Source organism: Hakea prostrata, chromosome 8 (assembly GCF_041222555.1).
Source record: "Hakea prostrata isolate BN-2017 chromosome 8, UWA_Hpros_2, whole genome shotgun sequence".
In the NCBI taxonomy this organism is placed as follows: domain Eukaryota; kingdom Viridiplantae; phylum Streptophyta; class Magnoliopsida; order Proteales; family Proteaceae; genus Hakea; species Hakea prostrata.
The window spans coordinates 47,984,414-48,056,502 of NC_142607.1; the positions used below are offsets into that span (position 1 = coordinate 47,984,414).

General features: G+C 37.9%; 2 protein-coding genes across 5 annotated transcripts; one reads left to right on the forward strand and one right to left on the reverse strand.

Moving 5' to 3' along the window:
* The first annotated feature begins 3,033 nt into the window (after positions 1-3,033).
* On the forward strand, positions 3,034-20,471 carry LOC149008300 (cytochrome c oxidase assembly factor HCC1-like). Its single transcript, XM_089165122.1, has 7 exons — positions 3,034-3,236; positions 3,339-3,521; positions 4,846-4,936; positions 6,128-6,340; positions 12,779-12,868; positions 12,995-13,127; positions 20,105-20,471. Exons 1-7 carry the CDS (start codon positions 3,075-3,077, stop codon positions 20,211-20,213), a joined length of 981 nt encoding a protein of 326 aa, XP_089021248.1. The 5' UTR covers positions 3,034-3,074; the 3' UTR covers positions 20,214-20,471.
* Positions 20,472-20,644: 173 nt separating this feature from the next.
* LOC149008301 (AMP deaminase-like) lies at positions 20,645-53,922 on the reverse strand. Of its 4 annotated transcripts, none has more exons than XM_089165118.1 (20): positions 53,360-53,922; positions 42,306-42,487; positions 39,571-39,775; positions 38,247-38,425; positions 38,050-38,101; positions 37,815-37,942; positions 37,532-37,711; positions 36,776-36,843; positions 36,535-36,677; positions 31,074-31,135; positions 30,674-30,787; positions 29,064-29,204; positions 25,356-25,508; positions 24,652-24,705; positions 24,463-24,573; positions 24,178-24,351; positions 23,243-23,323; positions 21,691-21,789; positions 21,461-21,581; positions 20,645-21,113 (listed from the first exon to the last, which is right to left on the reverse strand). In XM_089165118.1, the coding sequence occupies exons 1-19, from the start codon at positions 53,736-53,738 to the stop codon at positions 21,513-21,515; spliced, it is 2,574 nt and encodes an 857-aa protein (XP_089021244.1). In that variant the 5' UTR covers positions 53,739-53,922; the 3' UTR covers positions 20,645-21,113; positions 21,461-21,512. The 4 variants fall into 4 exon arrangements, with proteins under 4 accessions (XP_089021244.1, XP_089021247.1, XP_089021246.1 ...); XM_089165121.1 differs by lacking the exon at positions 53,360-53,922 and adding an exon at positions 51,578-51,660; XM_089165120.1 differs by lacking the exon at positions 53,360-53,922 and adding an exon at positions 48,041-48,808.
* Between the last annotated feature and the right edge of the window lie 18,167 nt (positions 53,923-72,089).

Consider the following 72,089-nt stretch of genomic DNA (forward strand, 5'->3'; position numbering starts at 1 on the left):
CTTCTTCCTTCTCCTTGATAGAAATCACCCACCGCCAACTCCCTATCAGAGACCACACACTACCGCAAAAAAAGATAACAAAAAGATAACAACAATGCCGATTCAACCCTAAACCGCCTTCATCTACTGCATGATGATCTAATCAAGAACATAAGATTTTGACCGAAAATTCCAACATAACAAACCCTAAAAACATCTTGGTAAAAATCTTTCCGCTCCTTCCCTCTATTTTCTAAATAATGCTTCCATTTCTACCTATTTCTTCATCTTCTCGAGGCAAGATTTACGATCTCGACCGTTGAAAAACAAATGGTCTAGATCGAAATCTTGACCGGAATCTCGATTCGATGACTACAATTTTGCTAGGTTCCAAAAATTCAAATCCTCCATTTCGCTCCCTCGTTCAGCGGGGAATCGGGAGGGTTTTTGTTGGATTTCCATCGAATCTTATGTTCTTGATTAGATCATAATGTAGCACTGAGGGGTTTAGGGTTGATTGGGGGGCCTTACTCTTCTTCTTCTCCTTTTTTATCTCAGTGGTTGGTGATTTTTGGCATGTGATGGAAGAATATGGGTGGAGGGATCCCTTCCCTTTTGTTTTTAATGAGTTTCGGGTGTTTGTAACATTACTTTATTAGGTTAAGGAGCATTTTGGTCCTTTGTTTTAATTTTGATTCACCTGTTATTCACTGTATAGATGTAGTTTTCACTACAAGGATCTAACGATTTTGGCTTGACTGACTCTGTATTTCTCTCTCTCTTCTTCTTCTTTACTCTTTTTTTTTTTTTGCTATAAAAAAATTAAATAAATAGATAAATAAAGTTACAGAACCACGATAAACATCTATTTTCTATTGCCATCTCCAATTCCACTAAGAGTGATATTTGTTCCTTACATCATGATCGAATTGGATCAATAACCATACCGGTTCCAAACCTAGACCAGATAACCATTAACTACTACTTCAAGGTCCTTAGTTGTTCCAAATTTTTTGAGAATATACACTTACAAAGTTTTTGAGATAACTTTTTTAGGGCCTGTTTGGTTACATGAATCCAATCTCTGGATTCATGAATCTGAGAATTCTACCCGTTTGGTTGTAAAAATCTCTAGATTCATGAAATCTAGAGATTCACCTTTTTACACTAAAAACGTGAATCTGTAGATTTATGGGTAATGGGTAAAATCCAGAGATTTCAAAAAAGCTATACATTTGCACATTCACAAAAATCACGTCAATCAAATAGTTTTTTAGGATGAATCCACAAATTTCATTTCACAACCAAACATTTAATTTTATAAATTATGACTCCATATATTTGAAATTTCCAAATTCATGTAATCAACCAGGCCCTTAAGCATTCTATTATTGAAAATTGTTATAAAACTCAATAGGGCCTTAGTTCTCCCCCAAGTGAAACCACAATGTTTTCTTTTCTAGCATTCTATCTCTTGTTTCTTGTTAGTAAGAACAATCACTTTTGGCTAATCTCAGACCTTAGGCTGATGTGTGCTAGTATTGGAGTCCATCCTAGGATTTATGCATTTGTCGCCATTCACAAATTCCACTAGGGTCATTTGACCCAAAAAAAAATCACTAGGGTCATACAATTATCCAATAAGCTATTGAGAACTGAAATTGAAACTCCTAACCCTCACGAATCTCCCAAGGAATGAAGGAAATAGAGGTGGAACTTGTTGGTTTTGGATTTCCCTCCATATTCGAAAATGAAATCTATAAGGATTGAAGCCTCCATAGGGGGGATTTTGTCCTTTCAATGACTTCAAATGAAGGTTTCTACGCTTCATGTTGTCGAGAAAAGAAAATTTGTAACAAAACAGGGTAGGAAATAGAAGTGGATCAGATTCGGCTTGCATACACCAGTATCCAAATCCAAATCCGATTAGCAAAACCGTTGTTTGAATCCGGTAGAAATTTAGATAATGCATATGAATTTGAAACTTTATCGGATATCTAATAAAGTATCCGATTTTGAGTTGATGATTGTCATTTTTTTTTCCCGATTACTGATTACCGATTACTAGTTACCGGTTTCCGAATCCGATTATTAGCCCCTTTTTAGAGAAAAATGTTTAATATTTTACTTTAACCGGATAGTTTCCGATTTTCCAGTTATTGATTACCGGTATCCGAATACGATTTTCATCCATTTTTAAAGAAAAAAATGTTGAATACTTTACTCTATCCGAATAAATTTTTATCCAAATATTATCCAATCCAATAAGCAATTATCCGAATCTGAATCTGGTTGCTTAACGGAATGATACAGATATTTTCCGGTAAGAAAATTCCGAATACGGATACTCTTAAACGAATACGAATGTGAATTCGAAGGCGGATTTCAGCTATCCATTTATAGATCTAGTGGGAAGAGGAACATAAATCAATTAAATTGGTATCAACAAGAACCGATTAAGCCATTCAAAACCGCAATGTCAAGTCATTCGTCGGGCAACAGGTTGGGAGTCTTGGGACTTAGGATCTCGAATAGGGAAGGGTCTAGATCTTCTCCACCCAACCTCTCACTCTATCCATACTCCCATGATTGTGGGACATTGTATCCTCACCTAAGAGGGTCTGCCCCCATCTTAGGAAAAGCAATGTGGATCCTATAATCATGTGAGTGTAGGTGAATTAATGCGTGGAGGGCTGGTTAAGTGGAGAGGATCTCCATTATACATGGACTGCTGTGACTTTGCGTGTTGGCCATTCCTTAGTCTCCTTAGCGGTTTTTTGTGAGATATTATTTCTCAGCCAATTGTTGGGACGGATTTAGAATGTTGCACATTAAATGGGCAGCAACTATACCAACTCTAATAACGAAATATTGTTGTCAATGGTGGGTTAGTAGAGCAGTTAAACTCCTGGATTCCCATAGCTGTTTTTGGGTTCGCTACCTATTCTCAGCCAATTGTGATTTCGGTATTAAAAAAGCATCAGTCCCAAAAAAAAATAATAATAATAATAATATTGTCAATGCTGTTGAATTTTGTAAGTTGAACCCCTAAACGCTCAAATCGCTATTGCACAGTACTTTTTCTGATAATCAGCATGGCGTCCGCAAGAAGCACATACTTTCGATGTCTCCACCGCAACCTCTTGTACTGTGCTGAGCATCATTGGAAGCGAACGACATTATCGTCCTCTTCTGCTCAGCTCTATCATGGAGGTCCTGATATTCCCAAATTCGATTCCATTCCCGCACTTCAATCGGTACGTGATTCCAAGCCTCATGTCTAGGATTTCTGGTGATCAATACGAATTTGAACCTGATAAATAAATGATTTTTTTCGCGTTTTAAACATTATTTTGCAGCTTAATGGTTTAGTTCATGGATCCCGGTTATCCACGGTGTTCCACAGACAACTTTGTGTTGGCAGTAATGTTGTTTCTGGAAACCAAGCCACGAAGAAGCCTGAAGAGAATACTTCTGGGCAAGGGGAGAAGTCGGAGGAATCGCAACAGTCTGGTGAAGCTGGGAAACCTGTTCGAGGCGGGGTAAGATTCGTTACTATCAATGTCTCTGTTATATTAGCAAAGACGTTATTAATATTATTATAAATTGTTATCTTTTGGTAAATAAAGATATTAGCTTGACTGGGTGAAGATTAGTCTGCTTGAGTTGAAGCATTAGATTATCCCTTGTTCCTACTTCTTTCCCCCCCCCCCCCCCCATTAAGTCTTTGTATCCACATCGAATTGTTTTACATTTCATTTCATTTCAATGTATTCCTTGTGTCATTCTTGTAATTAATGAGAACCAATGGAGATTTTACTGAATCCATAAATGGTGAACACTGCCATAACAAACATCACATAATAGTGATAACCACAACATGTAAAATAAAACAGTACTGACAGCCACGCTACTCTTTTTAAGGCAATGGAATCGCCTTATAGCTACCCTAGTCCTCCACCATCTTGCTTAGTGAACTGAATTAGCAGTGCACCTGTGAAACCAGAGTAAATTTCCTTGGGCACTCTGTGCTGGATCCTACTGATGCTGTCTTAATTGCCAAATGCCCTCTACCATTATTTACTGAAATCCTTAATTTTAACCTTTTATTTTCATTATAAGGTCTGCATCTCATCTACCCTTGTTGTATGCTGTTGCTATTTACTTGACTGCTATTATGCCTCATAACAAATGTCTGGTCATGCAGTTGTCTTATTTATATGTCAGTTGTTATGGTATTTATTGATCTCACTGCAATCTGGAACTGCCTTTTCTGTTTCATTCTCCTTCTTTAAGTCTATAGGCAGCAAGCCTCTTTCTGCTCTCCTCTTTTGGATGATTGAACTAAGAAGATTAACAATTATCATCTAAGGCATCTTGGTCATTAATGTTAATGAAGTTTTTCTAAAGTGGCATCCATATGTTTTCTCCAATATCAAGGATGTGATTATTGTATCTATCAGGTCTGAACTCAATATGGGTAGGTTTCATTATCTGTAGAGACTATTTGGCTAGCAATTAAAGTGGCTATTGCTCATCTGGTTTCTATCAGGGACAAGAATGCTTTTTCCCATCTAAAAGAGTCAATCTTTTTCTTACCACCCCCCCCCCAACCCCACCAAAAAAAAAAAGAATCCATCTTTAGAGCTGTTGACATGATGCAGGGAGGTTATGTTGATATAGCTTTATCATTACATCAATATCTTAATATGGTTTCCTTGTTTATACAGAAAAATATCATTTTAATTTTAAGGATGCATCCCTTTAAGTGAGTTTCATTTTACTAGTGGTGAAAGTTGCTGTCCTTTTCAAATTGGTCCTTGTTAGATTCGTTCTCATTTGTTTCAGTTATCATTCCCCTTTCAGCCTATTTCTTGGTTGAGCTTTCTTTTGCTGGTGACGACTGGAGCTGGAGTGATCTTTTATTACGACAAAGAGAAAAAACAACATATTGAAGGTAGATTACTATGGTGAGTTGTAGTATTTGAGTATTCAAGTCTTTGACTGTGTAGAAACATCAACTAATTGCATATTAGAATTTTATTGTTTTTAAACAAGTACTTTATTTTGTAGGACTGCCTCTTTTTGTTAATCCTGAAATATGTGAGTTGGAAGCTTATTCTTTAATAACAAATGTACTTCTTTTGGAAACTGTGTTGTTCTTTCATCGCTCTTAATGCTTCTTCTAAGATATCATGATAAATCGACATGAACAATTAAATTAAACATTGATGCAGCCTTTGAGGGAGGTGAGCTACAATGATCTTACGCTTAGAATAATGTGTTGATGCAGTTCCCCTAACCAGTGGGTGGGCCTCGGTGCAACGTCAGCATCAGTAAGGTTGCTAAAACAGTCATGGGTTTGAGTCTGGAAACAACCCTTCCACAAAAGCAAGGGTAAGGCTTTGTACATTATGACCCTCCTCATATCCCATGTGGCAGGAGCCTCATGTGTCTTGTGTTCCCATCTTACACCCTTTTTTAATCTCCACTAACCATCTCCTAAGAAATAATGCTGTACAAAGAAGATGGGCAATTTGGCTATGTTGATGTAATCTCTTCCCACCACCCACGCAATAACCAGTCTCCTCCACAAACACCTCACAAAATGTATATGCATACTAAAACCATATGCTTTCAAACTCTTCAATCTCACTTGACTGCTGATTTTGTTGATTTGATCTTGTGCAAATTGTTGGCTGATCTCATGTTTCCCTCAGTTGTGGTCTTTGTTTGAAATATGTTTAGGCATAAGAGGCCTTAAGTCCTTATCACTGTGTTGTGAGTTCTACTCTGTCAATACTGTCAATAATAAGGTTCCCACACCTTAGCTGCATTTTGTATGAATGTCAAGAAGAGTTTTGAATAGCTCTCCTACATAATTAACTTAGTGTGTCTTTGACTTGGCCTCCAAGAGTCCAAGGTTGAAATGTTCCTACGTCTGTATCCTCTTAGTTTGTGTCTTTCTTATTATGCATGATAAATTTAATAAATATAAAATAGAAGATGCTGTAGAGGAAAATCCTGAATGGTTTTCCTTGTGAATTTAAATGTCCATTTGTGATGCACAATATCTGTGATACCTAGGGACTGTTTTTTATTTTATCCTGATTTGTTCATTCTTTTAACCTATTCTCTTGTCTTGCAGAAATAAATAATGCTTCAACTGCAGTGAAACAAGGACCATCTGTTGGAAAAGCAGCCATTGGTGGACCTTTCAATCTCATTAATCAAGATGGAAAATTTGTGACTGATAAAGATTTTCTGGGGAAATGGTCACTGATATATTTTGGTTTCACACACTGCCCTGATATTTGTCCAGATGAGCTACAAAAGTTGGCTGCTGCAATTGACAAGATAAGTAAGTTGCTTACACTCTTTCTTGCTCAATAAAAGAGAATGCCATTGACTACTTTTTTTAAATGTATCGGGATTCATTGGGTGGTAGGGAAATTCTTTTTCTATGGGCAGTCTCGGGTGGACCATTGATTTAAACCATTTCGAGGGGCAGCACAGGGCATAGGGTTACTCCCCCAAACCCTGCAGCCCCTAATTCCACAAGGGGTATTCTAGTCCATTTTGCAATTTTCCGTGGAGTCCAAGTTAGGGCATACTTGGGTCCTCCATGTTAGTGGGACCCTGGATCTACTTTTATTTTTGAAATTGAGTCCTCAGTTTGCAAGTTATTAAAATTAGAGTGGGATTCCTAGTTTGTGAAGGGGTCCATTAGGGTTGTCCTATTCCTTGCAAGGAATCTACATTTACTCTTAGAATTCAAATTGGAACTCTCTAGAGTAAGTTAGGAAGGTTCCTTTTGTGAGTTAAAGTATTAGGAATTTTAGTTAGAATTGGATTGTAAGTTAGAGTCCAAGTTTGATTTCTTTCTTAAGTTGAGTTCTAGTCTAATTTTTTTTCAGTAGGCTATAAATAAGCCTTCAAACCTTGTAAACATCAGCTTGATTTGATGAATAGAATTATGAATGAGTTTTGGAGGTGACCAGGGAGATCATGGGTTCCTTGAGGAGCCTGCGGCTACTTTAAATAGTGATTTTTATGCAGCTTTTCTGAAATTACAGCATTCTACTTGGAAATCCCAAGTACATTAAACTCCCTCCCCCAACCCCAGCCCTATTCCTTGCTCTCTTCTTTCTCCCGCAGCCTTCCCTCCCCCTTAATCCCTAGTTTTCTTCAGCTGCAGCCCCTCCCTTCCATTGTGGGTTAGTCCTAGTCCCTCCCCAACCCTTGTGGCAGCCTTAGGAAGGCTCCCTCTTCACTATTTCTGATGTAACTAAGGTCAGCTGGCCAAAGACAGCCCCATGGCATGCAGAAGCCAGGGCTGGCCGGATGCCCTGAGGGGTGTTTTGGTCATTAACTCACCCCTCCATGGGATCCCCTGGGCCCAGTTAGTTTTCTTGTGGTGTTAGGAGTTAGAATCTATTTTTGATTGTTGAGTTGATAAGCCATGGTCAAATTTATTTTTGATTGTTGAGTTGATTATTCCATGGTCAAATTATTAATGAGTCTTTGTCTATGTGAGAGTCCTAGTTGGAATCAATTTTAAGACAAGGTTCCTTCTGGATAATTGTTATTTTATTTGGTCCTTGGAAGACACCTTTTCCAAGTCGTTAGTTAGTTGTTGACTTAGTCACAAAAGGATTCCCAATCTAAATTGGATTCCCTAATTAGAGTCCAAGTGTCTTCCTTCTTTGTAAGAGGCTATACAACAGGCCTCCACACCTTGTATGAAAAATCAGACTGGATTAATAAAGTTTGAGCATTGAAAGAAAAGAAAAGAAAATAAAAGAAAGAAAAACAAGAAAGCGAAGAAAGGAGTCAAGATCCATCCAGATTGATCCAAGAAAGCCTCCAAACCGCAAGCTTCCCTATCCCTTTACCCCTAACCGCAAGCCTCCCAACCTCTTCCCATTTCGGTTTTGTTAAAACCGTAACTTTTCCCCACCCCTGCTCTGAATTGTTGAAACCCTAATCTATCGAAAAATCCACCCCATCTATCTGATTGAAACCTTAGTTTCCCCAATTCCTTCACCACCTTTTGGTATCTTTGGATAGTTAAGGCTATAGTTTTCCCCAAGCCTATCCCATTTTTTAAGACCCTGAACTTCTCAATTCTACCCATTTTCTATTCTACTCAATTTCCTTCCCTTGAGGGTTCCCAACTTCCCATAACCAAGAAAACTTCCCAAAAATTATTTGTTTGTTAGCTAAGTTCATGAGAAGAGGATCCTTTGAGAACCCAAATTTTAGGGTTTAATATTCACTTCTCCAAAAGCTAGAGCATGGGGTTAGTTAACCCCCATCCCTCCCCCAACTCTAAACTATCATTTCAACCCTTTCCCATTAGGGTTTTTCTTCTTCTTTTCCTTTCTATAAAACCTGCAGCAGCTTCTGGAAATTCCAGAATTTGAAATAACCTAAGTGCAACAGCTTTTTGTTACAATTAGAACACTATACCCTATACCCTATACCTAAACCTTCCTTGTAGAATTAAACCCTAAAACCAACTCCCTACCTACGATCTCAAATTCCAGTTCCTTCCTACACCTAAAACCCTTAAAATTTTGCAACTTGTTATATTACTCTAACCCTAGAATTCTCAAAATCTTGTATTCCCTCATTCTTCATTGAAACTAGAATCCTTTTAGCATTAGCTCCCTTAACACCCGATTGACACTCGACCTTAACTCTAGCTTGATCCAAACCTTAGAAATCCTAATTCCTATCAAACCCTGAATCATAAAATTCAATTCTGAAATTACAATTGCAGCAAAGTTTCTAGCCCTTATCCATAAAACCCAAGACCCCTAAGCCTGGCCAAACCTTCCCTAACCAGCCTAACCCTTACATACTAGAATCTACCCATAATCCATCCACCAAAGGTTTTTACAGCCCGAAACTGCTGATTCGCAGGAAGAGGGTCCTAGAGTGAACCTAGATCTAGGGCATTATTCCAAGTAAGCAAACCGTAGATCCTGGTTAACATCAACCACAGCAAGGTCCAAAATTTTGCTGTCAACCCAATAACAGGCTCTTCTTCACCTCTTCAGCTTGGAACTGCATCGGCTTCCTTCCCACCCTTGTCCCCCCGGCCAACTTAGTTGGGGCAAGCCTTCACCACTTGCAGAGTCTTCTCCAATTCTCCCTACCCAATCCTTCATACGCCATCCTATCCCAGTCTCCTCTCAATGCCTCTCCACTCCTCGCCAATTGAAGATCCTCCCCCCACTCCCAATCTCTTCTTTGCCCACCCATCCATTGTACCCATTGGAGCTTTGCTTTGACTTTTATTTGGCACCGATGCAAAGTAGACAACCTTGCCCATTGGACCTCGAATCTTGTTGGGTTTTGTCTACATTCAAGGTTACCTCCACTATAGACATGGTTGGGAAGCTCGTCTTCAGCTCTTGCATCCCCCGCATGTGGCTTATAAGGAATCTTTGTAGATGGACTTCCAAATCTAGATTCCTTGATCAAATTTAGAAAGCCATCCATAAAGACGTTTGCTCAAAGATTTTGACCCCCCCCCCCGGGGGTAAGCCTGTTGTAGACAACCCCCAAGGAATAGGCATATTATTGTTACCTGGGGTTTGGATGTGTCCCTACTCATTTCGAGCTGATCTAGTCCCCTCTCTTCTTTCTCAACTTTGGGTAATTATTCATTCGCCCCCCCCCCCCCCTCAAAAAAAAAAAAAGCCAATCCATTTCACAAAATTTCGGAATTTTGCTCATTTTCTTTTGGCTGAAATACACACTCGCTCTACAGGACTATTTTAAAGATGGTTGTGTATATTCAAACCATTAGATGAAAACACACACTAAACATGAAAATTCATCGTTTGCCTTTGGTCCTTAGGTTTTAAACCCCCCCCCCCCTGCCAACCCAAAAAAAAAAATATTGGTCCATAGGTTGCTATAGTACACTTAAGCATATTATATCCTTTTTTTTTTTATATAAGCTTTTCTACACAGTTTATTATGTTGAACTGGGGTTCAAAAACCAGGTTCAAATCACTTATGGGCCCACCTAAATAAACCACAGTTCCACATTTTAACGGAAATACCGTGTATGTGCTTAGTTGCAAGAGGAAAAGAGGGGGGGGGGGGAGGGGGGTTGCAATACTAAATAATTAGAATCTTCAAAGGCACTTGGGTAGATAAAAGAAAGGGACATAGAAGTATTTAACATGGGTAAACAAGGTAATGGTACGGGACATAGTACTGATGGTTTTCGGCTATTCCATAAATATCAAGTTGATATCTCTCGTGTATCCAGTGTTAATACTCTGTACTAGTTGGAGAAGGTGGGGAAGAGGATCAAATAATCCAGTTAGGTTTTGGCATCGGTATACACTTTGAAAGCTGTTGCCCAAAGTAGATAAATTGAGATACAATGCAATTTGATAGAGGTGATTTGAGCATCGACCAAGTCCACAAAAGGTTTTAACTTTTAAGTCACTGGTTACAACTGAATGCACACAGAAGAAACAAAATCATTGCAATCTTAGACAACCAAAGGATCCCAGATAGGATATAATTTCAGGATCTTGATATGACCAGGCTAGAAGACAATAAATTACTGTAAATCTGGCACTCACATCTTCTTCAGAAATTGTTCTAGAGTTCCTCCATAATGGAAGGAAAGTTCCACATAGTATATGCAAATTCCAGTGGCTGGATTAGCGGCAATAGTGATATCTTGGAAATAGTTAACTGAAAATTTCTCAATATGGTAACCGTACCAACCCAAGGTAGATGACTTCTAGTCAAAGGATAAACTGCAAAATTTCTCAAGCAAGCTTGGCTGGATAGATGAAAGGTGAGGGACAGGCTTCTTGAAAGGGTCCAACAATGGGGCAACGATGGATTTGGGACTAATCATGATGACCAATTTACGATGTCTCCATCACTGACGTTCGTCAAGCAGGCCACATGGATAGGTGAGGGTCTTCTTCGGCTAATGATACCTCCAACCGATGCTACAACAAAAGAAAATGGACAATATTCAGGGGCTGAAAAATACCACCCCCAAAACAGGGATGCTGTAATAAGTTAGGAAAAAAGACCCCAAAATATGGTTTCAGCCAGGGGTCAATCCCCAGCAGTGAAATGCATCAAAGAGGATCAAACCCACATAAAAAGGGGGTGCCACAAACCACAAGGTTCAGTCTTCAACATATTGCCAGAAAGGAAATCAAACAAGACCATATTAAGAGCAGCAACCTGAAAACTTCATTCACTGTGAAATCTAGAAAATTTCTTTTGGAGAGAGAGGGCATAGCGTATCCAGCAAGAAAACTTCATGTACAGCTATACAATCAGCAGAGTAGCAGCAAATACCAGCTAAGAGTCATGCCTTAAGCAGTTCCATTCATTAATGAAGACCCTATTTTTCATGTTCGTTCAACTGAGTTAATAGCAATAATGCAGCAATTGTTGCTGGTAATCAAAAGGAATAAAAAGAATCTGGAAGCACACTAAAGTTATATTGACCACCATGGTACTTCTTAGTATGTAGCTTCATCATTACAATAAATAATAAATGGCACCACGACTAGAATCTCAGCTGTGATCGCATTATGTTCTTCAAGCTCTCTTCACAAGCCATCATTATCCACTAAAGAGAAATGAATAAAGCCAATTCGGGTTGTGATAGAATCTACTTTATTAGTTTTTGTTAATGATTCATCAGTACCATTAAAAATAAACATCAAACAAGGAACCAATGAATTACAAGTTTTATTTTAGCCATTTTGGTCATGGCAGGAAGCTAATTATTTTGGTTAGTTTGATTGAAATCAATTGACCACTCTCAATTGAAAAACATCAGTGATTTGAATTGAAATGTAATACAACTGATAAAAGGAGCCTTTGAATGCTATAAAGCCTCACCGCAAACTGCAAAAAGTGCAACAGTTCTAACTATGTGACTGAGATTAATCCACCATTTCAGTAGTCAACATAGCTGTTCTATCACAATGTGGAGTTCAACAATCAGTGCTTAATGGTTGAATGATTTTCTATATGACCGTTCCTGTTCAAGTACGATGATGGTTTTTGTTTTCTTAGGGATTTGCTTATACCTCCCCCCCCCCCCTACAGTAGTGTCTATGCCGTTGGTGGCTTAATAAAATTTATCATGGCTAGTATGAGACAAATGTGTCAAACAGATGTATGAATACTTGGAAGTGTTGACCACTATTGCAGCAATAAGTTACTAAAAAGTGGTGTGTCTTTTTATGTTGTGACCCAAATTCTTGTACCTGACTTTGAAGATAGACTTGCATCGACATATTTTGGTGGGCGACTAGAACGACCTATTTTTTAAATTTTGTGATGGAAGTGGAGGGCTTGGGCAGATTGGATATATATGTACCTTATGTTCCGCCAATGTGATTATTTTGAGAGATTTGGGGATTTTTAATTTAGGGTTTTCGGTGAGAGTTCTTGTAACGCCATTCTTGGGAATTGGTTGTGAGATCTCCGTCCTCTTCTTCTTTTACATAGTGAAAGTCTCTTCCTCTTCGTCCATGGACGTAGCATACCGCATTGGTGTGTGAACCGGGTTGAATCTCTTCGTTTCATTTTTTTTCTATTTCAAATCATGAATTTGTGGTGTTTGTTTTAACACATCTTATTCAAATGGTGTCTCATTGGTAATTACTTAAAATAATTGCATATTAATAATTTAAAGCCCCAAACTCCCAATTAATGGTTTTGTTAATCCCTATTAAATGTCTTAGTAATTCTCTTGTTGAAAGCCTGAGTTTTTTCTTTCTTGCAGAGGGAAAAGCAGGAATAGAAGTTGTTCCTATCTTTATCTCAGTTGATCCTGAGAGGGACACAGTTGAGCAAGTACATGAATATGTCAAAGGTACTTCCTAAGCCTAATGTTCAGGGTAGATCTATTTAAATGAAGTTCCAACTTGTGGGTTATGTAGGTATTGGGATGAGGTTACACCATTCAATCAGGTTTCTTATATTTTCTTGTCTATTACAGAGTTTCACCCAAATTTGATTGGGTTAACTGGTAATGCTGATGAGATAAGAAAAGTTGCTCGTGCTTATAGAGTTTATTATATGAAGACTGAAGAGGAAGGTTCAGATTACCTAGTTGATCATTCTATAGTTATGTACGTATTGTTGCAGTATCTTTCTTGACTAAGATGTCTATTAATTTACCGTGCTGGTTTCATATATCTTTTTCTGCTTTTTGAATCTTCCTGTTTCCTATGGAAAATCCCATATTTATTGTCATGTGAATTTTATATAATCATGCCATATTAAGTGAATATGTTTTGCCTGGACTGCTTTGATCATTAGTGTGGGTGCTGAGTTGGACAATTTTGCACTTTCTAAGTGTCAGCATAGTTTTCAAGGTGTTGCATAGGCAATGTGGTGGAGTTTTTCTAGTTTCTTTTACTGAAGATAATATACATAGCCCCCCCCCCCCCCAAAAAAAAAAAAAAAAAAAAAAAAAAGAAGTAATAATAATAATTATAATAATTCAAAACAATAAGTGAAAAACTTGCAAAAGAATAATAAGTCAAACCCCAGTTCAGTGACAAAAACTTCATTTTTTGCAATAGGTGATATTTTCAACTTTTTAATGCCCCAGTATGAAAGAATAGAAACAGACTTGAATACTTGGAAATTGTGCTGATTTCATGAGCTTTCTGCTGCTGCATTTGTCTTCTCCATCTGTGAGCCTTGGCTGGTGGTTTTATCACGTGTCTTGGAGTGTAATATCCAAGAGGGCTTCTAGCTTTTGTCATATCTTAGTTGCAAAAGCCTGATTTGGTGAGTCATAGGCAGATCTCCTTTCCATCATCTTCATCTTCTCTCTTCTATCCTTCAGTTCCAGTTGTGCATTCCATATCTGAATGCTTTTACCCCCAGAATAGCCTCTACACTTCCAAGTTACAGCCTATTGATGTAACCCCAGCTTCTAGGATTAACTTCCAGGATCTTCTAATAAGGTTTCAGCAGTAGTTTAGGACCTCTAAGGGGGTTTGTCTAGAGTTCTAGGGGTCAATAAGTCTGTTGGAATATTGAAACAGGTCTGAAATTTAAAGAAATTCAAAATCAAGCACTGTTTCCTATCCTATTCCCTCAAATAGATTCTAGATGTGAGAACTCAATAGAATTTAATGTTCTGCGAATCTGGAATTTTCTGCAACTTCAATGAATAAGATGAAGTGCAGGAATTTTAGATCATAGGTTCAAGGGACTGTTTAGAGGAGACTAATGGTAGGAATGGGTTCCTAAGCCCTGGGCAATTCCAAAGAGGGTAGGAGGATGAGTTTTAGGGCAGGGATTGAGGGATTCCTAGAGGGGCTAGGAACAGGTCACACTGGAAAGAAGAAGGGGGAAGAGGCTACAGTGGGTTGGGGTGGGGAAGGTAATCGCTGAAGAAGTGGGGGAAGGGTTGGGGAATGTTTAAGCTTTACTTGTGAGCGGTTGTTCTTGGTGGAGCTGAAAGATGAAGCTTGAAAAAGATGCTGAAATCTCAGAACTGAAGAAAGAACACTCTCACTACCCAGCCGCAGGGTTCTTAGGGGAATCCCATGACTTTTCAAGCCAAGTTTTCAACTGAATCACTTCATTAATCATCAATTCTGAAAAATAAATGTTTTGTTTTTTTTTTATTATTAAAAAAAAAAAAAAAAAAAAAAAAAAAAAAAAGCTTACTTTTTTTTAAAAATAAAAAAAAAAAAAAAACATCTTAATTTTTTTTTTTTTTTAATATTTTTTTTTTTTTTTTTTTAAAAACACACTCAAAAAAAAACAAACAAAAAAAAAAAATATAACGCGCGCCCCCCCCACAAATAAAAAAAAGATATTTTTTTCCCAAATTAAATTTGGGCTTTTTTGAAATACAATGTTTGGCAGAATGGCTTATTGATCCATGATCTCAAGCCCTTTATTTATAATAAAGTGGAAAGTAGACTATTACAAGGAATAGAAGTTTACATGAATGCAAACTCTAATTTAATTCCTATACAAACTCTTATTAGACTCCTAATAGAATCCAACACTCCCCCTCAACTTGAGGCATGGATATCACGCATGTCCAACTTGACCAAAAAAGTATAAAACATCTCGTCTGTGCAAACATCAGCAATTTGATCTTCAAACTTATAGATTATGTCTCCTTACAGACTTCCATTTGATTTGTCCTCATCTTTACCGCAACTTTATGTCTCCAAGGAAGAACGCCCAAGTAAAGAAGTAGAATCTTCAAATGTTGAGAAGACTAAATTTTTGCACAAATTTGAGGGAAAATATATTTTTGGGGTAACAATAGCTAGGGTAAAACAGCCAAAGTGAAAGTTTTGATTTGTAGCAATGTTAGATCTTTAAAGGGAAAGTTTGCCAAGGGGCAATCTCCAAAGGTAGGGGAAAATTTGTCAAGATAAGTGACAATCTCCAAAGGTAATAGAGATCAAGTTCTCGCAAAGGTCAAACGACAAGTCTTTTGCAAGGTTAGATCTCTGAAGGGAAGATGTCAAGTTAAGGGGCAAATCTCCAGGGTTAACAGAGATCAAGTTCTGCACAGTCAAAAAGATAGATCTATAGCAATGTTAGATCTCCAAAGTGGAAGATTGCGAAGGTAAGGGACAAACTTTCAAAGGAGTAGAAGATTGCGAAGGTAAGGGACAAACTTTCAAAGGTAACAAAGATCAAATTCTACATAAGGAAGTCTACATGAAAGGCTTTGAATTGTAGACATCTTCAATCTCCCCCTCACGTGTAGCGTTACACGTGGGAAGATAATAACAAAGGAAATTCCAATGGGGAAGGAAAGGAAGAAATTGTAATGGTAAGATAAAAGTATCAGGAAAACAAATCTAGAGAAAATGACAAAATTTGAAAGGGGGTTGACCGAGCCTACGGTGCCACTAATGAAGGTCTGATATTACCGAATGGACCGGATTAGAAGATGTAGTCAAAGTAGAAGTAGATCCTCCAATTGGCTCGAGCAAATAAAGTCCATTTACCACGACCAATCTCCTTCCCCAGATCCTGAAGTAGCTAGGTAGGAGTTGGTAGGGTTAGTAGAGGAAGCAGCGGTCGAGGCTGACCGGCGAGAAGAGCGGATAATACGTCGCAGGTAGCGAACTCCTCCTGCGAAAAACGAACGTCTGCAGAGGGTGTGGTGGAAGCTGTCTCGGAAAGATTAGCCTTTTGTTTTCCCTGTCTTTGTGCTCGTTGGCTAAAATCAGCAAAGCTTCCCATGCGCTTTCCAACAATTTTCCTTGGTATGATATGGTTTGTGACAGTGCTCACACTTGACAATCTCCTTAGCCGGATCAGATTTAGTGCGAACAGACTGTAAAGCTGATTTCTCCATAATAGGAGTATGAAGCATGACTAATCGACGACTTTCCTCACACTGAACAAGAGCATAAGACTGTTCTAGTGTAGGAAAGGGAGAACGACTTAAGACTTGCACTCGATCCGATCGTACTCTACGTTCAAACTTGCCAAGAAGTCATATACTCGAATCTTATCAATGTACTTCTTATATGTCGCCACATCATCTCGGATTAGTGGGGTGATAATCCCCATAATGATCCAACTCTTGTCAAAGAGATCGCAACTCAAGATAATAGTGGGCCACGGTTAGTTCCTTTTGGGTAGTCTCATGAAGCTTCTTTCGTAGCTCATAAACATGTGCATCATTCCCCAACTGTCCATATGTTTCGGAGTAGCCTTCCGTTTGGGCTGCAGATCAAGTAATAGGTAACCCCGGCAATATTTGGATGCATGGAATTCAAAAGGAATGACATAATAAGATAGTCGTTTGATATCCATTTATCCTCAGAAACACTCGGTGTAGTGGGTTTGATAGTAGTGCCCGTAATGTATCCAACTAGTCCTCTTCCAAAGAATAGTCGGGTAAGCGGATCGAGACCAGATCAAGTAATTTGTGCCGTCAAATCTTACCGAAAGAGAATGAAAAGTGGAAAAATATTCGGATCCGGGGAGCAGAGTATCATCAATAGTTGTCATGTTGACAAAATTATCTCAGCTTCTTCGATCTTCACCCTTTCAAGTAACGAAATGTCGCAGAATGCAATAGCCAAACAACCCAAACAGATCTACCTTTTTTTTTTTTTTTAATAACAAATATGTCCTTGAAAAAGCGGAATTTGCAAATAAATCTCGAACTTATACAAATTTACATATAAGTCCCTCGTAAAGCAAATTTACCAAAATAACTCAAAACTTGAATTCAAAACTTAAATTCAAAAATTGAATTCAAAAACTTGAATTCCCCAAAAGCAAATTTACCAAAATAACCCTCAAAACTTGAATTCAAAACTTAAATTCAAAAATTGAATTCAAAAATCAAATTCAAACCATAACAAATCCGTTATGGTCTTTCACAGGCTTAAGGAGAACAGCCCCGGCTCGAAGAACCTTAATAGCGAACCCCAATCGAAGGTTTCGGATGACTAACCAAGCTTCGTGCACGCTCGATGAAGAATCGGCGGAAAATTGCGGAGCTGGCCGAGTTGTTGCGAGCAGCGGAGTTGCTGATTTCTTCTTCTCTTCTTCTCTTCTTCTTTCCTCTGTTTTCTGTTCTTATTCATTGAATCGAGACGGACGGAATCGTCTTCTTCTTTCTTTTTTTCTTTTTTTTTCTATTTCAGTTGGCGACCAAGATGGTACTGAAAAACTGCCTAGAACTGAAGATTGGCGATGGGTTTGAAAAAAAATCAGAAGAAGAAGAAGGTAGGTCGCTTCCCAAATCGAATTTAGGCTCTGATGCCATGTTGAAATACAATGTTTGGCAGAATGGCTTATTGATCCATGATCTCAAGCCCTTTATTTATAATAAAGTGGAAAGTAGACTATTACAAGGAATAGAAGTTTACATGAATGCAAACTCTAATTTAATTCCTATACAAACTCTTATTAGACTCCTAAAAAACAACCCACCCGCTTCCCCCCCCCGGTGTTGTTTCGTTTTGTGGGGGGGGGGGGGGCGGGTTTCCCCCCCTGTCCCCCCCCCCCCCCCCCCCTTTTTTTTGCCTCCTCTTTTGGGGGGGGCCCCCCCTTCTTCCCTTTTTTTTCCCCTCCCCTTTTCCCCCGGTTTTTGGGTACCCCCTTTCCTCCTTTTTCCTAAAACCTGCAACTCCTTATTCCGTTCATTTCCACCGCAATCCCCCCAAACTGTACACACACAAAGATCTGCTTGCAGTCCCAAAACCCTGACCAATCCATGGATTTAACCCCATAATTACTAGAAAACCCTACTCTGGAAGATCATACTTCCCTGTAGTTTTCCTCTTATATGGACTGAAGCCTTCCCCCTGCACCACCTCATATTCAGACCAGGTTTTAGGCCTAACACAATCCACTAAACCCTAATTCCCCTATTCCCCCAAATCTGAAAACCTAACCCTAAAACAATGCTATTGAATTGGTTTGATTTCAGATCTTAGTTATTGGCCCTCAATCCAATTGAGCCATGTCAATCATGTCAAGAGGCGGAGATGAGGATGTTATGATGGATATGTGGAAAACCTAGAGCTGACTTGGTAGCTCCCCAACTAATAATAAGAACCAAGTGAGTTGTTTAGGGTGGCATGGTCATGTTTAAAGGAATCCTGGGGGTGCTCCTATAAGGATTAGTTTGGAAAACTAGAGCAGACTTGGGAGTTGCCCTGATCAGTGATAAGATCTGAGTGAGTTTGCTTGGGTGGCTTGGTCATGTTTCAAGCAATCCTAGGGATGCCCCAATGATGATGAGTGATATGATCCTGATTGAAGGAGCTAAAAGAGCTATGGGCAGGCCTGAAATGACCATAGGAGAAGTTGTGAGGTAGTACATGCATAGTCTAGGACTCATACCTAGTATTACCTAGGAGAAGTTTTGAGGTAGGACATCCATAGGTCTAGGACTCATACCTAGTTTTACCTAGGATAGAGGCTATTAGTGTGTAATGATCCATGTATCAGACTGAATCTAGCTTACATTCTCCTGACTTGATATGCTCGGCCTATTTCTACTTATTCTCATTTCAGTCTTTGATTTTCTTTCCTTCTTTTTCCTTTTTATTTCCCATATTTCGTTTGTCTTTGCCATTTTGTTGTTTTCCCTACTCCTTTTTGTTTGTATCCATGTAGCTGAGCTCATTAAGTTGGGATAAGTTTGAGTTTGTTGTTGTATTCAGTGGGCATACAAAATTAAACTAAGATAACTGGGGGTTTTCGTTCACTGATCATCTGTTTTGATCAAATAAGTTGAAGTCTCAAGACTCTCAACTGATGAACCTCCATATGATTCAGCTTTTAGTCTTGATTATTGGTGTGAGTTATCTCAATACGTCAGCACATACAATAGCGTTGTTCTTTTTTTCTTATTATTATTATTTTTTTTATTAAATAAACCAAACATGTTAGACCCATATGCTGATATAAAAACTTTAAATGTTTGTCTTTGGACTTTACAAAACTTAGGATTGATGCTGACCAATTGCTGTTTTATGTTTCATAGTTCTTGTTACGTGCTCTTTATGTTTTCAAATTTTTAGGATATAAGGTGTCGTTTGTTGGACTTAGAAACATTTAGGTATGGGATAAATTAGTGGTTTTTTTTTTGGGGGGTCGAAAAATTAGTGGTTTTTATTATTTTTAAAAAGTGATGAGGGTTTATGATGAAGTATAGAAGGCTGAAACAAGTCGACACTAACACAGCAATAGAATCTGAATCAATGGTAATCTAAAATACAGCAGAAACATTGAATGAATGGAACTCTCAAATAAAGGACTTGATAAAGGTGAACTTAGTTTATCCTAGCAAAGATACGGAGGTATAAAGTTGTAAAAATTTCAAAAGAAGTTGCTGGACATTTTGTTATTGGGTGTGGCTTGTACAGAACGAGTTCAAAAATTATGAGCTGATGTCTTCTACTGGTATCACTTTTGAAGGATATGTTCACATTTTGAAGATTAAAAAGATTCTCTTTCTGCTTCTGTAATGCATTTAATATGTTTTTAACTGCTACGAGTTGTTTGGCACTTTTTTGAAAGATGAGGAGTCATAGCATGTCATATTCTTGAAGCCGTGTCAAATTGAAGTGCCTTTCTTTTTCAGGTACCTCATGAGCCCTGATATGGAGTTTGTAAAATTTTTCGGGAAGAACTATGATGTGGATCAACTGACTGAAGGTGTGATAAAGGAAGTAAAGGAACATAAGAAATAGGAAGATCAATGCATCATCTTTTTGTAATTTTCCTTTTTTGAGTTTTGCTCCACAGCGATGTGCCTACAATAATGGTTTCAGTTTACTGGGCTTCAGGTTATAACCCTCTGATGACAGAGACGCCATTACCTTTCATTTACTTTTTGTGCCATAAATTTCATTTCGGAAATTGTCTGTCGAAGTGATTTTACATCATTATTTTCTATAAACTGTAAATTGATTCCAGAACCTATTCTCAGTTGTTCTTCCAAAATATGTGCTTCTAAATGTGCCAACTACTCTTACTTTTCCTATTAAGTGGGGACTGTTGTACTGAGAAATCGGTTTCATCCATGGTTAGTCAAGAAATAGAAGTGCAGATTAGACAGTCTCACATATCCACTCTTTGGCTAGAAAAAGTTTTTCATGTATGTGTGGAACAGAGGAAAAATATTTGCAATCTGTTAATGGTATTATTATTAAGAACTTGATTACATAATTCACCATTGCATGATCCATGCTGACTGACTCACTGTAAAAAAGTATATCGGAAGCTTAAAATATGCAGGTTTGCATTCTTATTCGTTACTGATAAATAAGCAAAACTACCATGTAGGAGGTACCAGACAACCAGGTGCAAAATCGCACCCCTCCTGGGCAGATGTTTTAAGTGTTCTAATTTTATTTCCATAGAGGAATCACTTGATCAGGTGCCCCTGCTCATATTTGTAGAGGATCTAACCAGATCCACCGGTCTACGATGGGATTTTCTTCAATAACTCTGAATTGGCTTCATTGATCTCATGCTACTGGAAGTGACTCTTATACAACAATCTCTCACAAAGACTAGCACTGGCGATTCTTTCCCTTGTTAGCATCTTCTGAACTGCTAGTCGCTGGCCAACAGCACCGAAATGGTTCCTGATGAAAAAAGAAAGGCAAGACAGTTAAGAGTGATAATCATTCATTTCAGATCTGTTTGTATATCCCTTCTGTTGTTACCGCATGTGAGAAAAGAGAGCAAATCCCACCAAGCAAGTAACGTAACTAAACCAAAAGCTCTCATTATTTTTCTACCATTATTAATTTTTATAGCCAGAAAAATTAGTCCACATTCAAACAGTAATAACAGTTACTGCCATAGAAACGGGTGATAGGAAACTAGTAAAGGGCAAATAAGTGGAATTTCTATATCATTTTGCAACAAGCAACTCAAAACTGCGAGGTAGAACACAATAACCTTAACACGGCAATAAAAATCTTCTTACCAGTAAGATAAACGAATGATCATGAAGAAAGATAAGCATATGAGCCTTGATTTCACTGATACACTTCTTTTGGAATCTTAGCTTTTCTGAGGTAAACCTGCTGCATTTCCTCTCTCCAGATCTGCAGCAGCATAATCTAGCTAGTTACTGAAATTTTCTTTTCATAATTTCCACACTCTGAAATGTAGGATTCATCACAATAAACAGAAAAACCAAAATTATGCATATACCGTTTCACGGAATTTCAGTCGGATATGTGGCACATTTGTTTTGTGAATATCATTTCCATCTGGACCTCTTAGGTAGTATGAGTTCCCAATCCAATGTGACTGATAGAATGCATCAACAGAAAAGTAAATTGGAAACTTGAAAAACATCATAACTATACAAAACTTGCACACAAAATTATTGATGTAAACAACTGTCTAAAAAGACTGCAAAATTATCTACGTACACAACAATCACAACAATCTAAAACACCGCAAAAGATTATGTATGTACTCAAAATATTGTACAAATTTTTCTCAAACAGCGACAAAGTAATTTCTGTCCCAAAGTATTTAAAGAATTAAAGCACAAGTTGGAATAAAGCAGATACACTGTACACAGTAGGTACAAGTTTGGCCCGGCAAGCCTGAACAATTTTCAGGGTCGGGGATGGATCCAGGCTGCAATTTCAAGGTCCAGGACTGGACATGGGTTGAGGCATTGCACTGAGCCATCAGCCTACACCTATCCTATACGTACGTATGTAAATAGGAGTGTCATACATGCATATGTATGTGTAGATCCATGCACAACATTGGGAATGGATATAAGTATCATAATTTACATCAATATGCATCATTCGTTTAATAAATTATAGTCTACAAATAAAAGGGTCCAAATTATTTTCCCATTTCTGTGCAGAAGTAAACATAACTGACAGAACAGCGCCAAGCTGGGTTAACCCTGAACCCAGAAAGGACATTCCAGCCCACCTCAGGGCTGGAGAACATGAATTTTGACAAAATAAGGTTGGAAATCCTCCCATAAAATATATATCAACTTTTTTTTTTCATTTTCTTGGAGAAAACTTTTTTTATTCATTTATTTTGTTGGTAAGTTAATGTTTACTAACTCAATCAACAATATTTCTGTGCGTGAACCTCATTAACTAAAACCCCAGGACTTGAAGGTTCACCATGCAACTGATTACTAAACAGAATACGGTCACACACAATTATTGCTACCTAATGAAATGAGAAAACGAACAGGGTGGATCTTGGTGTGTAATGGTAGTATCACAACTGGTGGTCATGGTTTCTAAGTCAAGAAACACCCTCTCTGTAAAGTAGGGTAAAGACCGAGCTCAAGCACTGACTACAGCCTCTATTTTATATGAAATAAGAAAAGAAAAAAGTACAATGCAAGTCAGAAGATTGAGTCCAAATAGCTTCTGCCAGATGGATGAGGAAATGGGGTCTACGTTAAACAGTTCTCACCAGGAAATCAGATGGATCATCTCTATGATTTATAAAATGCATTTATGGAGCAACTACATCTAAGGTTCACATAAGAGATTTTGGAGATAACCATCAAATGGTCCCACCAGCTGAGTGAATGGCTCTGTCATTCACTTCTTTTTCCCAAAAGAAGAGTTTCAAAGCACAAGTTCAACAGGTCTCTCTATCTGACATTTCAGGGTCACATGGCCAGTGTTATGAGTCTAGCACCGAGTCCCATATTTGTTATGCATAAATCAGCAAGTTTATTTTTTCACTTAAATTCCAAGTTATGTACCTTAAGAGCATGTGAAAAACCAGATTGGTATACTGAATTACGAGCAATCTCACATAGATCACACGAACTTAACTTCCACACCTGTAAGTAAATTGATTAGTCCAGATATTAAATAATACATACTTTTTATCAGAAAAAAAAAAATGAAAAATACTTAAAGACCATTTTGGGTACATCTTGTTGACAACAAACAGGTGAACTAAGAAGTTGCAACATTATTTTCTACCCTTTTTTATCCCTAAAAAATTATTCAATTCAAGGATAGTCTTATCAGTTCATATTGCCAACAATAGCTTTTTGAAAATGACATAATGATTTGTCACGTTCAATTTATTCTGAGAACTGTTTTCTACCCATGATTAAAACTACTCTTGGGAATAAAGATAAGGGGAAGAGAAGTAAGGTTAACAAACTTTTTGTAACTAAATTGGATTACAACAAGATTTTCCTGTTATATACAGGAAGAACATTATTTGTAGGGGACTGCACCCACAGACACTGGATGACAAATTAACCGCCCCACCCTCCCCCCCATGAATGGCAGAAATCCCAACCCCTCGTTGATGCCATCTAGTGCACTCTCATTGTCCTATATGGTCACAAATCCCCTAGAGGACACCAAACCATATTTATGGAGAGGTTCCCTGATAGGCAATGTGATCCAGCACAGTATCAATGGAGGGCGCATTCATGAAAGCATCAATGGGAGTGGGATTTCTGCCTTTCATGGGGGACAGGGCAGTCATTTCACTCCTCTTCATACCTGGTTGCTTATCCCCTGCCTTCTAGGGTAATTTTCATAAGGGAGATGATAAAGAAACACCTATCCCATTCTTCCAAGCAAAAAACATCTTCTTAATATATATGGGTATCAAGATAAGTAGGTAGATAGGTATGTATGTGTATATATAAGAGAGAGAGATACTGAGACTCACAGAAGCTGCTATACTGTATTCTTCCACCAAGGGTTCTTTCGTTAAGTGAATTTGCAAAGGATCATCCGTTGAAAGGGAAACATTGAGGCCACGAAGGAAAAATGTTGGAAAAGGGTTCCGATGATAATCTAGAAACAAGGAATTGTTGCTCAGAGGAGACATAGCAAGGCCGATCTGATGAACCAAAACATCATAGGAAGTTAAAGATTCTAAAAAGGAAAAACTCAAACCAAATAACATTATCCATGTATTAGCATTCCTGTTTTCCTTCATCTACCCCTTTACCTGTGCAAGATAATATAGATATTGCAAGACAGGAGATTTTCTCAAATTGATTCCATGAGCAATGTTGTCAGCCGTGAGGAAAGTTGCAGCAAGATGATCAATATCACCAGCCTGAAAAATAAATGGCCACATGAAAGTCTGTCTGGAAAAATATTGTCAATACAAACCTAGAAGAACCTTAATGATTACCTCTCCCGAATGTGGTCGGAATTTAATAGTTGTCATCCCCTTTGATTCACGAAGCTGACAGAAAAAGGAAAAAAAAGAGAGAGAGATTCTGAGACACATCTTTAAGTAGAAGCAACTCATAAAGGAAGAAATAAATTATCCATTATTAATACCCAAGTCATATAAGATTGGCCTCCCAATCCACTAATGCTTAGGCAAAATTTATAACCAACCAGTGAGAAGAAATTCAATTGGTCCACTGATGGTCATCCAAAGAAAATGATACAACCATCAGATTATTAGAATCATATTCACCCAACCCCCAAGCGGCAGTCTCTTTGGATAAGCGCAACTTTTAGTGAGGCAAAATTAAAATATTAAACGTTGCAACCGTATCCTACTACTCTTAGAAAAAACTCTTACTGTATTATATTCATATCCAAAAATGAAATGATGAAATAAATACAGGAAGAAATGTTGTAAACTACTTAAAAACCCATTACTTGCTCTTTAGGATGGACAATTGAGCAAGCTAAAAAATGGTCTAGCTGAAAGCTTAAAAAAAGGTCTCCACCACATGAACGTGTGACACTGCTGTGCCAAACATGGAAGGATGATTTATTTCTGCTCCCTATTTTCATTTGTCAACTACCTGTGACAGAAAGGAAACCATCCATGACCTTAAATCACTTGAAAACAAATATCCATTAAATCATAAAAGGCACCTTATTAAGGGTGTAAAGGTTAGCATAACAGTAGTAAGCGTAATATGAGAATGCAGGATTAAAAACATTGGTCCATTGAGCTGGTGTTGGCATATGTTTTGTTGGTCGCCTTTCAGGCTTACTTTCATCATCAACCAAATCGAACCCAACAACCTGAAAAGTCAAATGATAACAAAACCCTTTATAAAATGAGTAAAAGCTATTAGTTTGAAGATATGAAAGAAATATCACAAAACAACTTAAGATAACAAAAAGCTCACAAGAAAAATGACCACAATAATTCCCCCCCCCCCCCCCCCCCAAAAAAAAAAAAAAAGTATGTTGTGATTTCCTGGATTATCATGGAAAAGAATGTGTTTAAATCAAGATGGACAGGACCTAGTTAGATGTGCCTCAGTAGGAATACTTGACTTTTGTGGATTTGCCTCTAGGTAAGGACCCTGTTAGATGCTGTTGTGATTAAACTAAAGTCTGATGGATCTGTAGAGCACCTTAAAGTGCGATTGGTTGTGAAGGGGTTACTCAGACTTATGGTGTAAATTTTATTGAAACTTCCCCCTTATAGTTCGTTTGAACTCTGTGCGTATTTTATGGTCATTGGTGGCTAACTTAGAATAGCCTCTTCATCAGTTAAATGTCAAAAATGCTCTTTTGTATGAGAACTTGGCTAAACAAGTGTATATGGAGCAACCTCCTGGATTTGGTGCCCCGGGTGGGGGGGGGGGATCATTTTGTCTATGTAAGCAAGACAGTCTTGATTTTTGTTACTAATTGTTTATGTGGACCTTGATGAAATAAAGAAATTTCTGAGTACCCGGTTCCAGATAAAGAACTAGGGGCATTTGCAGTCTTGGATTTGAAATTCTTCGAAGCATTCACGTTATTAATCATTCTCAGCGAAAGTATGTGCTGGACTTGCTGACTAAAACTGGTATGCTTGGATGTAAGCCTGTGATAGACCTTCATCCCAAACTCACCATGGATGGCAGAGAGGATTTTGCGAATCCCCAGAGGCACAAACGGTTGGTAGGGAAGCTTATATATCTTATTATGACTCATCCAAACTTGTCATATGTTGTAGGTGTTGTCACCCAGTTCATGCACTCTCCTAAGAAGCCTCATTGGGATGCCGTGATGCATATCTTGCAATATTTGAAGAATGCTCCAGGAAAAGGGCTTATGTATAGGACAAATGCTCACCTAAAGTAGTGTGCTTATTTAGATGCAGATTGGGCAGGATCACGAGATGATCAAAGATCAACTCCTAGTTATTGTACATTCATTGGAGGTAATTTGGTCACTTGGAGGAGTAAGAAGCAAATTATAATGGTTCGGTCTAATGTTGAGGCAGAGTATTGTGCTACGGCTTACATGGAGTCAGAAATTTTTTGGGTCAAGTCCTTTCTAAATGAAGTTGGGATTGAAGTTAAAAAGCTAGTTGAGATGTTTTGTGATAATAAGGCAACAATCTACATTGCCAGTAATCCAATATTTCATGAGAGGACCAAACATGTGGAGGTGGATTTGCATTTTGTGCAAGATACAGTCATGAGAGGAGTTACAGCTACCCCTTATGTTGCTTCGGCTGAACAAGGTGGAGACATCTTCATTCACTAAGTCCTTACCTGGTCCAACCTTTGTGGAAGGATGCCACAAGCTGGGAGTTGGTGATCAATACTCTCCAGCTTGAGGGGGGGGGGGTGTTGTTATTCTTGTACGGTAGAAAAAGGAAAGTGAGGAGCTGTGTGGAGCAAGCAATCTGGCCTTGTTACAGGATTAGAAAGTTTTAGATGCTCTACCAAATTAGAAAATAGATTCTGTTACTAATTTTCTAGCAAGTGTGTTTCCTTTTTAGGACAGTTGTAGAACCTTCGAAAGTTGGTATCTATTTTTGGAATGTATTTAAAATTAATAAGTGAAATTACAATTGATTTTGGACTGATTTAGAGCTGTATTTTTTCAACTACAAATATGGATTAGAGGCAAGAGACGACACCCACTGCAAAATCGTCCCTACCCCATTCTTCTTCTCGTCATTCTCTTTTTTCTTCAGCTCTCTGATCTCTTCTTCTAACTTGTGGCTGCACCTCAATGGGAGGTTCTGGTCTGTTATAAGATGAAATGGGAGTTCATTCTCCACCCTCCTTAATGGAGTCAACATAAAAAATTTTACCAGCCAAAAAGGACACCACAAGGGAATCTCTCTCCCATTTTTGTACATAATTGTCATTGATCTCCTGAATTGGCTTCTGAACAGAGCTAGCATGAGAATTTTTTTTTCCAGGTGAATTAGCAAGGGGCCTTAAATACTGGTTGTAAAGCAGCTCAAAACATTGTAAAGATTTCACATCTCCAATTACTCGTGACATGATTCCTCCATCCATCACGGTGGAGATGGTGACAATCTACGGTAGTTGTTAAATAGTTTTCGATTAATTGCTGGCTTTATAATCAGCTTTAACAAATTCAACACCGCAAGAATTAATCTTACCATTCAGGAGCTTCATCACTTCTCCTAAATACCTAGATCTACCACCAGGTAATACCCTAGATCTATTTCTGATGCAGTGACTATCACCAAAGATGCAATGGGTTTTACTGTCTATTGCCAAAAATTCAGAGGGGTTTCAGTCTCAAACTGGTCAGGTAGTGTTCAGCTGCTGATATTTAATCTCAGACCTGAAACCCGAGTTTTCATTAGGTTATTATCTATTTTTCCTGAAACAATATTATACAATTCATTTCTGGATTTGTCCATCAAGTTTGAACTGTTATTCTATTTCTGTTTCAGTTTCTTTTTCCCAATGTTTTCTTCTTGAGCAAAGTAAGATTTGGGTCAATTTCAACCCCTTTATAAGTTTATATTGGAGAGAAATCTGATATATGGCTCCGATAGGGTAGAAACACCAGTTTGTTCAATGAGAATCTTGCCTCTATTAGACTGTTAATCCAACGGATAATGAATCATACTAAAATCGTTCACCTTTATGTTTGAACTTCTGATTATTTCCCACTAAAATTTAACACTGGTCTTACCTTATTCTGATTCTATTTGTATTCAGCTAATCGTCTCAAACTGCACTTTCTTTACTGCAACTAAATTCCGTGCAAGGGCAGTCACTCTTAGGCCTGATATCAGGGGTTTTTATCTCTTTCCTCCAATAACTTTCATCCTTCAATTAGGAGTTTGGATTGTTAAGGTAGACAAAAATCATGACACTTCCAATTTTAAATTTTTAACAGAAAGGAATCTCACTGGATGGAACAAGTCATGGGAGCAGTGCTCAGTCCTGTGTTCTGTGCAACCTACTATCTGTAGTCTTTTTTAGTTCCAACGTTTTAGTTGAAGGACATTTATGCTCCCTAGATCAAATTTCCTGGAATATGGGCCCCCAAGAAACAAGAACTCAATTAACACATTTTGTGAAGGTACCCAGGTAATCAAGACATTTGGCATTAGCTAATACATTTCTCCTCTGACAGACACAACATGACATCTAAAGAACCAACCCTTTATAGTGACATAAAGAACAAGAGACATTTTACAGGTATTCCATGACACCAATTCAAGTGTCTAAAGTAGGTTTCTAGGAATCCAGAGGATGCTCAACATGCTCAAGACTCAAGAGAACAGAAAATAGACTAACTTAACATGGACCATGCCAGATGCAAAATTGGATTACAGTATAAAGTCATCACGGGGCGAACCTGTTTCAAGAAAACATGCAGTTGAGGATGTGAATCTGGATCAACAGTAACCTCGAAAAGGGGAAGAAATATATTGTCAAGAATGTTCTGGAAGGATGTGACAATTCCCATTTCCTTGTACACATTGTACAGACGTGGAAACTGAAAAGACAAAAACGAATTCCAGAATAAAGCCACAACTTTTAAAGAAGCCTAGCAATAATCAAGAATTTACTGTTGAATTAAGAAATAAATAAATAAGAAGAAGAAAATTAGTCAAATATGTTATGAATCAATGATACACATTGATTAAGAAACTTTCACACAAATAGCAATAGAACAATATATAGTGGATTCTTTCCCAGCAAAAGAAAAGGAACAAAAAATAGAAAGAAAAAAAATTCCAACAAAATTTGGGATGTTCCCAAATTAGTTCTAGCTTTATTCCACTGGTTTAGCACGTTCGACTACCCAAAATTTGAAAAATAATGGAAAAGAGACAATGCATGAATCAACAAGTATAGAAATGCGTGTGCATGCACATATGAAGCTATCATCCTAGACCAATTATATTTTCTAAACACAATATCATAAATTGAGCATTGCGGACTAAGGTCTTTCACACACAACCCCACCTTGGCACCAATGACGCATGGCTTTGATGGCCCCACATATCTAAACCTTGTGAGGGCTGACCAGGCCAAACCAACAGTTGGATAGAACGGGTAATGTTTCAATTAGCAACCTATTAAATTCCAGTGGGACACCAATCACCATTGACATCCCCTTGTTCACAGCAGTTAAGAAATGAAAAATGGGCATTCCCAATGCATGAGGCTTCCACCACCGTGGTGACCAGGAAGGGCCATAACATGTACAAAGTCTAACCCCACACTTTGCAGAGAGGCTGTTTTCGGACGACAGCCCACAACCACTAGGTTGCAATGGAGCAACCTCACCATTGTGCCAGGGTTTGCCCTCGTTTCACAGTAGTTGAAGCAACTTAGAAAATTTAATTTTCAACGCTCTCCAATGCAGCAGTTAGAATTGATTTGCAAAGTCACTATCAACCATTATTTAAATATTTTATACAGCTCATGAGGCAAAATGCATTCAGCTGTACGTTACACAAGTACAACCTGACCATGAGATCCAAGTGCTGAATATGCTACATGGGTAGGTATCACAACCACCAAGAGAGAAATCACACTCTGAGAATCAAACCAGATTTGAGATTGAAGAAGAAAGCAAGGAAGAAGAAGAAGAAGAAGAAGAAAAAGAAGTAGAACCAGCAAAGGTGAACTGCAACCTGCAATTATGGATTGTTTTTCCAAAATCACAGGCTCTTTATTTAGTATTCAATTTTCCAATTACAATCTTGGAGGACGAGTAATCCATCCTCTAAAAAAGGAAACAACTAGTACATGAAAAGGACAGAATAAATTGATAGAAGATTCTGTCTAAAATAGAAACAAAAGGAAAATAGAGAGTATGCAGAACAGGAAAATCAGATTGCAGCAATCCAATCTAGTCTGCAGTTGTACCCAATGCGCAAATCTTAATATTACACATGAATTATTTGCTCCATTTTTCCAGTAAAGTCCAAAAAGAAGGTAGAACAAAGAAAATACCTGAATTAACCAAACGACATTCTCACTGTATAACTCATTATTCACTATCCAACTAGCCATTTGATCCCACTCACTTTGTTTTCTACCATAGATTGATATCCTGTATTCAGCCATCTGCCAAAAGAATCATTGAATGAAGTCACCAAGGGAATAACAGTCACTTAGAATCCTTACATAAATACATCAAAGCTACTTCCTAAAATTCCTTTAAATTCTATATGAAATGTTCTCTGTCTTGGTAATTTGACGCTTGTCAATAAATTGCTTTGTCAACAACTAGTAAAATTCATTTGTACAACATAAAATAACCAACTCTCAACCCATATCAAACAAAGAAATTGGTACGCAAACAAGGTCCAAAAAATGCCAAAAAGAATAAACATGACTTTGCATTAGTTACCTGGTATTTACTTGCAGCAAGATCTGAAAATACTTGTTTTGTCAACTCAGCAAGGAAACGACCTGTTGGATTGGAGGCAACAAATTAGTTATAGCATGCTACAATAACTGAGTGAATTCAGCATGCTCAGCACACCAGCCTATGGGTTCTACATAGAAGGTTGGACTGGTTAAATTACAAACCAGTAAGAAATTGACCAGATGAAGTCACATTGATCACAAAAAAAGGTTCAATACAAGGGAAATCATAAAATCAAAAGCATTTACGTTATTTTGGTCTTTGATTTGTTGCATTTCAAATTTTCTTTTAGTGACCAATTGAAGGTGTCAGTTCACATAATTAAAGCACAGTAGACAAAAAAAAAAAAAAGGTACTTCTAAAAAGCTATATAATAGAAGCTTCCAATTAGATAACTTTTAATAGTCTAGCTGTAAGACCAATCATTTTGACTGGAATTAAATGTAATGCAGCAAGAAACACCACATAAACAAAATTAATGTAGCTGAATGCTGAGATGGGTGGGCAGAAAGAAACCATGAATATATAATAACAAATTTGGGTAAATTGCAAATACACCTTTCTAAACTTTGGCAAAATTATTGATTTATCCCCTGCACTTTGGAGAAATACAAACAGATCTCTCTAGTTTACACTGTTTACTATTACATCCACCCAGCCATTGGCCTCCATCTGTTAAGTAAATGAAGTGGCTAAGGGAATTTCCTAAAATCCCCAAAATAACCCTAGTCAAGTAATTGATCCTTCTTGATCTAGTCTCAATGGAATGGGCACCAAGCTGCCAAAATCTTTGGTCTTCAACTCTAGACTCTGGAGCAAAATCAAGAACACAAGATGAGATTTTATGTGGTTCACCTAAAGGCTCTGTCCACAGCCGAACAGATGTGGTGTTTCACTATGAGAAAGAAGAAGAAGATAATTACAGCCTAGCTGTTTTTCTCTCCCCACTCTCTCCACCTCTCAACCTTGTTAAGAGACAACAAATAGTTATATGAAAAACCTATTGAATTGGACAATGATAGAAATGCCCATGTACCCAAAAAGGAATGCCCAAAATTTAATACAGGAATTTCCAAAAATTCAGGTCAACAATCTTGCCCATTATAGCAACTTCCTTGTGTACGCCGTCCATACTTGGAATCCCAATCAACATAGTCTTGCCTATTGAGTTTAGGCCCTCAAACAAGCACAGGTACATTTCACACATGTATTCAATCTTGACAAGAATAGACTTTCGCAAAATCCTATTTTGACAAAATTAAACTTTCTTTAATTTGTGGAGCCACCTCAATGTCTTCCATCTTTAACAAGTAATCAAAATTTTGAATATTTGAATTTCAAATTTGAATAAGTTTCAATTATCCTTATCACAAACGAACCCCCAGAATATTTCACATGGTGAAAATTGATCTCACCACAACATAGGGTAGGTTCGGTTATGGCCTATGGGTTGGATTATGGAGGCATGACCTCAATATATTTTGAACTTGTGATCTCTCAAACTAGGGGTGTGGGAGATATGTTGAATGGTATGCATGGGATGGTCAAGGTTGAGGTCAACGGGATCAGGATAGGTTTCAAGAAGCTAGTATCAAAGGGGTGACACAAGAAAGAAAACTCTATACAACATTGTCACTTGGTCAAAGGGGTTAAAACTGGGTGAAACTTGGACCGAGTGTATGGTTAACTAGCTAAGTAGCTATATTATTCTCCCCAAGTTCAGAAGGATCTGGATGGGTGCATGGTAATACATGAGGTTTCTTGATCTTGGAACTTGAAGAATGGGTTTCAACTCGACAACTGAGATAACACTGGATTGGCTGGTCAGTTTTGGCTATAATTTGGATCAAGGGTGGGGGGTATAATGAGGATAATATGGCTGGGTGGATTGGGAGATATGCAATTTCTTGATTTTGGAGGAAACGAGGGGGATAAAATCTGAGGTAGGGGCAAAGGGTAGAAATTAATAGTGATTAGAAAGGGAATGGACTATGCTGCCAAATACCTGGATGGGGGACAATGTATATGCTTGGTTTCAGTGGAGACAACGTGTAGAAGGCTGTCAATTCAGACACAGTCTAAGCTTGATCTAACCTCCTCTCTGAACTATAGTCGCAGCAGCTAACACCCACAAAAAGGCACTCAAATATGAGATACTGCCCCTATGGTTGGCAGAATCACCAAACGGCCCCTGGCCAACTGAGACTTGCAAAAACAACGGGTGGGGAGAGGAACCTAACTGCAGAACAAGTTCCACTTATTCATGTGCTGCTGGGCAGCAATCCTAGGCCTAAGGGCTTATCCAAGTCCTAACCTTGGCTCCTGCATCACATGATTCACTTCTACCCTCTTCGTCTTCCACTTCTTCCTCCAGCCTTTGAATGTGAAGATGAAGCACACTCAAGCCCTTGCAGAGGTAAACTTTTCCTTTTGTGCTACACTGTCAAAGTTGAAGCACATCTGACCAGATTCATGCTGTTGGGATTAGTCAAAGTAGAAAGGAGCAAAGAAGAGACGGTGGATTTATGACATGTAGATTCACTAATAGACAGGGTTTGTCACTTTCATGAGAAGTTGTAATCAGCTGGTTCGGACACCTCCTATATATAATCTCTTCTGCTGCCATTGTGTTCTCTGTAAAGAAGACATAAATGTTGGGAGAGCTGCAGAAGGAAACAGGGAAAGAATAGAAGAGTCGTAATCACTAATTATCATGTAAGAGTCAAAGGAGAGGAGTTGCAGAGAGAAAAAAAATGATTTATCAGGGCTTTAGTTCTGATCATTACAACCCATTACTTTTTTACCCTGCTTCCTCCTCCTTCAACCTTTCTCTTGCAACTCCACTCCCACCTTGTTGCCACACAACCTAACTCTGAAAGTCTGAACCAGAACCATGTCCTTCTCCCTCTTCAAGTTACCTTCTGACAAGCTTGATCTAGTATCCCATCTACAGTAGGATAATACCCTATCTTCAAGGCACAGAGCTGCGACACAAGGTCATCAGGACTTTAATAGAGAAACCGAAGTCTCAGATCTACTTGGAAAAAAAAAAGAGTTGCAGAAGAAGACATAGAGCTTGGCACAAGATGTGGGGAAGCCAGAAGGTATTCAAACACTCGAGAGATTGAAAAAAGTGTATCCGGAGGATCATGAGGAAAAGAACCAGGAGTTAAGCCAAATTCCTCCATGAGAAAAACCATTACTACATAACAACTTTTTCATGATCTTCGACATTATCATTTATCACAGAAAATCAACCCAGGAAGAAGACAGACCCAAAAATTTCTGGGACTACTTTCCGAGAAACCAAATGATTTCATAGTTATCAACTGCTGTTGCTGCGGCTGGTTTACCGGGAGGAGATGACATTATGACAATGGTATGGCGATGGAAGAGGAGGTGGCAGCAGCAGTCATGGTGGTGTTGGTGGTGGAGGAAAAATAACTATGTGGTAGTGTGTTTTGTCTTGGAAGATGAAAATGACGCGTGAAGAGGAGTTGTCTCCACCCACTTCCTAAAACCACAATTCGGTGCTTTAGTATAGATCATAGTACAAAATTTGACTGAAATTTGCAGTAAAACGAAATTAGTGGGTCGTTAAACATAATCCTCTATTTAGTCCGAAATTTTCAAAATTCCAATCGAAACAGGTCGAAATCCATGAAAATTTTGAAACATGTTGAACCTAGGTCAACAGGTTCGATATGGTCGAAATTCTGTGCAAACTTAGGACTTTTCCTGCAAATTTCAACAGCAAGTTTCAAAGAGGGTTTTAGGGGGTATTTTGGAGTGGAACTCTGTATATAAGCTAACTAAAGCATAAATAACACATTGGCTACATTTTGCAAAAAAATCAACGTATATGTCATTCAAAGTCAGCATATATAGAGTGGTTTCTGACAAATACAGTATACTATAAACACAACTTTCATTATATAAACTTTAAAGTTCAAGACTTCAAATTCATTTTGCAGATTACTTTTGGGAGGGATCTATCATCACTACTTTGACGTGAGGAATAAATAAGAAGGTTAGAGGAGATGTTTGCTGCTGCAAGGGCAGATCTTTTACCAAGGGCAGAGTTTCGACTGAAAGGAAGACGGAATCCCACCATTTAGATTGAAGTTTCCTCTTGGATTTCAACACTTCTTAGGTGATTTTAGGTGTTTTTTAAGGCACTTCTTGAAGTTATAAAATGAATGTTATGTTCGTTGTTTATACTGTATTTGTCAGAAACCTCTTCATGTATACTATGACTTTGAATGACATATCGACGTTGATTTTTTTAGCAAAATGCATGTGCCAATGTGTTCTTTATACTTTAATTAATTTAAATGCAGAGTTCCACCCCAAAATACCCTCGAAAACCATTCAAAACTTGCTGTCAGAACTTGCAAACAAAAGACCCAAGTTTCCACAAAATTTCGGTTGTTCGGTTTTTCAAACAGTCAACTGAAAATTGGACCATGGTATAAAGGAAAATAGTCTGCTAGGAGTCTGTTAGTACTTGAAAGTGAAAGAGGCCCAACAGTAATTTCGCCAAAGTAGAGAGGGTATTGTAATTATCCCTAATTTTTGTCGAAAAAAGTGCTAGGAGATTTAGTATAAGTTGAAGGACTGTCAATCATTGTGGTGCACGCGTCCACAGTAGAGTCCAACGAGAGCAGCAGTAAAAGGATGATATGTACAAGATAAACAGTTCAAAGACCAAAAAGTAACCAAATATGTGAAAAAGGCTTAATCGAGTTGAGTTGAAGTTTAAATCAACACTTGAGAACTTGTATTAACAGCAATTCTGTTGACTAATATGGTTAATTTACCTAATAAAGGTTAAAATATTGTAATGTGGTCCGGTTGAACAGTTATACTTCTATGTGTACATCAGAACACCAAGAAAGAGCAGCAGATGGTGATAATACAGTTTTGAATTTAAGCTACAGCATCCTAGTTGGGAAAATAATCAGATAACTAGATCATCTGGGGAAAATACTAGTATTTGGTCAAAGTGAAGATAGACCAGTGGAGCGCAGTGATTGTAGGCAGGAGTTTATATTGGAAGCTTGCAAATCATTTTCCAGGACATGTTAGCATTTTGAATCGACACATCCACAATGCAAAGCTGTTATTCTGGTAATTCCATGTAGCCAAACCCATTAAGTTGGGTCAAGGTCAACTTAAGGTCATTGCCAGTGTTATTGTTGTCAGAATATCATTTTCACAATTATAATGACAAAAGCTGGATCCCCTCATGCTCTATAAATTAATAACTTGATAGAATATCTAAGATACTCATGCCCAGTAACTTAGTTAAAGCAATCCAAGTTATGTGGTATGCATATTTGAAATGTAACCAACTTTATCACAGTCATTGTTCCAGTGCCACCTTCTCATGGCAACCCATGAAAGTAAGAACGTTAAAAAAAAACAACCAAACAAGAGATACCTTGGATAAGATTATCTTGCTTAAGGAAAATCTCTCTAAGCCTACTTTGACCACAGGGATTGTACTTGAGATTGAACTTGTCAAAACGATGAAATGTACTCTTGTCGGCATGGACATCAAGCAGATCGACATTGAGGTCATACCTGTCACCAGGAAACAGAAAAAAGGTCTCAAAACCTAATATTCGCCCCCGGGGGGAAAAAATTAAGTGTTGTAATAATGAGGTAAAATTTCATCATACCCAGTCAAATCCAAACTCTCAAACACTTCTTTCAATGTCAGATATGTCCCATCTCGGAATATTACAACCTGAAGAATGTCATGAGACATTGTACGGCCTCAAATTTAATAACAGTGCAGCTTTGCTTTAGCAATAGATTCCATTTTCTAGGAAAACAAAGATAAGTTTGTATCGGACATGTAGAGTGCATAAGTCGAGGAATTTGGAAAGTGCAAGGGAATGTACCCACAGTTGTCAATGTGTCACTTAGGCATCCAGGCACCTTCTTGGGTCCAATACAGCAGTACGATTATTTGATGCAAGAAAAGCGACCACTTTTAAATGCCTACGCATTCCCCTGTGGTCTTTTGATGCCACACTAACATTATTATGAATACATTATCATATCAGTATCTATACACTTCACAGATCTATGTCTATTACTTTGTCAGTTTGATAAATATGCTATGTCCTATGCTTTGTTTGTTATATTTTTAGTTTTAGAATATCAAGTCATTAAAAGCTATATGATATTATATTTCTCTGATATGGCTTCTACGTCTCATGTAAGCATAATTATGTAAAATTATCAGTACACACTCAGGGTGCCTAGGCGGACACTTGTCTCCTAGGCCCCCCCCCCCCAACACCTTGGATTGCCTTGGCAATTGTGGATATACCAATCTCTTAAGTAACAAGTCCACATTCAATTACTATTGAAGTACAAGCCTAGGATAAATTATTACAATATATTGCCAAGGAAAATCCTCTCATTACCTCGTCAGGCTCTTTCCTCAACTTAGACTTTATAAACCTCAAAAGATGTTTCTGGTTCATACATGCTGAGTGATGAACATGAGTGTCAACTTTCCTGACATTATAGAAGTCCCGATGTGGTGCACTTTTTTGAGCAAGAAATTCTCTATCCGCATTGAGCATCAAATGAAGGTTGAATTTCTGTAGGGCGAGGGAGGGATTGAATCAAATGGTACATAACATTAACAATGGAAGACAAAACAGAGAGGCAAGTAATTAAGTTTTTCATTGGGAGTGTAACTACTTGTTCCAGAAGAACTAATCGATGATGACATAAAGATCGAATATTTCCTGCGGCAGTTACTCGAAGGATGTGATGCAGATCAGTGAAAAAAGCCGTAGCATCAGCAACAGGGAAAAGTTTTTCCTTCGCTGGAAAGGAAAGAAGAAAACATGGCATAAATTTCCAAAGCCTACCCTGAAGCAAAATAATAGCAATTCACCCCATACACAGCACAAGATTGGGGTAAGTATCTTACAGTCCTTATTTGCATAAACATCAACAACACCATCTTCCATCTGAAAATAATGCTGTCAAGGGGGTTTGTGGGAGTGGGGAGAGGTGAGGGAAATCAACTGATGAGTATAAGAAATAATAATTCAAATTTTGTTAGAAATATAATAGGCCACCATGACAAAAAATAATGCTTGTTAAAATAAACTAAAATAACCTTACATCAGTTTTTTCCTCACGTGTATAAGCAAATGGATTTGGATTAGGCTTTGGTGTGCTGGGATCAGTTATCAAATCTTTATCCCAAGGAGCAACCATTTCTCTGAACAGATAGATTTCTCGCAACTCAAGGCATTCTTGCAGTACCAGGTAGGCCTCCACTTCATCAGGAGATGGGAACTCTAACATTGATAACCGATTAATCAAGAAGTTACCACCCTTTACTTGAGAATCAAAAACTAAAATCTGGGATACTTTCAGCCAATTCAAGAATGTAAAAGTAAAAGGTGAACCAAGACATTTTGACCAAAAATTGAAATAAATAAAAATTTAATATGACAAGTAGTCTTGTCCCATGTCCCAACTAAATGGGGTCGGTACATGGATTCTTGGCTTTCAATCAGCTCAATTTGAAAGCCATACTAGATACAAGGTCTAAATTATGCATATCCTTTCTCACCACTTCTCTTAGGATTATCTTGGGTCTGCCCTAGTTTTTCTAATTCCTTCAACATGGATAAATCACTTCTCCGTACAAGGGTATTTAAGGGTATTCACTGAACATCGTTGTGCCACCTCAATTGCATCCTCATTTCCACTACACTAAGTTTACCTATATAATGTTTCTAAACAGCCCAACACTCTAAACCATATGTCATAGCTGGTCATACGACGGTCCTATAGAATTTTCCTTTGAGCTTTAAAGAAACACATTGATCACACAAGACCCAAAGCAAACCTCTCCACTTCATCCACCCTATTTTTGGATTTTGCCAACATCACGGAGGAAGGAAATATGGCAACCAGAGTTGCTTGAACGTCTCCACATGAGGAAGACAGTTTCCAGTCTCTCCATATTGCAGTTTACTATTTCAGTTTGTCACCTTGGATGCCTAGGGTTGTTGAAGGAATTCAGAACTATTACTTCCAGTGACCAGATAGGGCAAAGAGAGCGAAGTATCACTCCTCAGAGAGAAATTCAATAAAAGCCTATAAAGCATGATTTTAAGGATCAATACAAGATCCTAATCACATCATCCAATGCCTATTCTACCTAATCTCTCTTTTCCCTATTTGTTTCCTTAGTCAAGATTTTCATTAGCTGATATCAACAGCTTCTGTCCAATCAACTAGAACTATAAGCAAACAAAATTCAGCTTCCAGTTAGACAATCTACAATTTTTAACAGTTTACATGAGTATGGACATTAAAACACAAAAAGACAAAAGAGACAATGACATGCACAAAACAATTGCAAATTAACAGGTATGAATAATTTTCAGAACAGAACATAGGCAAGCCAATAAAATTAAAAATCTGTCATTACCAGTTGGGGTAATGTTAAGACGCACAAAAGTTTCCTGTTCTGGCTCTTTTCGAAGAATATCAGCTGCCACAGGGTCAGGTTGGACACCATGCAAGTCACCAGATGCACTAAGGGATCGAATCATGCTGGCAGCTATAGGCTTTTGCTCAGTATTAGGATTCTTGCTATCTGGTAACTCTTGATATAGGCTTTTGTCTTCTGAACCCTGTTTGTAGAAGGTTCCAAGTGTCATTTCACCAGTCCAAAAGGATATGCAGCATATATAAGAAATGAAAGGATATGGTATCCTCAATACATAACATGGACAAAATGAATACAGATAAAGAGAAAGAAGGTGAGAAATGTAACCAAAAAATTATTCAAAAGCTTGAAATCCATTGTATTACCTATATAGCTAAACCTGTCCTCTCATGTGCCGGACCAGTCAGCAGTGTGTAATCCACATTACAGGGACAACATTATCTAGATTTTGACTGGTCTTCTCTCTCTTCGTTGATATAAGGGCTAGACTTATAATTTGTTTGAGGTTTCCTCTGCTCCATTTTCATATCCTTGTTCTTAAACAGCTAATCAAGCTGATTGGCTGGCAGTGATTCCTGACAGAATGTGCCACGAAAATCACCAGAGACACTCCTATTATCATTGATTTTTCCTTATATCAAAGTTGTCTAAAATCAATCATCACTGTCAAACTTCCCTAAATAGGTAACTCATTGATCACAACATATCAATTAACCTGCACCATTACTGCCATCAATGATGTCCCCATGTACCCATAATGCAAGATCTCGCTGAGCTCTACCATATCTTAGTTTTGCAATGTCCCTGGACAAGACAGTAAGGGAGACAGGATCTATGCAAGATCTCTATCTAAATTGGTATCTTGCCAAGATTTTGTGGTACATCTCGATCTTGGTTCAGATCGAACCAAACCAAGCTATAAAAGTACCTTCTCAGATTTTGGTTTTAACTTGAAATCTCGCCTGTCACTCTGCTGTGAAGGAAGAACACTTGGAGGAGAGGGTTTTAGTGCCCTTTCTTTTCCAGGAAAATGTCACCTCAACAACATGATCATTTGATGATCCAACCAACACTCATTTCAGTAGTACAACAACAACAAGAAGCCTTGTCCCAACTAAATGGTGTCGGCTACATGAATTCTTGCTTTCAAATTAACTCTGTTTGAGCACATACTAGATACAAGGCCTAAGCTATGCATATCATTTCTCACAACTTCTCTTAAGGTTATCTTAGGTCTGCCCCCAGTTCTTCTAATTCCTTCACTCTAAATTAAATCGCTTCCATGTATAGGAGCAAAATCCTCCATTGAACATGGACGTGCCACCTCAATCAACTTTCTTGTAGATTATCATTTATAGGAGCTACTCTCAGACCAGCTGTAATATGATCATTCCAATTTTAGTAGTAGCTACCCTCAAATGTTTGAGTATTGATTAAATACTTACACTAGTAATTTGCTTAATCCATGTCTTGTTCCAAGTTTCTAACAGCTATTAACATACAGTGAAAACATCACCGTGTAGTATCATATGTCACTAGAACCTTGTTAAACCAAAAAGACAAAAGGGCCTCTATGACAAACAAGCTTAACCTAGTAAAAGAAATGTATCAAAAGACCAAAAGCCAAGAAACAAGATCAAACAAATAGACAAAAACTTCAAATGAGACTTACTTAACAACTAATTATGCCAACATAGAGGACACCATATTATACCATCTTTGACACTGTTTTACCCACGAGTAGAAGCACCATCACATTATACCATCTTTGACACCATGTGTTACCAATGGGCAGAAGGAGTGCATCTTCAAAATCCCCATTATCTGACTAAAATGACATGATATCACCTTGGAAAACTACAACCTTCCCCATAAAATTCAAGTATTCTACAATTTGAACAAAAGGATTTGGTTTTCCTGCATGACTCATATTCTTTTTGGCTCTTCTGGTCATGTGGACAAGTCTGGGAAAAGCATCCCTGTGGAAGCACAGTAAGGCTGCACACATTATAACCCTCCCCGGATCCTGCAGTCATTGAATCAAGTGTACTGGGAATGTCATTTTTAAAAAGTTGACAATATTGCCTATTCCTAAGCCTAAGAGCCTTTGATGCAGCCTGAATTCTACCAAAAAAATAATGCAGCCTGAATTGAATAAGAACTTGTTTTTTGGATTGCTTTACTCAATCTGGTCTGCAGTCAAGACTCAAGATGATGATCAGGTCTTCCAACAGACGAGTTCTTGAAAAGTTATCTCCATCTAATGAAGATTTGCCTATAGTGATGGAAGATTTCTTTAGCCTCATTCAAATCGAATTACCCCTTCTAGTGTAGAGTGTGATAATTGATTCCTCTCAATCAGTCACTTCTTCATTTCTCTAACTATCCATGTCATTTGAAAACATCTGTAACTTGGAGTTAAACTTGAAATTCCTCTCACCTTACATACTGTTTCCAGTTCTACAAATTGTTCAAGGTTAACCTTGGTCATCATTTGTTTACCCTTCTAGCATATTTGCAATCCTAAGAATCACAAGGTTTGCAATCGAAAGATCCCAACCCGAGAAATATGGGTTCATTTAGAACTTCCTGCAACACTGCAACAAGATAGGGGAAGCCCTCTCCATTTCTTAAGAGCTAGGAGAATAAGATTCTTAACATGTACATCTGTATATGAGAGATAAACATGTACTAAATCACATGGATGGACTTACAGTCTCTCCATTAACATGCAAATAGCTATCGTCTAGTTTAGAATTGTCCGCCAAGTTATCTTCTTCATCAGATCCTTCTAGGCTCTCAAAAGCACTAGCACTAGCAACAGGAGATTTGGGAGAAATTGGTCTCATAATGTGTCCACCTCTCTTAGTGGAGCTTGATCGACTGGCAGATTGTCCTGAAACAGTGGATGCTCTAATGTAAATACACACAATTAGGTCATCACAACAAACACATCCAAAAAGACTCACTAGATGATTAATGGATTTGTTCTTTCACAAACATACAGAAATTTTATATTGAAGGGTAGAGAATACTGACAAAATCCTCTTCTTGCCTTTTAACTTTTAAGGGCACAAAACAAAAGGAGATAGTTCTATTTATAAAAGCATTACAAATATGCACTATCTATTGAAATGAAAGCATCACAATCTCTAAAGGATAGAGAAGGCACTATGATCTACCATGTGGCTACGAAAAACCCAAGTCAAGTGAAACCATGTATTGTGATCTGTTACCTCATGTTGAGTAGTCAGTCAATATAAAACTTGGTGGAAAAATTAAAAAAAATGCAATCTGAATAATTTTTCATGCCCTAATCAAACCATTCTGGGTTAATAACAAGCCTACACACAACTTGGGAAACCCTAATACCAAATTAAAGGAAGAAACCAAATTGTTGGTGGGCTAAATATAAGTATCAACTAAAATTGTTCAGGAAAAACTTCATAGGTCGACTTTTTTTTTTTTTTTTGGGGGGGGGGGAAGAATAAAGGATATATAAACTTCGACATGATGATGGAAATGCATAATTTTAGACCTTAATTTGCAACAAAAAAGAAGATTACATGCTGTGGTCTTCCAAGATATGAATAATCTCACTTCTCTGAGTGACCTAATTAAAGCTAATGGAAGAGGAGTAAATATCAGGATACAGTCCTCAACTATGAAGTGGAGAGGTGCATTCGGGGTCTTATGTGATCGGCGTATTCCATTAAAGCTTAAAGGAAAAATTATAGGACCGTTATTCGACCAGCTATGATATACGGTGCAGAGTGTTGGGCTGTTAAAAAGAACCATATAGATAAACTCAATGTAGTAGAAATGAGGATGCTAAGATGGATGAGTGGCAAAACTAGGATGGATAAGATAAGAAATGATCATATTAGAATTGGTCTGGCAGTTGCTCCCATAAGTGATAAGCTTCGAGAAAGTCGTTTGAGGTGGCATGGCCACATTCAACGGAGACCTATAAATGCCCCTGTACGGGAGAAGTGATATAATCCATATTGAAGGAATTAGAAGAGCTAGGGGTAGACCTAAGATAACCATAGGAGAAGTGGTGAGAAAGGATATGTATAGCTTGGGCCTTGTATCTAGCATGGCCTCGAACAGAACTGATTGGAGGGCAAGAATCCATGTAGCCGACCCCATTTAGTTGGGACAAGGCTTATTGTTGTTGTTGTAGTCATCAACTATGAAAAGGAATAATAATCATGATCAAGAGAGGGAAATAGGAACTATACAACTGAAAAGTCAAAAACATTTACACTCTGGGGCCTAGCGACGGAAGCTCCTCCCTGGCCCTCAAGGACCCCCTCCTCCAAAGTTCCTCCCCCGGAACCTAGACTCCTCCTCTGCCACCTCCCTCCCTTTGCACCCTCTTTAACACCCCCCCCCCAACAATCCACTCCTCCTCTGAACCAAGACCTTGTCCTCCCTTTTCACCCCATCAACCCCCACCATCTCCGACCTAAACCTCCATTTCATCCCTCCTCACTCTAATGGCTACTTCACCCAACCATTATGTCCCACCACCTGCCTTGAGCCTTGTAGCTTTCTCTAGAAGGATACTTTGATTGGGCAATTCCTCGGTGCTCATGCCCACTTTCACATTGTCGAGTCTTCCCTTTCCAAGCAATTGAAGACTCAAGTTTGCCTCAATGTCTTCCTCTTTAACAATGGCACCTATTCCAATTCTTGTCTTCCTCGCAAAAACCTACGCCCTCAATGGAGAACGATGGCATGTAGGCAACTTGCAAATCTTTCTCCATCAATGGAAACCTTCTTCAAAACTCCAAAGTCTAATTTTAACTCCCTCCCTCTTTGGATCACACTAACGAACCTCCCCCTTGAGTATTGGAACAAGGAGTGCCTTAATCTTATTGGTTCGGTGCTGGGAACCCTTCTTTGATCAAACCTTGCACTCTACGATTGGAGGGCCTCTCTTTTGCAAGGATCTACGTGGATATTCAAGCTTATGTGTCGCTTCATTCCTCTATCACCATTGAAGATGAGGACAATCACTCCTTTGAGCAATGTGTGACCCTCAAACAATTGTCACCTTGTGTAGTCATTGCAAATCCTTCGATCATTTTGTGGCCTCCTGCAAGAGCGCTTCTTCCCAGAGTAATTCATACACATCTACTGACTGTCGCCGCCGTTTTTCCAACCAAGGTGTGCCAACCACCGAAATTTCACAATTATTTCCTAGAAATTCTTCCATGCATGTTCTCCTCCCTATCCACATTTGGCACATTGCCTTCTAAGGCCTAAATCATTGGGACATAATTAGTAAGATTGTCCATTAACCTTGAAGATTCTACTACAAAATCCCTTCATCATTTAAATTATTTCCATAAATTCTTCCATGCATATTTCACCTCCCTAACCACATTTGGCACGTTTCTTTTTTAGGCCTAAATCATTGGTACATAATTGGTAAGATTCCCCATTAACCTTGAAGATTCCGCTACAAAATCCCTTCCTAATTTGAATTATTTCCACAAATTCTTCCATATGGATTCTCCTCCCTACCCACATTTGTCATGTTACCTTCTGATGCCTGAATCATTGGGAAGAATTGGCAAGATTGACCGTTGACCTTGAAGATTCCGCTATAGAATCCCTTCGTATTTCCAATTTTTCAAAGAATTTCCAAAATTATCACCAAATATATCGCAATAAAATGAATAATCATCCAAACTTCGCCCATTTTTTGCATGTCATTTCACCTAGGGTTTTTGTTTTCCTTACTATCGAAACGTCTATGTCCGTCACCACCGAAGAAATCCCACTGCCATAGATCCGACAAATGCTCCAACAAGTCAAACAAAACTTGAAAACAACATTGGTCAAAATCATTTTGCCTTGTTTACGGTTTATGTGGACCCCTCAGTAAACCTTGCCTTTGATGCGAGGATTCCTACCGCCGCGAATCCCACTATCCATGTCGCCGCCCTAGTCGTGGTCCTCCCTGCCACTCTCATTCCTACTGACACCTGCACCCCACAGCTTACTCTGCTCCTCTCCCGTTGTTTTCTCACCCTACCATGATGTAAGTCAAGTGCATCTCCTCTCTTTCAATTCCGTTCACTCTCTCTTTCCTCCTCGCCATCTCGCCTTAACTCACCCAACCCACTAGAGCTCTCCTTTTGGGCCTCCTTAATCTCTAATCGCACCCATGTTTCTCCCTCTCTAAGCCTTTCCTGTGGACCACACCCTCCTCCACTGGACTTGGCCAGCCCCCTCTTCTTCTAGTGCCTTCCCTCAATCCTCCTCGCCTGGGCTTATCACCTAGCCTAGGCCCATTCTCCCTCCTCTTCCCAACCTCCTTTCCCCTCTCCCTGTGCTTAGTCTATTAGGCCCACCTCTTCTTGTGGCCCTCCCCTTCTTATGGCATTTTTACTCGACTCACTCCCCATCCCCTATCCTCTCTCCCTCCATTCTGCTCCCCTTTCCCTCCCTCCAACCCGACCTCCCTCTCTCCCTTTCCCCAAGATGCACCCCCCATTTCTCTACCACTTCCCTCCACCTCTTCCTCTCCTTCCAATCCGCTACATTCAATGGATGTGAGGATTTCTAATTATCTCAAGTCCCTTGCCAAACCTTTCCTCTCTCACTTCCCCATCCTCTCCGCTTGCACCAGCCAGTTCCATGTAGTGTTGCATTCCCTTCATTGTGCGACAAGGACTCTATTGAGGATGCTATCAAGATTGACATCTCTATTCCTATGTCCGCCTCAAATCGTGAGGGTTGTAGGAGTAATTGCGCCAAGAAGAGGTACCACCATACCACCAATTAGGTGAAGATTTTGTTGTTGACTTCAAGTTGATGAAAAATAAGAAGAGAAAAAAATCAAAAAATTAGGGGCATTCTCTAGTGTGCCCAGCTTGTTATTTGCCTCGGTGCTTTCTTTTTTTGCTCGCTTAATTGAGCTCTTTTGTCTTGCTTTCTTTGGGCTTTGCCCTTGTGCTCTTGTATTCATTGTTGAGTTCTTACTCATCTAGTGAGACTTTGATCCATTCCATAAGTTAAAAAAGAAAAAGTTGAAAATTTATCCAGTTAACATAATCAAAATGTTATTCCTATAACTATTGACTCTTGCTCCAATGTTTCAAACTACTCCATTCCTTTTTCTGATTATTTTTTTGAATACGAAGAATTATTTCCATTGATTCAGAGCATCTGTTCCCCCGCAGTATCTATCAATTCTTCCAAAGTCACAAGAAGTAAAATAAAGAATCAATCCATTTTATGGATGACACAATCCGGATTTCTGTAGCTGAGACATCGTGCAAATCTTTTTTTATATTCTCTTCTTTGGAAATGGATTTATATATTCATCCCAAAAAAAATAAAAAAATAAAAACCATTCACACACTGGGCTAATACAGCAATACAGTTTTCTGAACACAGGCACTAAACTATTTTCCATTAAAGCTGGATAATAGATACCTGCTAACACTCGATTCATTCACAAAGTGTTGTTGTAGCTCCTAGAGTCAACAATACAAATCCTTGTCAAGGCACGAAAGCAATCCAAGGCAGTGGTGGGGCTTGTGGACATCCTAGTCACCCCCCAACTCCCCCCCCCCCACACACACACAGACACAAAAAAAAAAAAAAAAAAAAAAAAAAAAACCCCAAAACCCAACCTTACCCTTACCATGCATCATAATGCATAGAAGCAAAAAACTAGTGGAGCAGCTGTTAGGCACTTTAATGTGGTATAGACACATTTTACAGAAACTAAGAAAGAAACCAACAGTTTCACATAAATTAATATCCAATATAAGGCTGACCGATTGTTCACAATAAACTAGTAGTAAAAAGCAACAGTTAAACAAATAAATTGAACAAAGAAGATATTTCAGTAGTAATTTAGTTCAATGATATTCATTCACATAAAATCGTGATTGATCCTAGGTGGAATGAACTAAGAAGCGATAAACTATGAGGTTATAACCAGATAAAACAGTATAGCAAGGTATAATATTCCATAATTCCAATTTTTAAGTATCACAAGCATTATACATGGCAGACCATAGCACAACAGTAAGGTTGCCCAGTTAAAGTCGATAACAACCTCTTCACAAGGGGGTAAAGCCACATAAACTAAAATCCTCCTTAGACCTGGAATGGCAGGAGCCTCATGCACTGGAGCTCTAATTTCTTCTTTTGAAGTTCTAACTGAATGTGGATACTAAATGAATGGTAAGAGGGTCTCACATCAATTAGCTACACTATCCATTTCATCATCAGGGATGGGGTTATAGGAGGTGGTCATAATGTCAACATGCAGAGAGGAATATCTCCTAACCAACAACAGTGAAGGCTGCTCTATGATCAAGGGAGATAGTTTGGCCGCTTGACCCCAAAACCCCGGCCAGTTAATGCCTGACTATATATAAATAGAGCCTTATGTTAGCTTTTGCTTGCTGTATCTTACTGTTGCAGGAACGAAAGACTATTCACAAAGAAGGTAGTAAGCTCCTTCGTGCCACCTTCCACATAGAAGTTGCCAGGTTAACCCAGTGGTCAAGAACACTGTAATAATAAGTGAGCGATGAGAGCCCTTTAACTTGTTGAGAGGAGAGAGATGATATTGGCTGTCCTCCCTGCTTTATTCTCTCCATCCACCTTGGGAATTAGGTTGAAGCAATCTTGGACATGGCATGGAGCAATTCACTGACTCAGCTCGGTTAATACTTCACAGGATTCTCTTGAATGTGCTTGTACTGTTGGAGATCAGCTAGCTGCAATTTTTAAGGCACTGAAAGGCTTTTGTCATTGGAACAAAACAACAACGTAATGTTACATAACCAGCCCCCTTTCAACCCAGGAACAAAACAGATTCCCATTTGTAGTCAAATAATGAAAGAAATCCATTAGTAAGGTCAAAGGGGAGGGGATTCACACATTGCCCAATCAAAGATAGTGCTACTACCATTGCCCACATGATGAAGTAAAAACCATTTGATTGTGGCCTTGGATATGAATCCAAAAATACGACGTAGATTATTAAGCAAAAAGCAAGCAGAAAAAGAGGGCTCCACAAAACACATAGAGAGAAAAGGGGGGGAAAACAAAGTGCATCCACAAAACGCTAGCACAAAACTAGATAAGTGGATTAAAGCAGATCTAAGAATTGAGCTTTCAATTAACAAAAACACTCAGGCATGCCTGTAGCTTCAGCTTTGTTCTAGCTTTGACCTTAGCTACCCAGAGCTGCAGCATTTGGCTTGCCTTTTTTTTTTTTGGATGAATAAGAAATTGTATTAAAGACGGAAATACACTTACAACATGGCAAAATTAGAGCAAAGATTTAAAGCACCGACAATGCAACACGGGTAAGACTTAGGGAAGATGGGCCAAACAGTGGCCAAAGAGACTATTTATGGCTTTTTTCTTGTTCTTCTTTTCCTTAGTGGACTTGAGGTCAACCAAGAAGTCATCGCCAAAAGGGTAGTGCCCCTTAACAGAGCGATTACTCCTTCTACACCCAATTCGATCAAGAGCATGTGTAGGGGGGGAGAGAGGAGAATCCGAATCGAGCTCGTTAGGAATTGAGCCTCGAGCAGAGTTTGGATTGAAGGGCATGGGCCCATGGGGTAAGGGGCCTAATAAGGAGCACTTTGGCAATTTAGGGCGGAGCTTGGAGAGCTCTGGCCCATGGGCCAAGGGGTTCATTAAGGGGCTTTTAGGGGGGTAAAATGGGGAGGGAGAAGTGATTGTGGGTGGAGAGCGGTGGGATATTAGGCGTGAGAGATAAAAAATCAAGATCATTCACCGAAATAGGAGGAGCATCAGGTGTAAGGGGAGTTTCAGGGATTTCAGGGGTGAGGGATTCATGGTAAAGGAAAGAATCAGGTTGCAAAGTAGGGGAGAGTAGCGTCGGCTCAAGGAGCTTCCCAGCGAAGGAAGAAGGTCCCTCAGAGTCTGTGGAAGGAACTGGTCCCAAGGCATCAATAATGGTAGTAGGGGATGCCGCAGCAGAAAAATGGTAGAGCGCCTCAGAGGTTTCTGCAGCCAGGGGAATAGTGTACGGGGAGGACTTGGATTGACTCTTCGATTTCTTGGATCGACACCTCCGGTAGGTGCAGATTACCAGCGGCGAGCCCACAGAGGGAGAGTAAGGAATAGGATTCTCAGTTCCGACGGTGATTTGGGAAGCAGAGGATGAGGGTGGAGGGGGTGGAGGGGCTGGAGGTTCAGAGGGCTCACGAGGGAGTAATCTCTAACTGGAGCAAAAGAGAAGGAGATCTGAGCAGTAGCAACGGTAGAGGCATTGACTGAATCGAGAGTAGGAGTAGGGTTAGCGAGATCTTGAATCCCAATGATGGAGGAGGCGACAGTCACCTCAAAGGCCTTGACAGTGGACCAAGGGGTGGTCGGCGGCTGCAGAGGGGCAGCAACACCATCGACAGAGATGAGATTCAGCCGGTCGATCAACGATCCAGGAATATTTGGGGGAGCAGGAGTCATTAACTCGATCAACGGAGGTGGAGACAGCACCGCATGTAGTGAGGTCGTCAGAGCATGGACATCAAGAGCAACTTTCAGGCTTTGCAGGTGAGCATCAGGAACATGGGGCTTCAGCAGCGGAAGAGCAAATGACGGAGACCCGGTAGAAGGAACTTTCTATCGGAGCATTCGGAGCTATCGTGACTGAATGTGAGGCAGTTTGAACATCTGGAAGGTACCCAATCATACACAATTAGTTGATTGAGGTGCGAACCCAAATCAACAGCTATGGAGATACAAGGAGGGAGAGGCTTTGATGCAGGCACATCCACACAGATACGGGCATAAGACAAGCGCTCAAGCTTGGAAGACTTCATATCAGAGCGGAGGGGACAGCCCAACGCAAAGCCGATACGACTAAGACATTCGCGATTCCAAAACTCCAGCGGAAGACCAAGGAGATTAATCCACAAGGGAAGCGATCTGAAATCGTCCCTTTGGAGTGGCATGGAGGGTTCCCAAGGTTTTATGAAGATTGGGGATTTTCCAACAAACCAAGGAGAGCCTTCAATGGCTTTGACTCTACAGGAGGAAGAAGCAAACTTAAACAGCAAGATGCCATTATTGATGACGAAAGTGTCCAAGGAACCAACCGAGTTCCATTGCTTGGCAAGAGAGGCTTTGATGATACCAATAGGGTGGCAAGGGCCAAGGAATTGTCCAATAATAGCTTATTTCCAATGGAGAATTCCAGGACTAGTAGCATAGGATGGGCATTTGACCAAAGGAATGGGGGAATCAGATGAAGGGGGTATGAAGGAGAGATTACAATCTGGTGTAGCAGGGAGTTTGAGAAAAGCGTTCCAAGCCTTTGGTGGAGAAGGAGCAGGAGCGGTGGAAGAAGTCTATGAGGGGTTAATCAAAGGGGTGGGGGTGATGAAGGAAGTCATCGTGGGTTTTCACCTACCGGAGAGCAAATGATCGGAGCAGGGGGCTACTGAAGGGGGCCAAAGGAGAAACTGCATTTGGCTTGCTTAGTCCTGCATTTGATGCATTCTTCTTCCTTTTCTTGGCTTTTTGTTCCACCATGTTCCTCATAAGTTATCCAATTACAACGTACTAAAAAATAATGCATCTTTCTTTTTACCAAATCTCAGGAACAGGATCTAATAATGACAAACCCTTTATGCATTGCAAGCATTATAATCCTATGCAATGCCAAGAAAAATGTCGCAAAAGATCTAGAATATACAACAGAAAAATAAGAAGGAAACAGATACAAAACAGTATTAAGGCACCCAGCCAGCCACCTAGGTGGACCAAGACATCCAAAACAACGATAGGTGACACCTAAAAGGCTAAGGAAGTTGCTTAGCCTACATCCAATAAGGTAAGGCATCATCTTGTCACCCTGAAGCTGCCTGAATGCCGTGGCAATACCTTGACAGCTATGATGAATCATGTCTAGTAAATCCAATGAACTCTAGCACTGCATATCCCATTAAATCATAAACTACCATACCTTGGCACTACTCTCAATCAAGTTGTTCAACCTCACACAAGCAGCTTTTAGTCATCAATGATAGAAGAAAAGCAGAAATATAGCATGCCTGAAAGCCACAGGAATTATAAAGACTCAGGCTAAGAGGGACAAATAATAATATAAGACAAATAGGTGAATGAAGCTAGAACAACATACTAGGCAACTTTCTAACCTTAGAAATTCAAACAGCAGCCCACTTACAATGAATGCAAACAGAATATAGTCCCCAAAAATAACTACACTCTTGACCACATCTACAAACCTCCCCCCCCCCCCAACCCCAACCCCAAAAAAAGGGGAGAAAAAAAAAAGTTAAAGAGCCTTCTACTTACACCAAGTCACCTTATATCAACTGTGCATCCGCTGGCCTTTGTTGCACAGAGTGCAAACCATCTCAATCAAGATATCCATTCATTTGAGCCTTATGTAATGTTAATAGTTAGATTCCACTTAGCTGCACGAGAACACCTTCTCCTATCCATGCCCCTGTGCTAAGACCCGAATATCATGTAGCTCCAACGTCAAATACTAGTCTTCAGAAAAGTTTCTGGACATTGATTAGCTGATTTTTATAGGAGGTAACTATCACTAGAGGAGATTGGATAAAACACTTTCCTTACAACAAGAAGGCCAGAGAGATAGCAGTCAAACCAACTAGGCAATTACACAGTATGTTCAGGAATTACCATACACCAGCTGCAGGAACTTATAAGGAAGCTAGAGAAGATGATCATTAATAATTGAACTTCCCAAAAACCATTCTGTTAATCAAATGTAAAGAATATGCAACCATTTGAGTTTGGTGACAGTAACGTTGACCTCAGAAGACAGAAAAGAAACTCTGCAGAATGAAAAACTTCAAACTTAACCACTATAAAGGTTTCCTTTTTATTTTTTCTTTTTTTTTCCCGTCAAGTATGCCATCTCAAGTATGGTGATGACATGAAGTGTTTCCTATGCAATATTCCTCCCAACAGTGATCCCTGTGTGGTTTTTCCTAAAACATTTATATGTGGATTTTGCTCTTTGTTTGCTTTCTTTGCTGACTTCTTTATGAACCAGAAGAGGAGGAATAGAAGCAAAAGAAGAAGAAGAATGAGAAATGAAGAAATAATATTGAATACAATGAGAAATGATCACTATATGCCATGTGATAGGGTTCAGTAACAAATTTCACCAGCAGTTTTCACCAAGGAGGAATTCGAAGACATGAAAGGGTAGTCGATATTTTTGTCAGAAACATTCGGCTGGGATCTTAAATGGCGTAATTCAATGATCAGAATGGTACAATTTCAAAAACAAAGATAGAATGAATCGACTATACGGCTCTGCCAAAATCAATGAATGGAAATCGCACAAATGAGATTAGGGAAAAAAAAATATGAGCTAATACTATACTCAGAATTTTCTATTGTCACACTAATTTGGACTTTTACACGAATTTCTCAAACTTTACGCTACCTTGTTGACTCGTCTGACGAAATTACAGTGTACAGTAACAACTTCAATGCTCCAAATTAGTCGAACTGTCACACCCAAATTGCCAGTTAAATTAAGCATGTTTCCGTTAGACGATCCAGATACCTTCAACCTCTGACATAACTCGACAACCCTACCTAGTAATCTCCACATATAAATTCACAGTCGAGGAGTTCAGCACAACAAATGCAAATAAACGTCGACCTTTCACCACTAAATAACTTTTAAAATCTCAAATTCCGACGAAGTATCACTCCGGAGAGAAATCCGACAGGTGCATACCTTCAGGAAGCGTGTGCAAACGAGGCAAACCAGCCGGAATCGGCAGATAGAGAGAACCGTTAGGCCTCTCCTCTCCGTCAACATCAGCAGAAACAATCGTGGTAACATCAGGCAACGAAGCCGACGTCCGACGATAACCTGTTCCTTTGCGTCGGCCATGGTTCTTCCGCTTGTCAGAATACTTTCTAAAATGCTGTGGCGAGTCACCTTTCTCCATCACCTCATCATCTTCATCTCCTCTCTCTCGCTCCCGTTCAACTGTCTTCGCAAACTCTATTATCTGAGTAAGAGTTTTCCGGTGCATGTAATAAGCAGATACCGCCACGAACGACGCTCCTACCAGAGCCGCCATGGCCAGATGAAGAGCGTAACTGTCCATGTCTCTCACACTACACAACACCCTCACTCTCGCTTTCGGCTCTATTTAGGAGAGCTTGTATGGTTCGTGTCAGTATTTATAGAGGAGAGTGAAGAGCACACACAGAGACAGAAAGAGAGAGAAGACATATTCGCTTCTGCGTTCCAAATGAACGATTCTACTTCAAAATGCTCGTCCTTTGCTCCTATGGAGCTGTTTTGCAATTTTGCATAATTTCCCACTCAATCTTAATTTATTTATTTATTATTATTTTTCCTGGTGTTAATTTAATATTATTAATTAAAGTGAGATTAAGATTTAGTGGGAAGGAGCGCCTAGGGATAGGAGATTGAGAGGTGGGGCCATTAAGTGCCGAAAAGTGCGTGTTTTGATAAGGTAAGGTCGTGTAATGGGCAGGGACGCGCTGCCCGTCACTATCATGACAGTCGGAACCGATGTGGAGTACCAAAAATAGATTTTCTTTGTCAAATAATGCACCGGGGGTCTCTCTCGGGCTGCCCGTTATTGTGATGATTTGGCAGCTTGTACACGTGGCATAGTCACCTCTCTTGTGTGCCATATCAACACTAATCTGCTTTTAGCTGCTCTAGTACAACAGCTGGCGTCCCCGTGAATATCTTTTTGCGTGGCGTGCTGGTTTTTTTTTTTTGTTTTTTCCTTAAAATGACTTTATTCACCCCAGGCGTCGCTAGATTGGTAGAATACCAACACCCACACGAGGGTCTGCATCATCTCCTCTTATGCGAATTGACAGTTTTACAATCACAATCAATATGGGACTCACAAGTAAAAAATAATAAAATATTTATAAAAAAAAATTCATCACCCTAATCATATAGATCCTCTTTATAATTTGTGGTCAATTATCGTTGGGAGCTGATCCTAACTCCTGTAGAAGTTGATGAAAACCAACGCCTGTAGGAGGTTAAGAGTTCAGATTCATAAGATAAAAAAATTAGAATTTAATTCCCCTTGAGACTACGAGCAAAACCTCATTTTATATAATTCCTCTATACTAACATATAAAAAGTCGAATCTCGACAAGCTAAGGCATGTTTGGTTATCTAAATCCAGGTAGTTCAAATCCTTGAATTCATGAATCGGAAATTTATACCTGTCTGGTTGTAAAATGTCCATGGATTCATGAAATTTAAGGATTTCATTTTTTTTGCCTAAAAATGTAAATTAAGTCATTATTCGGTATTTAGTGAAATCCATAGATTCCATTGTAAGTAAAGTTGATGAAATTTACATATTCACACGGAGTAACTCTATGAAACTCTATGAACTTCGATAGATCTAAGGCTAGCCAAATAATTAATTTTTTGAACCATGAATCCAAAGATTTCAAATCTCATTTCATTTCAAATCTTTGGATTCACGTAACCAAATAGGCCCTAAGGAGTGAACAAAGGCCAAATAGATAAACTTGGAGACGAATGATCCCTTTGAGGAAATAGGTGATCAGGTACATAATGGACTGTCCTAGAAATATTAAGCCTCTTTTTCGTATTAATTCTTATTCTTTATTATACCTATTGAAAATAAATGTGTAATTTTCATCTAGACCCCCTAAGGTTTAGCCCATGTCACTTTTAGTACAAAAAAAGTTCCTCTTTGCACATGGCTCCCCTGTGGTTTTTAGAAATAATTAATTAAGGACAAATCATAATTTTGATGACTAAACTACCCTTATGGTGTAATGGTGAAGATTGTAACATGTATGTCATTTCTATCTAATGGTTTATGTTAAAAAGATAAATTATAATTGTAATTTTAATATTTTTATTTTATATTCAAGAATTTTAAGATTTTAAATTTACAAAATTATGCCCTAAAACTTAATGAATCCCATTTCCATTATCCAATAAAACCCTATTTCGAAGATAACCATCCAAGAGGAAGATCTATGCAAAATTGCGAAATTATTTTGGGAATACTCTAGATCAAAGTACTAATTTCGGAATCCATTCGATTACTCTTTGTAAGGATTGTTTAGTCCGGCAAAAATAGCTCCAGTAGCGGAAATCTCGGATTCAGGTGAGTGAGAGCAAGACTGAGATTGATGGGTTTTCGTAGTTTTCCATTTTTATGATCTATTAAGCTTGATTAATGGGTTTAGGTAGATGAGGCCAAGAATGCCCAATTTTATGAGAAAGCGCAGGGGGCTTTGCAAGCAAGGTCGATTGAGGACAGCGTGTTATTGATAATGGTGTTGTGTTTCCATTATGTGTTCGAAGGACATTGGAGTTGCAAAGACGGCAAAGGATGCGTGGAAAGCACTTTGAACTGAAACCTTGAGAAAGACTCGGAAGTGGAAAAGGCAGAGCGCCGGACACTAAGTTGGAAGAGCGAGTTGCACCACTCACGGTTGAGCCTCAAGCATGGGAATCTAAGGAAATAATTTCCTTCGTCATTTTGCATAGATCTTTCTCTTGGATGGTTATTCTTAGAGGTAGGTTTTATTGGATAATGGAAATAAGATTTCATCGGGTTTCAATCAGGGCATAATTTTGTAAATTTAAAATTTTAAGACCCTTGAAGATAAAATAAAAAGATTAAAGTTATAATTATAATTTATCTTTTTAATATAACTGTTAGATCGAAATGCCTTACATGGTACAATCTTGACCATTGCATCGTAAGGGTATTCTGGTCATCAAAATTATGATTTGTCCTTAATTAGTTATTTCTAGAAACCACAGGGGAGGCATATGCAAAGGAGAACTTTTTTTCGACTAGAAGTGACTTGGACCAAACCTTAGGGGGTCCAGATGAAAATTAACTAAAATAAATAAATACAAGAATTCATTATTGGTCAAGAATAAAAAATGGTTTGGTGAATTTTATTGAAAATAAATTATGGAATAAAAAATAAGTTTGACATCAAAATAAAAAATTGTTTGAAAATAATAGTGAGCTATTGAGAAAAAAAGAAAAAAATATGATTTTTATAAAAGAATACTTATTGACTATTTTATCTTCATGTTAACTATAAAATTTTAAGTAAATTTGCGCATAAATAAAGAGAATGAAATTCTCACCATAATCAATAATAGAAAAAAAGTCTATTTTAATTTTATAAGTTTTATTTTAAATAAAAATAAAACTGATGATAGATGCTAAATAATTTAAAATAAAAAAAAGTTCATAATTGATGCTGATAATTGATACCAAAAAGAGCTTAAGATTGTAATACACAAAACATGTTTTGTGATACCGGATATCCGGCTTTCAACCCCCAACCCCAGAAAAAAGAATACCGGATATCACTTAAAAAGTTGGCTTGTCAATTGCACTTGGCCTTGGCCTTGTCACTCCTCAAGTAGCTTGCCAAGTCTCGACTGTCTCTTTCCAACTCCAACTTGTCCCATCCTCATGAAATTGCGCATGATCTAGTCCGGATGGCTTTGTCGATTAAGGGCTCGACAACTTGGCCGCTTTCTTCTCCTTAGTTGACATCCTCAACCTTAACCTTGGCCTTTGCCCTAAATTAATGAAAGTTTCTATCAAAAAAATATATATATTTGATGCCTTAATATAAGAGAATTCGGATCCTCTAGGGCCCACTCAATAATCTATTTTTTATTTTTCTTAATAGAATTCTAAGGTAGACCCATCTTCTTAATACGTGGTAAAGAAGTTTAATAGGAGCATAAACCTTTATGATAATAGATAGAAGATCCTCACTCTATTCAAAAGCTATAATATGCAAATTAATTAGTGGGCCAATCTTTCTTTTCTTGGCAAAGGGTCAAAATATTCTGTGTTGAGCATGGTATCAATCGTTGCACGGATCAATGGTAATCAGGATCTTTTGAAGTTGGGTTCAAACATTCAATGGTTGGGATTCACCCATAAATGATGGACACCAATAAAGCAATCTTAACCTTTTAACGTTTGACAGTATAATGCACAAGGTTCGACTTGTCGACTCGTGTCGCCGTGTCGGACCCTGGCGACACGGGCGACATGTCGCCAAAAGTTGCCCGACTCTTGGCAAGGGTTCGATGAAAAATCAAACCCCTGTTTCGAAAGGTATTTCAGGTCATTTTGACCTGAAATTTGACGTGTAACCTAATTTGAGGCTAATAAACACATTTGGAGTGTTATTTTGATCTAAAACATCACCTGACCTAAAGTTTATAATTGGCACATGTCCAGCTATATACGGGCAAAACTGAAAGTTTGGAAAATTCATATAAACTAATGTAAATATGCAAAGAGAACACAAATACACAAGTAGTAAAGAGATGTACTAAAGTTTACAATTCATTATACAATTATGTTGAGTATGGTCATGCTTCACATATTGTTGCCGACAGACACGGGGTCCCGCTCCCTGGTGAGTGGGCGGGGGTCCGGGGAGGCTGCCCCGGCGGGGGTGTGGGAGTAGCGCCCCCGGAGCTTTTAGAGGCCATATGTCACCTTGACAAAAAGCGAACGAAAAATCGGCGAAAAACAAACGATAGGTTGTTATATACGGTGAATTTAACGATATACTTGTCGGCGATATTTCGTCGACTTAGTGTATAAGTCGTGTCGCTGGGGGGTGTTGTGTCGGCCCCCAGCGACACGTCAAAATGTCGCCCCGTGTCGGCGATATATCGCCGACACGAGGAATCATGATAATGCATAGGTTCTAAACCCACCAAGGAGAGCATATTGGCATATAAGTACGTTTGGTAACATTTTGCTTGCCAAAAAAATAGTTGTTGTGTAATATTTTTTTCATGTTTTTATATAAAAAAATCTATAATTTGTTTGAAAATGGGTGTTTGATAAACTCATTTTAGAAATATTTTCAATTCGCCCCTTTGTGAAGTCTCCATTCTTGTATCACACGTTCTAAGACATGCTCTTCAGACTACTTTTCTCATGGTTTCGCCCTTAAAAAACAAATGAATAAATCACTCTAATAGACACCTGTTCTCTGTTTCTAGTTTCGATAGGAACAACAAAAGGCCAGAACTGTTCTCCAAGAGTATTACTATACATCCTAAACGTGAGTGATTTTTGCCTTTCATAAGACTACGATGATCATTCAATTTCCTTGTGTCCAAGGGTGTCTTGTATACTTTCATAAAGGTAACCTTCTTTGTTGGTATAAGTGTATAATAAAGTTTTACCCAAAAATATATATATTTAGAAAAACAGCACTTTGCTTGACTCATACACCTACGGCTACGTTTGCTGGAATAAAGGTGGGAAGGGAAAATTCTTGAAAAAAACAAATTTTTTCAACTTTTCCATTTTTCCTAAAAGTGTATATTGTTTGGTTGCTTATGGTGGAAAAGTGAGAGAACTTGTTTGGTGATGTGGTAATTCAACTTTCCCACCCCAAGGCTTTTTAAAATTCCACAAATTTGATGAGATTTTTGAGTAAAGTCTGAAAGAAAAAAAAAATAGGGACCCACCACTTTTTCACAAAACTCTTTTCTTTTCTTCTTCTTCTTCTTTTTTTTTTTTTTTTTTTTTGTAATCTTTTTCTCCTTCACCCCACTACACATGGAACCCACATATTTTTTTTCCACCCCGCAAATAAACGCAGCCTAATCTTTAAAATATAACTATAGCTTGTGAAAAAGTGAATAATCTCAATCAATTGCAGGGAACATTTTATCGCTGAAATTCGGCGATATTTCTCCGAATTTCGGTGATATCGCTATGGAGCGAACTGAAAACTCCTCCGAACTCGATACATGTGAGATATCACCAAGAAGTCGGCGATATCTCGCCCTTTATCGCCAATTCCGTCGAAATTTCGCCGGAATCGTTAACAACAAAGGTAGAAGTGTAGATCTGTAGAATAAATCAAAAGGGGGAAAGAAAAAAAACAAACAAACGAATGATCTTCAGCACTGTCTTCAATCTTCAACTCTATTTTCCTAGTCGGAACCACGTCGAACCACCGTCGAAGCTTCCGCCTTCATCCTGCAAGTAATAACTCAACTCCGATCAGATTTATCAAAGCACGTGGAAGAGGGTTTTTGGGAAGCATTCGAGCAGTTCGTAGTTGTTACCCATCTTTGGTATTCAAAAAATTTAAGTATATTCTCGTCGTCTTTGTCATCCATTTTCATCTGTTTCAACCCTTTCTGTTTGCTTCTCTTTCTCTCTCTTACGGCTGCAACCACCGTGAAAATCGATGAATGAAATATCACCTCACATTTTTATTTTTTTTTTGGTATTAAAAGGTATTTATTTACAAGAAAAACCACGAGGGAGATTACAGCCAGAAGTATCATAATACAAATACCAGTGGATGAGTGGGGGGAGGGGGAGGGAGATGGGAGGATGGGGGATTGTGAAATAGCAGCATAAGTAGCAAGTCTATTAGCTATGAAATTTCCTTCTCTAAGAGTGTGAGCAAAATAGATAGAATCAAAGTCTTCTTTTAAGAGCAATATATCATCCAATATGTGCTTGATTTTCCAAGGAACAGATGCATGCTGCTGGTTGATGAGGTGGATAATGGCTTCATTGTCTCCTTCAAAGATTACTTTCCTGTACTTGTTGGAAATGGCTAATTGGATAGCCCTTTTTAAGGCCTCAGCTTCAGCTTCAGCTTCAGCTTGTATTGCTGATATGTCTCCACAAGGATAGGCGAAGCTAAGAAGATGTTGTCCATGGTGATCACGAGCAACGCCTCCAATGCCAGCCTTAGTTCTGCAGTTTGTAACAAGCATAGATGATCCATCGATGTTGAATTTGATGTGGTCTCTAGGAGGAGTAGTCCAACGAATGTTGTTTCTTCTTTTTTTGTCACCACTTCTATGAGTGACAGATTGCATAAATTCTTTGTTCAGAGTTTGTGCTAGGCACCAAATGTTTTTTGCTGTTTTGCTTGGCTCACCGTAAGTAGCTTTGTTGAAATTGGACCAAATGATCCAGAGTGTGGTGAGATGGAGGGAAAGTAGTTGTTCTTCGAGCGATTGATGATTGGATTTAGAGATCCAATTGGCTGCTTGTTCACTAATATCTGAGTATTGATTCCACCAGCAGATCTTGTACCTGTTCCATATCTGTTTAACAAAATCACATTTCAAGAAGATGTGGTTTAGATCAATATTCTTTGTTGGGCACAATGGACATTTATCAATTATATTACATCCTCTGTTGGCTAACAGAGAAGGAGTAGGAAGTTTCTTATGAAGCAGCTTCCAGGTGAAGTGAGAGACTCTAGGATTGAGAGGGAGGTTCCATAGTTTTCTCCAGTGACATTGGGTCATCTGAACTGAATGATTTGTAAGAAGCTTGTACGCTGAAGCCACAGAAAGTTCTCCTGAATGTGTTTGATCCCAAATGACTCGATCCTTTCTTCTTGATAGAGGAAGGGGGATGTTTAAGATGTATTGAGCAGGATCTGGACTCCACCTCACATCTCTATTCACGGTTCACACTACATGCAAAACTTTCATTCTTTCACTTTTATTTTATTTTTTTAATATTCTACCACACATTTAATAACTTTTGTTTTATTCAAGTGTCTATGTCAACATTCAGCTTTTAAGAACTTGGGTAATGTGTCTGACTCCTATCTATTAATTAGCAAACTGCAAACGAAGTTAGTGATCGAAATGACTTTTTAAACTCGGTAAAATTTCGGCGAATTTCGCCCAGTTTATCCAAGTGCGAACTGGTGAAATTTACCAAAATTTTGCACCTTGATCAATTGGCTTTGATTTTCACGTGGAATCAAAACAGAAAACAAACTTAGACCCCAGTCACTACCGAGTCCGGGTCAGCTCCCCCGACGGTTTCTGACCACACAAAGCAATGTGGCCCACGGTGAAAACACTTTTTGGAAAAACACAAAAAAAAATTAAATTTTACCCGTGGGCCTCACGTTTTGTGTGGTCAGGAACCCGTCGGGGAGCACTCTGTGCTACCCCGACGAGGTGAGGATCCAGATTCGCCACTACCACCTAGGCGTACAATCAAAGCAGATTCCACGTGAAAATCAAAGCCAACAGTACCCAGTTCTGGAGGACAAAAAAGAAAAACAGATTCCACGTGAAAATCTTTCTTTAAATTGTTATATTAATTATTTCATTCCCTACCAACCAAATGAGGCCAAGGAAATTTTCAGGAAATAATTGTTCTTTTTATTTGTGGAGCACAGGAAAAGTATGGGAAATCAGGTTGAGAAATAGTGTTGGGGATGGGGTTTATGCTTGTCATCCAAACAGGTTATCTCTTGCTACCCATGGATTTTGTCTTCTCTTCCTGGGACTTGTCGCCATGTACAGGGAGAAATTAAGCAAAATATATATAGGGAGGGAGCACACTTTGGTGGATGTAAGAGAAGTGACAATGACTTCGTTGGAGGGTGAGTACTCAACAAGGCAAAGAGAATCTTGAGCACAGAATGGGCCTTCCAAGTTCCAACCAACTTGTCATAACTCGTGATCACAAATATTGTTGGAAGCATAAATAATCTTGTTATCTTGTTTGTTTTGACCCAAATTTTTATCCCAGATTTTGGGTGTAATTCAAATGATCTATTTTTAAATATCTATGGTAGAAATAAATTACAATCAATTATACAATTGGAGTATATATATATTTTATATTCGTCTATCACATAATTAAGAAATTTTTTTTTATAAAAAAAATAGTCAAAGATTTGAGATTTTTGGTAAAAAATTTATGTAAAAGTTCTTATAATGTTTATTAGCAATTGGTTGTGAGATTTCTTTCTATACTTCTTCTACGTAATGAAAAGTTCTTTTTTTCGCGCTCGTGGACGTAGCTCACTACATTGGTGTGTGAACCATGTAAAATCTCTAAATGTTTTTGTTTTGTTTTGTTTTGTTTTATTTTTTTTATTTATTATTTCGTAGTATTTATTTTTAATAAAATTTTAGCAAATGAAAGGTTTTTTTAGCCCTCTAAAGCAATTTGAAAAGAAAGCCATTATCTTAAGATTTAGAGATGAGGCCAAGTGTCAAGCCTCTGAGCCAAAGGCGAAGCCCTGCCTTAAATTATGTAATACTTTCGTCCATATTATATTAAATTGTCTGTTATAAGAAAAAATTGAAACAGAGGATCCTATAGAAAATTTAATTGTTAGAAAGACATTGTTAGAACTGGACTTATAAACGAATCGGATTTGGATGTAACACTATCCAAATCTGATCCAATATCCTGTAGAAATTTACAAAAGGTATCTGAATTTGAATCCAAACTTTATCGAATATCCGATAACAATCTAAACTGATAAACTATCTGATTACTAATTGTTGATTGCCATTTTTTTATTTCTAATTATTTTTCAGTTATTGATTTTTGGTTTCCTTATCCAATTATCAACCCTTTTTAGAGGAAAAAATTTTGTCTAATACTTTATTCTAACCAAATAAATTTTTATCTGGATATTATCCAATCTTTGAATCCGATTGCTTCCGATAGATACAAATATTTTTCGATAAAATAAATATTTGATTCGGACACCAAATACGAATTCGGAGGGGAATTTCCATTATTCATTTGCAGGTTTAAATATAATCCTAGGAATCCAAACTTATGTTCTTAACCTTTACAAAATATTACGGAGATAAAATATGATGCACTGTGCTTTGCTCCAAGATGTAGTTGCATGCAGGATCTACATCCCTACCATTCTCTTTTGCAATTTTCGTCTAGGATTGTGACATGTGACATTTAATTATCAAATAATCACAATTAGATGCCTAATTAGAAATGCAATTTAATAAACTCTTAAAATTTCTCCTTTGATTTAAGAAGATGTAAATCCACTGCATGCAACAAATGTCTCTAGAAAAATGGAGAACTTATCAGATGAGAACACGAATCTTGATTCGCGAGCATGCTTACTACCTAAGCAAAGGGGCATCTTACTAAAAGCAGCAAAGCCTAAGGCTACTGATGAGAAAGGGGAGAATCAAGGTCATAGAAAGAATGATTTTAGGTTTAAACTCAAGAATGATCCAACTTAGCAAACTTTGGCACCCTTTTCCTTTCTTATTGGGATTGTTTTTAAGGGCCTGTTTGGTTAAGCGAATCCAGAGATTTCAAATCTCTGGATTCACAAATGGGAGATTTTTACCTGTTTGGTTGTGTGAATCCCTAGATTCATGAAATCTAGAGATTCACATTTTTACACTAAAAACGTGAATCTGTAGATTTATGGGTATGAGGTGAAATCCAGAGATTTCACCCATACTATCAAAGCGTTAAAGATTTGAACCATAATTCAATCAATATTTTTTAGGATAAATCTAGAAATTTCATTCCAAAAATTCAAACTAACCAAACAGTTAATTTTACGAACCATGACTCTAGAGATTTGAAGTCTGTAGATTTGAAATCTCTAAATTTTTGAAATCTACAGACTCAAGTAACCAAACAGGCCCTAAAGGAATCTCCAGATGAAGCCGAAAAGAGAAGGAAAACGAAGAGGAAGAAAGTTCTTTATCAAAAATGGAAAAGAGAAAATGAATATTTCTTTTTGAAAACTCATTACGATCTGATGTACATTCAAGCAACAGAGTCTAGCCAACAAAGTTACAGAATCCAAAATTTTCAGTTATTTATCTGAAATGATCAACCTAATCAAGGGATCTGCTATATCAAAGGAGATGAAGTCAATAAATAAAACAAAACAGCATGAAAGGTATTTGAATTATTCCATTTCTTTTAGAGAAGAAAAAACGGTGGGATGATTTTGAAAAAAATTCATAAAGTTCAAAACATAATTTTTTTTTTGCTTGTCATAGGGAAGAAAAAAAAAAGTAATGAATAAACTATAATTACGATTATAATGTGCAAGACACACCAGCAAACCTTATCATAGAAGGAAGCACCGATCGAAACCAAACCTAGACCCCAGCCACTACCACCTAGGCGTACAAACAAAGCAGATTCCACGTAAAATCAAAGCCAACAGTACCCAGGCCAAAGATGACATAAAAGAAAAACACATTCCACGTGAAAATCTTTCTTTAGACTGTTCTAATCATGGAACTTAATTTCGCCGAATTTCGACGATCTTATTTCGGCAAAAGATCGTCGAAATTTGATGATCGCCCCTTGGCTAACCAAAACCAAGGGGGCGAAATGAAATTTGCGGGCTCTCGGTGATATCTCGCCATTTTACCGCCGGACTGGCGATTTTTCGAGCTATTTCCGACGATAACACCACCGTGCATGGGTTTCGGAAGAGCAAACGTCGTCGTTGATGCTCTGGCTTTCGGAAGCGCAAACTCGATTTGTAGAATTTCAGGCAAGTATGGAGGAGGAAGATGAACAGTATTTACATTTGCATTTGAGCCACATACATGGCTCATATAAGACCATGAAATTATTAAAAAAAGCATGACTTAACCGTATTCATCTTACATGACTTGACCAATGGAGTTATGATTTGACTCATTTACTATTAAGTATTATATTTTTAGTTTTTAAAACTTGGTGACAGCTGATAGCCTGACACTAACGTTGACTTTGCACTGCAGTTTCGTTTGCCAATTGCGCTTTTGCAATTCTCGGTGAGATTTCGCATAGCGAACCGGCAAATCAAGTCGAGATTTCATTCTATAATTATAATATATAATTATTTCATTTCCTACCAACCAAATGAGGCCATGAAGATTTTCAATAAATAATTCTTCTTTTTATTTGTTGAGCAGGAAAAGTATGGAATTCAGGTTGAGAAATAGTGTTGGGGATAGGGGTTTGTGCTTGTCATCCAAACAGGTTATCTCTTGCTACCCCAATGGATTTGTCTTCTCTTGTCGCCATATACAGGGAGAAAGCAAAATATATATATAGGGAGGGACAAAACTTTGGTGGATGTAAGAGAAGCGACAATGACTTCGTTGGAGGGTGGTACTCAACGTGGCAAAGAGAATCTTGAGCACAGTATGGGCCTTCCAAGTTCCAATCAACTTGTCATAAAACCCTAAACCCTAAATCCTAAACTTGTCATAACTCATGATCACAAAATGTTGCTGGAAGCATGAATAATCTTGTTATTTTGTCCGTTTATAAACATTTATGTTTTGAGTGAAATTCTTGTACTTATTTGAAAAGATCAACCCGCACTGATATATTTTAGAGGTCTGTGGTGGAAACAAAGTGCAACCTATTTATCTAATTGGAGTCTATATATATGTATCTTATGTTTGTTCAGCTACCATATAATTAAGATATTTTTTTCTAAAAAAAAAAAGTGAGAAATCTGAGATTTTTTATTAGGGTTTTGTGGGAAAGTTCTTGTAATGCCCTTTTTTGCGATTAGTTGTGAGATCTTCTTTTGTACTTCTTTCATGTAGTGAAAAAAATTCTTCCTCTTCACCCGTGGATGTAGCACACTACATTGGTATGTGAACCACATTAAATCTTCGTATGTTTTTGTTTGCTTTCTTTTTCGATTTGTTATTTCGTAATTGTTGGTGCAACCTAAAGAGGGGTGAATCGGTTACAACTAGTGGATTGTCCCAATTTTGCAGTTTGTGCGGAAATACAATTTAAATTGAAAATTCAAATGAATTAAACAATAACAAGCAACCACAACACAAGATTGATAGTGGTTCGACTTTGCAAGTCTACGTTTACTCCTCTCTTGGCCTAAAAAAAATATTTCACTAATGATTCTCTTTCAATACAATGGGTAGATATCAAAACCCTTACAATAATTTTTGTTACGGGGCAAAGAGTACCCTTTACAATCTTTGTTTACCATCTAGGGCAAGAGCATCCAATCAATCACCCAATATGAATTCGAAGGCAGATTTTCATTATTCATTTGCAAGTTTAAATAGAATCCAAACTTATGTTCTTAACACTTATAAAATACTACGGAGATGTAGCTTCATGCAGGTTCTACATTTCCTATAATTCTCCCCTTCAATTTCCTTTAATTAAGGTCTAAGATTGTGACATGCGGGATGCGGCATCTAATTGTTCAATAATCACAATTAGATGCTTAATTAGAAATGAACCTAACGAACCCTTAAAATTTCTCTTTTAATGGAAATTGTACGGAGAAGATTTGTAAAAGATGCAAATCCACTGCATGCAACGATATGTATCTAGAAAAACGGAGAACATGCGCGATTATTCTGATTATTGCATGCATTCCTGTTTGGCACAAATAGATACATGATATGGATTAACATGCCAAATGAGAACACAAATCTTGATTCGTAGATCATGCTTACCACCAAAGCAAAAGGGCATCTTACTAAAGGCACCAAAGCCTAAGGCTACGGATGAGATTGAGGAGAATCAAGGTCCAAGAAAGAATGATTTTAGGTTTAAACCCAAGAATGATCCAACTTGGCAAACTCTGACACCCTTTTCCTTCCTTATTGGGATTGTTTTTAAAAGGCCTGTTTGGTTACATGAGTCTGGAGATTTCAAATCTATAGATTTCAAATTTATGGAGTTATAATTTATAAAATTAGATGTTTGGTTGTGGAATGAAATCTATGGATTCATCCTAAAAAACTATTTGATCGACATGATTTTTGTGAATGTGCAAATGTATAGCTTTTTTGAAATCTCTGGATTTAACCCTTACTCATAAATCTACAGATTCACGTTTTTAGTGTAAAAAGGTGAATTTCTAGATTTCATGAATCTAGAGATTTTTACAACCAAACGGGTATAATTCTCAGATTCATGAATCCAGAGATTTGAAATCTCTGGATTCGTGTAACCAAACAGGCCCTAAAAGAATCTCCAAATGAGGCCGGAAAGAAAAGTAAAAAGAAGGGGAAGAGAGTTGTTTATCAAAAATGGAAAATAGAAAATGAATGTTTCTTTTTCTTGGAAAAAAGAAAACTCATTGGGTAATTTTCATATGGACTCCTGAGGTATGCACTATGTTACTTTTAGTTTAAAAAAATTGAGACTTTGCACATGCCTTCCCTGTGCTATAGAAAAAATTAATTTAAGAACAAATTATCGTTTCTATGTCCAATTTGTCCTTATTCTTTTTTTTTGGGCAAATTTCATTTGGACTCTCTGAGATTTGGTTTATGTCATTTTTAGTCTAAAAAAGTTGAGACTTTGCATTTGCCTCCCCTGTACTATAGAAAAGGTGAATTTAAGGATAAATTATCACTTTTATGACCAATTTACCTTTATTCTTTTTTTTTTAATTTAAATTTTTTACAAATACATGCTACCTGCCATGAAACTCGTGACTCCCCTTTTAGTCCAAAAATCTGGTTTAATTTTTTACATACATCCTACCAGTCTGTACTATAATTTTTGGATTAAAGGGGAGTCAAGAATTTCATAGCTAGTAGGATGTATATGTAAAAAAATTAAATTAAAAAATAATAATAATAAGGGCAAATTGGTCATAAAAGTGATAATTTATCCTTAAATTGGTCTCAGTTTTTTTGGACTAAAAATGACATAAACCAAACCTTAAAGGGTCCAAATGAAATTTGCCCAAAAAAAAAAAAGAGGGCAAATTGGTTATAGAAATATAATTTGTTCTTAAATTGACTTTTTCTATAGCACAGGGGAGACATATACAAAGTCTCAATTTTTTTGGACTAAAAATGACATAGACCAAACCTCAGGGGATCCATATGAAAATTATCCAAACTCATTACGTCTGATGTACATTACAAGCAATAGAGTATAGCATACAAAGTTGCAGAATCCAAGAATTTCAGTTATGAAATGATCAACTTAATCATGGAATCTGCTACATAATAGGGGATGAAGTCAATAAAGAAAATAAAACAGCCATGAAAAGTATTTGAATTATTCCATTTCTTTTAGCTGTCTGTGGTTAGCAGGAAGGATTCAGCATAAACAATATTTTTCCAGCAAAAATGGGGAAGAGAGAGAATTAGAAAATGCCCAGTAACAACATTATCATCTGCATGAAATTTGAGGTTCAAAGGGCAAATAATGTGTTAAGAATCACATTCCTTCAGATAATACAAGAACCTCGTACCAATTCGATTGGAACCTCAATCACAATTTATGTGGGTGATACCCAGTTCTTTGTTTGGCTTCTGTTTGTTTATTCCTCTTTGAAATGAATTGGAATCCTCTACTCTTACATGATTACATACCATAATTATTCTTAAGGACATCAAATGAGGAATGACAAGACATTTTTGAGCTATGAGATCATTCCATATGAGAAATAAATACTCATAGAAGTGTTTATTCATCTAATCATGGTGGCTTGGAGAATCTTTTTCTCTTGCACATTTCTAAGATTTTGGTACTATTCCCAGAATTAAAATCAATCACCAGGATTGTTGGATGAAGTGATTCTCGCTTTGTGATTGACCAAGAAAATTTTCATCTTTCAGGAAGAAGTGTTAGTCACCTTACAACAGGAGAAGAAAGACTTTATCCATCCAAGGCAACTTGATATTATGATTTGACTCCTAGCTCGATGATTCAATGAATGCTATTATTTATTTTTGGTTGCCAACCCCGGTTTCCAAGGCTTTGACCTGACTAATCCGGTATTCGACCCGGGTTGCACATCTGGCTGTGGTGGGTGAGTCTCCCAACCAACGGAGATTTTTTGCATCCACAAGGTTTTGATACCGAAACTTTGTTTAAGAGGACCAAGCTGCTTACCACTTGGATCAACCCCTGTTGGTCAATGAATGCTATTATTACCTCAATCCTTAGTTACAAAACCTGAGGAATCTTTTAGTTCAATTGAAAACAAAGACCCATACCAAAAAAATAATAATAATAATAATAAAGAAAGAAAGAATAGAATTTACAGGATAAGAGATTCTCTCATCACCACCGATTAGGAAAGGAATCAGGTCCCTAATTATGTCTAATTCAATAGATCCATCGGAAGAAATATATTTTCATTACCTTATTTTGGACCTTTTGGTACGTATTTGAAGATTTTGGATCTAGAATAGAATTCTATAATACAATTCTTCTGTATTTACATTTTTTTTTATTATGAGTTTTTTTTTTAATCAAAAGGAAAATTATATAAACTATCCAGATTAAAGCTAATTTAAGAGTTATTTACAATAAAAAAGGGGTGGGGACAACTATCAAAATTTGAACAATGCTAACTGTTATGTTATGACTCAAATTTTTGTACCCGATTTAAAAGATGAACTAGCACCGACGTATTTTGGTGGATGATTCAAATGAATCGTTTTTGGAAATCTGTGGTGGAAGCGGAAGGCTTAGGCCTGGCCTTTATATATAATGTGAATGTACAGTACAACCCAACCCGATGGATCTACCCGTTTTCTCGATTGGAGACTATATATATGTATTTTATGTTCACCAACCACATTATTGAGAGATTTGAGATTTTCGGATAAAGTTTTGGGTGAGAGTTCTTGTAACACCATTTTTAGTGATTGTTTGTGAAATCTCTTTCTGTTTTTATTCTACATAATGAAAAATTCTTCGTCTTCACCCGTAAACTACATAACATACCGCATTGATATGTGAACTACGTTAAGTATGTGTATTTTCTTTTCTTTTTTAATTCGCTATTTCGTGGTGCTCGCTTAACACTAACTTCATTGCTCGAAGTGGAAAATCGGCTTACTGAGTTTTCATTTCTACCAAAATGATGAAAACTCTTTATTTATTTATTGTTGGAACCTGATGAAAACTTAAAGATGTACTTAGGTGACTAAACTTGAGTATCTCCTCTGCAAAGCTGTTACAAGCCCAATCTTAAGTGTTCCTTCCTGGTAAGAGCTAGAACCGCAGCTTTACAATCTGAATAGATGCTGATGTGCCTTAGTTAATCGCAATGAAGAGATAACTGAGACACCTAAGCTGGCTACTGATTTTGCTGCAATAAAGCTTTCACTTGGGTCTCATATCATACATACATGCAGCTTCCACTACCACTTTTTTTGTGTTTTTCTCCCATGATGCATCTATATAGACCTTGTAGTAGCTTTGGTTTGCACTATGCTGCGAGGTAATTTTTGCTACAGTTCGAGCTGACTAAAATGATTCTGCTACACCTCTTATATCTTGCCATAGTAGAAGGAAGTGCTGGAGTTTTGCATCGAAAAACGCATTGTTTCTGGGTTTCCAGATTTGCCAATAGAGGCTCCAAAGATTATCCTCTGCTGATTTGTTTTTTTAATTCTTATTTTCTATTATGTCTATCTAAAAGAAATAGGATTCACATCCTCTGTAATTCCTTTCCCTACAATTCCCTGTAATTCCCTCATAGGATTGTACCATGTGGCATTTAAGTAATCCAATGGTTATCCAATTTAAACTAAATTTGAATTTTATTTAAATCCACCCATAAATTTGAATTTTATTTAAACTCTAGTTTGTTGGGTAACCTTTGGATTACTTAAATGCCACATGGCACAATCCTACGAAGGAATTACAGGGAATTGTAGAGAAAGGAATTACAGAGATGTGAATCCAAAGAAATAGGACAAATTGCACTGGCACCCAAAATAGAGGCCTTAAAACACTGACACCCCCCCCCCACTTTATGTTTAAAAAGCACATATATCCCAAAAATAAACTTTCATTGGATATATTTGTCAAATTTATCACTGAAAATAGTTAAATCACTATTTATTTCAAAAATATCTCTAAAATAAATAATGTCTGTAAGGTTTTCAATGATAAATTGGACAAATATATCTAATAAAAAATCAATTTTGCGGTCTCTGTACCTTTTAAACATAAAGTGGGGTGTCAGTGCTTTAAAGCTTTTATTTTGGGGTGCCAGTGCAATTTGCTCAAAGAAATAAGTACAAAAATTCATTATTGGTCAATAATGAAAAATGGTTTGGTGAATTTTGTCAAAAATAAATTACAGAATGAAAAATAAGTTTGGTGTCAAAATAATAATAAACAGTTGAAAAAAGAGGGAAATAGTATGGTTTTTTATAAAAGAATGTATATTGACTATTTTACCTTCATTTTAACTATAAAATTTTAGTAAACTTGCACATAAATGAAGCGAATGAAATTCTCACCATAATCCATAATAGACAAAAAATCTATTATGAATTTTGAAGGTTTTTTTATTATTTTAAATAAAAATAAAAATAATAATAGGTGCCCAACAATTTAAAATAATGAGAAATTCTCATAATTGAGAATGATAATTGATACCAAAAAGAGACTTTAAACTTTACATCCAATCGAAGTGGTGAAGCTTTTCAATCATTGCATGTGAGACTGTGTCAAAATCATTCATTTGTACAATTAGCACTGACACGTTATAATGACTTTTCACCTAAACCATTATAGCAATGCATAATAAGAGACTCTAAAGTCTAATTTGTGAGAAATAGATGTTCGAACTCAAAATCTACTTGGTCTTACTTACTTTGCGTAAGAGGTTATCACCATATGCACGAAGAA

What these genes read in the sequence shown, in the direction of transcription:
- LOC149008300 (XM_089165122.1), top strand. Translation starts at nt 3,075, where the DNA reads ATGGCGTCCGCAAGAAGCACATACTTTCGATGTCTCCACCGCAACCTC. An exon ending in GGAAACCTGTTCGAGGCGGG is followed by an intron (nt 3,522 to 4,845) that starts GTAAGATTCGTT and finishes TTCCCCTTTCAG; the next exon opens with CCTATTTCTTGGTTGAGCTT. An exon ending in TGCTGCAATTGACAAGATAA is followed by an intron (nt 6,341 to 12,778) that starts GTAAGTTGCTTA and finishes TCTTTCTTGCAG; the next exon opens with AGGGAAAAGCAGGAATAGAA.
- LOC149008301 (XM_089165118.1), bottom strand. Translation starts at nt 53,738, where the DNA reads ATGGACAGTTACGCTCTTCATCTGGCCATGGCGGCTCTGGTAGGAGCG. An exon ending in TGCATGTTAATGGAGAGACT is followed by an intron (nt 39,776 to 42,305) that starts GTAAGTCCATCC and finishes TTCTACAAACAG; the next exon opens with GGTTCAGAAGACAAAAGCCT. An exon ending in ATCTATATTATCTTGCACAG is followed by an intron (nt 24,352 to 24,462) that starts GTAAAGGGGTAG and finishes TTGGTTCATCAG; the next exon opens with ATCGGCCTTGCTATGTCTCC.